The following is a 72,089-nucleotide window of genomic DNA, read 5'->3' on the forward strand; positions in this document are numbered from 1 at the left end:
GAAACAACACAACATCAACATCTGTTCCCAGGCCTCCCTACTAAGTTCTCTTCAGCATCGGAAAGCTTTTCTAAAATTAACACGGGTCTTGCATGATCATAACCATTATTTTTCCAGTAATATTTCTCTGACCTTATCTCTTTTACAATATCTCTCAGCCATCTCTATTTCTACAGTCTTTTTTCAAATCTCCATCTTGTTCACCCTCTCTCCTCTCCTATCATGAGTGTACATGGCGCTCGGTCCGATCCACTTTCAGCAGCGTTTCTCAGAAATTGCTTACTGCACCTTTAAAGAGGATCATGTGACACTGTAATGACTTCTGAAAATTCAGCTTTGCAATCACAGGAAGAAATTACATTTTAAAATATAATAAAATAGAAAACTGTTGTTTTAAATTGTAATAATACTTCACAATATCACTGCACTTTTTATCGAATAGGCCTAAATAATATTGCCTTGGTGAGTATAAGAGAATTCTTTCAAAAACAAACAAACAAACAAAATAAAATCTTTATTTACTGCTTGTAACCATAATATCATCTAAAAAATCGTTTTGCTTGAAAGTTGGTGTGTTTGTTTTGTTAGACCATATGTTTTGTATTTAATCAACTGTGCAACCTTCAACTTTGGTCATTCTTTTTCTGTTATACTAGTATTATTATGCTTCCATCATATATTTTATTTTTTAATTGTGAAAGTATTTTTAAAGGTTTTTCTCTATAGATGTCTCCGGAGCTCCAGTGGTTTTTAAACTTTTCCAAGTTAAACTGCACACCTGTCAACACACCTGGGATAGTGTCCCTGTGAGAAACTAAGGTATTGTTTTCGGATACAGTATTGTTTATTGACCACGAGACATCTATGGCAGCAGGCAGTCTGTAAGGACATCTTATGAACAGAAACATTGGTTCCCTTTCAAGGGAACTCGAGCTGCGTTTGAGACGCGGTGGGAACGCTCTGCGTGCTTACGTCGTGAAGCACGTGTAATATCAGTCCAATGGAAGCCCGCTACGACATAGGTGACGTGATAGACCAGGAAACTATAAAGCAACCCTGAAATCAGACCGCGGCAAGCGCTCTCTGTGATATCTGTCCTTGTCTATTTATTGTTGTCTGTCAAGCCCAATATATATATATATATATATATATATATATATATATATATATATATATTAGTGCTGTGCGTTAAACGCGTTATTAACGGCGTTAACGCAAACACATTTTAACGGCGTCAATTTTTTTATCGCAAATTAACGCTCTTTTTGGCCAAGCAAACTTTGTATTTTTATCAAATGCTGTTGCAACAACTAGTAACGTTAGAACAACTACAACATCACACCGGATAGCTAGACCGGAAACAAAACAACAGGCACGACGCACGTACTTGTTTGGGCTTGCGCGCCGGCCAAAGAGTAGTAGGCTAACGTTACGTTTTGAGTGGATGGCGCGAGCGCGAGACGCCGATCTAGAGACGTGCACTCTCAACGCAACAGAGTGCGGCGCGGGACTAGATTTGATGGCCGTGTGCGAGGGCGGGCTCGAGCGGTAATGCACTCACTCTGTGTGCAGATACGGGAGAATAAAAAGATTCGCGGGACTCCCGCAAACTAGAAATATCTATGAATAAAACATAAAAACTAATACATTTTTATTCATATGTTGCAGAAAAGCAACAAGAACAACTAAAACTAAATAGAAACAATTTACAGGCCAGAGTTTCTTTTTATAACATGTTTGCAGCGTTGAGGGATGTAGCCAATCACAGACATATGTGTTGATTTCTTGAACGCAATGGCCAATCAGAAGCATTTAAAATAGACTCCCCTCACTGCTCAAAACTGACTTTTTGTTCAGTGCTGAATTCTGTATACTGGCAAATCCTCAAATTATAACAAACAAAGTGTATATATTATGAAAGATACATTGTGCAGTCAGCTTCATTGATAATAACAGATGTGTGAGATTGCGATGAACTGATGTCAGCTTTTTAGGAATTATTAAGGGAGCACACTTTGCGCGCATTCAGTAATGCCAAACCATGCACTCAGTAGCCTGCTTGCTTTTATGTTATAACAGTGGTTTGTGTGTTAATGCTTTAATAACAAATAATTTATCAGGAGCATTTATGCTGATGTGTATGGTGGCGACACGTAGGTGAAAGTATTTGGAGGTAGCCTACAAAAAAAGAGTCTATTTGCGGGCGGGAGCGGGACAAAAATGTTGCGGGCGGGAGAAAGTAACATAGAAAGTAGTTGAGAACGTCAGTTATAACGACCCACGTATTAAAAAAATGGACGGGTTTAAATCGGGCTCGGGCTCATAATTACAGTTTATGTGTCGGGCCGGGCTCGGACACAATGCGCACGGGCTCGGGTCGGGCTTGATTTTTTGGGCCCGATCTAAGCTCTACAATGGATGACTTCAGACAGAAGCACATGGATACCACAGCTAAGAACAAACTTACTGCTGATCCACTTTTCCATGTTGATAAGAGCATTAAAATTAGAAAAAATAATGAGACAAATAGAAATCAAGGGACATTTAGAATAGATAAAAATGTGCGATTAATCGCGAGTTAACTATGGCATTAATGCGATTAATCGCGATTAAATATTTTAATCGTTTGACAGCACTAATATATATATATATATATATATATATATATATATATATATATATATATATATATATATATATATATTGTATGAGTCTATCTATGAAGACGCTCCATTCTCGCCGATCGTTCTTCGAGGAGGATGGTTCGGTTCGTGTTCCCCGGGGTGCGGGTCCCGCTGCTGCTGAGGCTCAGCGTCGACTTTCATCTTTCGCAGATGGATCTAGTAGCGGGGTTTGAGACGGCCCCTTCCCTTTCTCAGCCCTTACCTCCTGGATCCGGTGTCTCTGCCCAGGAAAGAGCCCGCTCTGCGGCTTCTCCTTCCCGGGCTGGGGCACCAATATAGCGGCTATCCAGTTCTGAGGATCTGGATGTCGCGAGTATGGGGTATTTTGAGTGTTCGCCAGCTCATACTGATGAGGAGCTTATGGAGGTTTTATCTCGTGCTGTAGCTAAATTAAATATTGAGTGGCCAGCCGATGATGTTGATGTGGTATCTAGAAAGAGTCTGTTAGATGAACGTTATCTACCATCTAGAACACGACCTCCTCGTTGGGAACTCCCGTTCTTTCCCGATCTCCACACTGAGGTGTCGAGATTGTGGATCAAACCGGCATCTTTCAGAGTACATAACCCTCAGACCAGTAATTGTAGTAAAATTCAAGGTATTGAGCACTATGGTTATTTATCTATGCCTCGCGCGGAGGACACACTAGCGAGTTATCTTTCCCCCGAGTCATCTTCTTCTCTGAAAGCCCCGACGTTACCCACCAAACCTTTAAAAAATACATCTTTATTGGTGGGTAAAGCGTATTCGGCAGCAGGTCAGGCCGCGGCATGCTTGCACACTATGTCAATTCTCCAAGCATACCAGGCTGACCTGCTGAGGGACATAGACGATTGTGAAGGAAGTTAGTGCTGACGCAATTCGAGAACTGCGTCGCACGACAGATCTATCTCTCCGGGCCACCAAGGAGACGGCCAAGTCTGTGGGCCGCTCTATGGCAGCCTTGGTGGCCACGGAACGTCATTTGTGGTTGAATTTATCAGAAATAAAGGATAAAGATAGATCTGTTCTTCTGGACGCACCGCTGTTACCTACAAGTCTGTTCGGCGACGCTATAAATTGTGTTGTCGATAGGTTTCAAGAAAATAAGAAATAAGCGGCTGCGTTTCAGAGGTTTCTTCCTTGCCGGTCTAGTGTCCCCGAGGCTGCTCGTGGTATAAAGTCTGAGTAGCCTCGTCCGTCTAGTCCAGTCCAGCAAAAACAGAGCGTTGCCGCTCGGGCATCTCCTCAATCTGAGGTTCCTGAGTGGCGGTCGCAGTCCAAGCCTGTTAGAGGTAGACAAGATCTGAGGACTGTTATCTCTAGGAGAGCTTGGTCTAAGAAGAAGAAGTCCTGACACCAAGGCTATCAGGCTTCTGAGGGTGGTCCCCTCCAGGGAGGATCGATTCCGAGGAATCGTCCCTCCTTGGCACCCTCCGGGGGGCGACTCTCCGAGGAGAGCCGCAGCTTTGTCACTTCGGTTGTTCCCTGCCGGTTCGCCGCTTCAGGGCGCCGAGGTGTCAGCGTCCAAGTGCAATCCTCTGAGGAGGGTTGTAGAACGGTCAGTTCAGTTGTTCCCTGCCGGTTCGCCGCTTCAGGGCGCCGAAATGATTGTTCAATCAAATCCAGAGGCCAGTCTCGAGAGACTGGTTCCCTTATCGGAATTTCTGGCAGCGTGGAAACTTCTGCCAAATATTTCTCTATGGGTCCTGCACATAATAGAAAAGGGTTACAGAATTCAGTTCGGTTCTCGTCCGCCCAGATTTCAAGGGGTCCTCCCCACGGTAGTGGATTCACAGCAGGCTCTGGTTATGGAGCAGGAAGTATTGACACTTCTTCAAAAAGGAGCAATAGAAAGGGTTTCTCCTCCCAGCAGAGAGTCAGGGTTTTACAGCCGTTACTTCGTTGTTCCAAAGAAGGATGGAGGGTTGCGTCTTGTTCTAGATCTGCGCCAGCTAAACAACAGAGTTCAGAAACTCAAGTTCAGAATGCTTACCCTCAAACAGTTTGTATCACAGATTCAGTCCGAGGACTGGTTTGTCACAATAGACTTGAAGGACGCATACTTCCATGTATCTATCCATGCTCATCACAGGAGGTTCCTGAGGTTCGCTTTCGGGGGTGAAGCATACCAATATCGGGTTCTTCCATTTGGCCTAGGTTTATCTCCCCGCACCTTTGCAAAATGCGTGGATGCAGCTCTGGCTCCTTTGAGACTTCACGGCATCCGCGTATTAAATTACATCGACGATTGATGGATTTTAGCTCAGTCAGAGCAGTTGGCAGTTCAGCATTGAGATGTTGTTCTGTCCCATATAAAGAGTTTGGGGTTGCGGCTCAACACCAAAAAGAGTGTGCTCCTTCCTGCTCAGAGGACCACTTTTCTAGGTGTAATTTGGGATTTGACCACAATCCAGGCACGCCTGTCTCCTGCTCGTATTTCTGCGATTCTCACAGCCACAAAGAATGTGAAACTAGGCCAGTCACTCACTGTGAAACAGTTTCAGAGACTGTTGGGTCTCATGGCAGCTGCGTCCAACGTTATTACTTTTGGCCTTCTATACATGAGACCCCTGCACTGGTGGCTCAGGACTAAGGGGTTTCCTCCGAGGGTTAATCCGTTCCGCAAGATCAAGGTCACGCGGCTATGCCTTCCTGCCTTGGTCATGTGGAAGAAACCTTGTTCCCTTGCCCAGGGCCCAGTGTTGGGGGCTCCTTGTCGACGCGTCACACTTTCGACGGATGCTTCCCTCACGGGATGGGGGGTGGTCATGAGTGGCTGCTCGGCGCAAGGTCTTTGGTAGGACCATCAATGTTCCTGGCACATAAATCGTCTGGAGTTGATGGCGGTATTTCGAGCTCTCAAATATTTCCTGCCAGATCTGAGAGGCCATCATGTGTTGGTCCGCACAGACAACACTTCGGTGGTCTCCTATATCAACCATCAGGGGGGTCTGAGGTCACGTCATCTTTGCAAATTGGCCCATCAGATCCTCCTATGGGCCCAGGGGAACTTACTGTCGCTCAAGGCGGTATATATCCCGGGGCGTCAGAATGTGGGAGCAGATATTCTGTCGAGACAGGGGCTGAGGCCCGGGGAGTGGAGACTTCACCCTGAAGTGGTGGAGCTCCTGTGGGAAGAGTTCGGTCATGCTCAGGTAGACCTTTTCGCGTCATCAGATTCAACCCATTGTCCCATGTGGCTCTCTCTAACGCACCCAGCTCCTCTCGGCCTGGATGCGAACGTGCAGGTGTGGCCGAGGTTGCACCTTTACGCCTTTCCCCCGATATCTATGCTTCCGGGGGTTCTGGAGAGGGTTCGCCGAGAAGGGGCTCGTCTGCTACTAGTAGCCCCTTATTGGCCGACCCGAGTATGGTTCTCGGACTTGGTGTCTCTGCTGGACTGCTCTCCCTTGGAGATCCCACTCAGGGTGGACCTCCTGTCCCAGGTCGGGGGCACGATATTTCACCCTCGGCCGGAGTTGTGGAAACTGTGGGCCTGGCCTCTGATGGGGCCCGGCTCAGGGAAACCGGTCTCTCGACCGATGTTGTAGAAACCATTCTTCAATCCAGAGCTCCTTCCACAAGAAGGCTGTATGCGCTAAAATGGAAACTTTTCACCACTTGGTGTGTTGAACGTTAGATCCTGTTAACTGCCCTGTTGGTTCAGTTCTTGATTTTCTGCAAGACCGTTTCTCTGCCAGGTTATCTCCTTCTACCCTAAAGGTTTACGTGGCGGCTATATCTGCCTACCACACCCCTCTGGGGGGTACTTCTATCGGGAGAAACCCTTTAATTACTCGCTTTCTCCGTGGTACATTGAGGTTGAGACCTGCACTGCACTCTAGAGCACCGGCGTGGGACTTGGCCATTGTACTTTAGGGTCTGGCTTTAGCTCCCTTCGAGCCCATCGAGGAGGTTTCAGAAAAATTCTTCACCCTACACACTTTATTTCTCCTTTCTATTTCATCTATCAAGAGAATTGGTGATTTACATGCTCTGTCGGTTGCTCCTTCATGTCTGGAATTTGCACCTGGTATGGTGAAGGCATTTCTCTACCCCAGGTCGGGTTATATTCCTAAGGTCCCACTGAATGTTGGGGGCCCAATAGTGCTGCAGGCCTTTTATCCTCCTCCCTTTAATACCCCAGAACAGGAACAGCTTAACGTGTTATGTCCAGTCCGGGCTTTAGATGCCTACGTTCACAGAGCTGCCCTCTGGTGTAAATCTGAGCAACTATTTGTTTGTTTTGGGTCACTCAAGAGAGGATGCCCTGCATCTAAACAAGTTATGAATAAATGGATAGTCGAGGCTATTTCATTGGCTTATGAAGCGGCCGGACAGCACTCACCTATGGCTGTGCGGGCCCATTCTACTCGGAGTATGGCGGCCTCTATGGCCTTAGTTTCGGGAGTTTCCCTTCTTGACGTGTGTAATGCGGCAGGATGGTCCTCTCCGCATACATTTGTCAGGTTTTATGACCTTGACCTCTCCACTCCTGGGCCGAGGTTGCTTGCTTCTTAGTGTGCGCAGGACTTTCACACAGAACGGCATTTGTCACTATGGCGTAGTGGGTATGGGGTTCCCACCGCGTCTCAAACGCAGCTCGAGTTCCCTTGAAAGGGAACGTCTCAGGTTACATATGTAACCCTGGTTCCCTGAGAGGGAACGAGACGCTGCGTTTGCCTGCCATACTTCCTGCATGCCCTGATCGACTTGCTTCAGGTTTTTGAGAAGCTATCGCGGTCTGATTTCAAGGTTGCTTTATAGTTTCCTGGTCTATGACGTCACCTTTGTCGTAGCGGGCTTCCATTGGACTGATTTTACACGTGCTTCACGACGTAATCACGCAGAGCATTCCCACCGCGTCTCAAACGTAGCGTCTTGTTCCCTCTCAGGTAACCAGGGTTACATACGGAACCTGAGACGTTTTGCTATGCTGCACAGAACAAATATATTTTGTTGTTGTAAAGTTAGCTATAGCAACAGGGCAGTTTTGAGAATCATTGTTTGTCTGGAGCGGGTGTGCATACTGTTAACTTTTTTAATATAACTTTTTGAACTGAGGTCAACAATAATTAAAGAACATTTTTTAAAACAGCCAATAGCTAACAGTTAAGTTAAGTTCAAGTTAAGTCCGCAGAGTGATATTAAAGTATCACCGGCATGTTGCAATGGTCAGTTAAGCTGTGACTGACCAAGTATTCTGTAAAGCCATGAAATAAGGACAAGCTACAAAACCCGTTCTAATCATTCATGAGGGTACAGACTTTATGAACAAAAGAATTGAAATTAAAAATGCAATTTTACTTAAAAGATGAGACTGTTGTAATCCACTGGGGTTCAATGATATGTGAATTACATTAGAGCACTCCATACGTATTAAAACGTATGAGCTTAAAATGGGCCTCACGGGGTGTCAAAAGTGGGTAGATAGCAGTGCTATCGCAGGCTTATAAGTTTCGCACTTCAGTTATGTAATTGACCACACATTAAGGGGATTCATTGCTGCTGTCTTTACTTATTCGAGTGTTTATATCTGGGTGCTGGAGAAATAGATCCTACCTGCTACTCTCATAGGGTGAATATGTTAGCCTTTTTTGATCTATAAGATTTGAGTGCTTTAGCCTTTATGCTGATAATCAGAGCAAGATCTCTCTGCTCCGATTCCTCTAAAGTGGGTGTTATATGGCTAATTGAGTTTGAAATGTGCACCGTTTGTGGTTAGATTGGACATCCCACAGGATCCATATATTTGTCTGTGTCTACAATCTCACGAGTGCGCACAAGGACACAGACAGGAAGTTGTATGCAAATTCTGTTTAGGTGAGTACGTGGCACAGTTTTCATAACTCACTAGATTTTGTGAGTTTGTTATACTAACTGCCATATATCATGTTACAGGACAGTTCATCTGGCTTCCATATAGTCAAATTAACTTAGTCTTTAACTTTCATCATAGATGCTCTCATTGTGTCTCAGATCTTCACCAAATAAAATTAATCACATTTGCATCTTTTTCTGCCTCTAGGGTAGCCAACTTTCCCATATAATACAGAATCGTCCTGTATTTAAGGGAACACAATTGCTTTATGTATTAATAATCTATAAGGGACAAAGTGTTCGTATTATTGCGTGCTGGGGACCAGGGACCGGTTGTGAATGCCACAGGATTAATTTGATTAGTTTTGCATAAAGTTGTCAATGTTTCAAATTTCAGATTAGAATCGCGAAAAATGGATGTGAAACACCATGAATGCTATGCGTGGGAAGGATCAAGGAAGATCAAGGGAGGCCAGCTACCAATAGCTAACTTTTATCTGTTGGCTTTTGCACTTTTGTTTGCAATGTTCAGATCAGAATGTCTTGTTTATGTGTAAAACGGGATGTATAAAGACAATGGGCCCTATCTTGCACCCGGCGCAAATGACTTTGTACACTGACGCATGTATCATTCCTATTTTGCACCCGCGCAAAGCGGACTTTTCCATCCACAGACACACGTCGGTTAACTAAGAAATACACTTGCGCTCCCCGGGGCGGTTCAGCGCAAAGAGGAGGCGTGTTCCGGCGCAAACTTTCCCTTATGCTATTTTGCTGTTCTATAAAACAATTGCGCCACTGACCAGAAAAAAACTAGTCTAAAGTCAATGGCGCGATGCGCGTACATTCAGAAGCTATTTTAAGCGCGCATGCTTGGCCCTAATACAGAGTACAGCGCGTATACACTGTAGATGATTCTATCATCTACACAGATGCATTTAACTTTTTGCAAATGATACATTATTATAAGGAAAAATATTAAAACACGAGTGAAATCATTGTTGTGTTCATGACGATGGGGAAAATAGGCATACAGCTTATACATTTACCCAAATTATTAAATGCATGTTTAACCGAAGCTAATTTGGGTGGGTTGTCCCATCCCCAATGACACTTCTCTTTCTTTTACGGCCCTGAGGAGAACATCGATCTCCTCGGTTGTGAACCGATTCTGTAGCGCGCCTGGTAAATGCGCCGTTATAATAGTATTGGGCCATGGAACAAGCGCACCTAGTTCATCATGCTCTTAAAGGGAATGTGATATAAAGCTCTTATTGGTTTGTTTCCCGTTATGCCCAAACCAAACCTATGAATAATGAAGCTACTTCAGACCAACCCCTTTTAGATTTGCGCCAGGCGCAAGAGGCATTTATCCCGCCGGGAAAATAGCAACAGCGCCGGGATCCGCCCACAAGGTTACTTGCGCTTTGCGCTTTGACAATTGCGTTTCAGATCGTTAAAATAGTGCCCAATAAGGTGACTTTCAATCAGTGTCTTTAGTGTTTTCACTGCATTTGTTGCTAAAACATAAAATACAAATAACTTACAAACTGAACTGTGAGTCTGTTTATCTTGACATTTATATACAGTAATGATTCTCTAATATCCCTAAGTAGAAACTAAATTGATAACTGTAATTTATAATGTGTCTGTGACACATTAACATGACATTAAAATATGTTTATTTTTAAATCAGATGTGCTCCAGTAAGTCAGAATCAAAGTGATTGTAGAGAAATTAATTAAAGAAAATAATTCAAACTATAGTCTCACACAGCCAGATCTATAGTAATTATGAGCAAAGACAGCTGTGAAAATAAATCTGCATTGTTTATCCTTTTGATCTTTCATTCAAAAAATTACTAAACTTCTAACCTTTCATTGAAGTAAAAGAGAAACTCACCTTATGAACTAAATGTTTTTCTCCAAGGCATGTTGGCCACAATTATTGGGACCCCTAGAAATTCTTCTGAGTAAAATATCTCTTAAGTATATTCCCATTCATATTTATGTTTTATTTATGTTCACATTCATATTTTATCATATTTATATTATTTTTTAGCACATCAGGGTGACTAGGAGCATGAAATTGTCCTGCCATGACTTCCTGTTCCACAAGAGTATAAATATGAGAAAACACAAAGGTCATATTCCCTTAATCATTCATCACCATGAGTAAAACCAAAGAATATACAGTAGTTCTGATGTGCAGCAATAGATTGTTAAGCTAAATAGAAAGTGGCTGTAAGAAAATAGCTAAAGCATTGGAAATACCAATTTCCACAATCAGGGCAATGATTGGTTACACTTTATTTTGATAGACACTTTAGACATTCTACTAACTATAAGTAACTTTTCAACTTCATGTCAACTAACTGTCATTAGAGTATTAGTAGACTGTAGTAGACTGTTAGGTTATATTTAGGTTTTAGGGTTCTGGTTAGGAGAATACGTTGACTTGTAGTTGCTAAGTTACTTATAGTCAGTAGAATATCTGTTGTGGGACCAACAAAATAAAGTGTTAGCAGATATTAAGCAGACAGTCTACTTATACTCTAATGACAGTTAGTTGACATGAAGCTGCAAAGTTACTTATAGTTAGTAGAATGTCTAAAGTGGATATTCGGGTGATTTGCGTTTGCTGTGTTAATTGCTGGGCAGAAACAGCAACTGTAAAACAGATATAAAGTCGAAGAGATCCAGAACAAGGCCAGGACAAGCGGTCAGTCCGTGAACGAGACAAGAGCGTGCAAGTCGTTTTTTTCAGAATATCCAGTTCTCCTGTTGTTTCAGTGCAGTATCTACCAGCAGGTAAGGTTGTTTTCGATTCTCTGGTTATTTTCTTGTTTTGCCTTCTCACAAATTTGTATTTTAATTAGACGCGTTCCCACTTTATACAGGTCCTTCTCAAAAAATTAGCATATTGTGATAAAGTTAATTATTTTCCATAATGTAATGATAAAAATTAAACTTTAATATATTTTAGATTCATTGTACACCAACTGAAATATTTCAGGTCTTTTATTGTTTTAATACTGATGATTTTGGCATACAGCTCATGAAAACCCAAAATTCCTGTCTCAAAAAATTAGCATATCATGAAAAGGGTCTCTAAACAAGCTATTAACCTAATCATCTGAATCAACTAATTAATTATAAACACCTGCAAAAGATTCCTGAGGCTTTTAAAAACTCCCAGCCTGTTTCATTACTCAAAACCGCAATCATGGGTAAGACTGCCGACCTGACTGCTGTCCAGAAGGCCATCATTGACACCCTCAAGCAAGAGGGTAAGACACAGAAAGAAATTTCTGAACAAATAGGCTGTTCCCAGAGTGCTGTATCAAGGCACCTCAGTGGGAAGTCTGTGGGAAGGAAAAAGTGTGGCAAAAAACGCTGCACAACGAGAAGAGGTGACCGGACCCTGAGGAAGATTGTGGAGAAGGACCGATTCCAGACCTTGGGGGACCTGCGGAAGCAGTGGACTGAGTCTGGAGTAGAAACATCCAGAGCCACCGTGCACAGGCGTGTGCAGGAAATGGCCTACAGGTGCCGCATTCCCCAGGTCAAGCCACTTTTGAACCAGAAACAGCGGCAGAAGCGCCTGACCTGGGCTACAGAGAAGCAGCACTGGACTGTTGCTCAGTTTTGCATGTCATTCGAAAATCAAGGTGCCAGAGTCTGGAGGAAGACTGGGGAGAAGGAAATGCCAAAATGCCTGAAGTCCAGTGTCAAGTACCCACAGTCAGTGATGGTCTGGGGTGCCATGTCAGCCGCTGGTGTTGGTCCACTGTGTTTTATCAAGGGGAGGGTCAATGCAGCTAGCTATCAGGAGATTTTGGAGCACTTCATGCTTCCATCTGCTGAAAAGCTTTATGGAGATGAAGATTTCATTTTTCAGCACGACCTGGCACCTGCTCACAGTGACAAAACCACTGGTAAATGGTTTACTGACCATGGTATTACTGTGCTCAATTGGCCTGCCAACTCTCCTGACCTGAACCCCATAGAGAATCTGTGGGATATTGTGAAGAGAAAGTTGAGAGACGCAAGACCCAACACTCTGGATGAGCTTAAGGCCGCTATCGAAGCATCCTGGGCCTCCATAACACCTCAGCAGTGCCACAGGCTGATTGCCTCCATGCCACGCCGCATTGAAGCAGTCATTTCTGCAAAAGGATTCCCGACCAAGTATTGACTATTTTGTGCATAACTGAACATAATTATTTGAAGGTTGACTTTTTTTTTTGTATTAAAAACACTTCTTTTATTGGTCGGATGAAATATGCTAATTTTTTGAGACAGGAATTTTGGGTTTTCATGAGCTGTATGCCAAAATCATCAGTATTAAAACAATAAAAGACCTGAAATATTTCAGTTGGTGTGCAATGAATCTAAAATATATGAAAGTTTAATTTTTATCATTACATTATGGAAAATAATTAACTTTATCACAATATGCTAATTTTTTGAGAAGGACCTGTATAACAGCCGCTCTGAATAATATTGCAGTTTAAATTGTATAGCACTTAAGTGAGCGCTGTCCAACAGCTAGTTTCGATTCCTCTCCCATTATTCGGGTGATTTGCGTTTGCTGTGTTAATTGCTGGGCAGAAACAGCTGTCCTCACTCAGGCGTTAGTACGCATTATATCTATGTAGTGCGCGCGCTGTCGCGGAAGCGCCAGCGGAAGCGTTCAGCCTCCTCGTGTCAAGACCGACTCGGGTAAAGACCATCGACTCTACCTGTGCGACTCCACCGAGCAACGACACCACCTACGCACTTAAGTATCTTCTTCTCCCTTTCCTTTCCTACTTGTACTGTATTTCCCTTAATCAACATGTGCTTTCAATACATTCCTGTTGTCTCCCGACAACGCACTCTCATCACGCACAGAAGGCAGCGCAATACTGCTAATCTGCGTCCCGTTCTCTCATCCACACACACACCTCTCTCTCTTTCTATGGGTCTATGGAATTGTCAGTCAGCAGTCAATAAAGCTGACTTCATTCCTGCCTTTGCATCTCTTTCAACTCTTAATATCTTGGGCTTGACTGAGACCTGGATCCGTCCAGAAGACTCAGCAACCCCTGCTGCTCTCTCTAACAACTTCTCTTTCTCTCACACCCCTCGCCAGTCTGGTAGGGGTGGGGGGACTGGTATTCTCATTTCTAACAATTGGAAATACTCAACTCTCTCCTCTCTATGCAATAACAACTCATTTGAATATCACGCTATTACACTTACAACTCCCTTTAAGATCGAGATTGTAGACATTTATCGCCCCCCAGGTCAACTGGGAAGCTTTGTTGAGGAGCTGGATGTGCTGCTGTCCTCTTTCCCTGAGGACAGCACTCCACTTGTAGTCTTTGGCGATTTCAACATTCATCTAGAGAAGCCGTATGCTACAGATTTCATCTCTCTCCTAGCCTCATTCGATCTCAATCGGCTCATCACCACAGGTACTCACAAGTCAGGCAACCAACTGGACCTGGTCTACACACGCAACTGCATCACAGACAACATTTTGGTGAAACCTCTCCATGTTTCAGATCATTTCCTCATTACTTTCAATCTACAACTCACTATCCACACTCCACCAACTCCCCTACCAGTTACCTTCAGACGAAACCTGCGCTCACTTTCTCCCTCCCGTCTTTCCTCTGCTGTGTCATCTTCTCTTCCCTCACCCTCACAATTCTCATCTCTAGATGTGAATACCGCAACGGATACTTTATGCTCCACATTAACTTCTTCTTTAGACATTATCTGCCCTCTCTCCTCCAGGCCAGCACGCGCTACCCCCTCTAACCCCTGGTTATCTGAAGTTCTTCGGGAACACCGGACTAAACTCAGGGCAATGGAGAGGAAATGGCGCAAATCAAAAGATACATCTGACCTGAGTATGTACCAATCTCTGCTCTCTTCCTTTTCTGCTGATGTTCATGCCGCAAAATCTTCATATTTCCACAACAAGATCAACTCTTCCTCTAACACACGAACACTTTTCAAGACATTCAACTCTCTCCTCTGTCCACCTCCACCACCACCCACCTCCTCGCTAACTGCTGATGATTTTGCTAACTTCTTCACTAACAAAACAACAACCATTAGCAGTCAGTTCTCTCCTCAACACACACAGGAACCTAGTCCAACCTCTCCCACAGCCAATAACCTTCTCTCCTCCTTCTCTCCTCTGACCGAGGAAGAAGTATCTAAACTTCTCCTCTCCAGTCATCCTACCACCTGCCCTCTAGACCCCATCCCCTCACACCTTCTTCAAGCCATCTCTCCCACACTTCTACCAGCACTCACACACATCATCAACTCATCCCTCCATACTGGCATTTTTCCTACAGCATTTAAGCAGGCTCGGGTAACCCCACTGCTTAAAAAACCAACTTTAAACACATCACTTCTAGAGAATTACAGACCTGTCTCTCTCCTACCTTTCATTGCAAAAACACTTGAAAGAGTTGCTTTCAACCAAGTATCATCTTTCCTGTCTCTGAATAACCAGCTGGATGTTAACCAATCTGGCTTCAAGAAAGGGCATTCGACCGAGACCGCATTACTTTCAGTCACAGAAGCCCTGCGGATCGCCAAAGCTGCTTCCAAATCATCAGTTCTCATTCTCCTAGACCTGTCTGCTGCCTTCGACACTGTGAATCATCAGATCCTTCTGTCCACCCTCTCATCACTGGGCATCACTGGATCTTCCCTCCACGGGTTTGAGTCCTATCTCACAGGTAGGTCATTCAGGGTCGCATGGAGAGGCGAGGTATCCAAAGTACATCGACTGACCACAGGGGTTCCCCAGGGGTCAGTTCTTGGACCCCTCCTCTTCTCCATTTACACCACATCACTGGGACCCATCATACAGGCACATGGTTTCTCTTACCATTGCTATGCTGATGACACCCAGCTCTACCTCTCATTTCAACCAGACGATCCCACAGTAGCTGCACGTATCTCTAGCTGTCTGGCGGACATCTCGGCATGTTTGAAGGAACATCACCTGCAGCTCAATCTGGCAAAGACTGAGCTTCTTGTTCTCCCTGCCAATCCGTCTCTACAGCATGACTTCACTATCCAGTTAGACTCATCCTCAATCACCCCATCAAGGTCAGTCAGAAATCTTGGAGTAATCTTTGATGACCAGCTAACCTTCACAGACCACATTTCAAAGACAGCTCGATCATGCAGGTTTGCAATGCACAACATCAGGAAGATCAGGCCTTTCCTAACTGAGCATGCAACACAGCTTCTTGTACAGGCCCTGGTTATTTCTAGGCTTGATTACTGCAATGCTCTTCTAGCTGGTCTTCCATCATGTGCAACTAAACCCTTACAATTGATCCAGAATGCTGCTGCTTGTCTTGTATTCAACGAGCCCAAAAGGGCCCACGTCACTCCGCTGTTCATCTCCCTGCATTGGCTACCACTCGCTGCTCGAATCAAGTTCAAGGCGCTGACACTTGCTTACAGATTGTCCACCGGCTCAGCTCCCTCCTACTTTCACTTGCTCCTACGGGTCTACATCCCTACCAGAAGCCTACGATCGGCCAAGGAGCGACGGCTCGTGGTGCCTTCACAGCGAGGCACAAAATCACTGTCCAGAACATTCTCATTCATGGTTCCATGCTGGTGGAATGACCTACCCACCCTCGTCCGTAATGCAGAATCCCTGACAGCATTCAAAAGACAACTGAAAACTCATCTCTTCCGTGAGCACTTAACATAAAAAAAAAAACCTTTCTCTTGAAATCTTCGCTTGTCTGGTTTATGCTACTCCGAGCAATGTTTGAACTTTGTATTCTGAGCACTTCTTGCGTTGTTTTTGCCTCTCCACGATGACTCGCTTGGTTTAATCCTCAAATGTAAGTCGCTTTGGATAAAAGCGTCTGCTAAATGACTAAATGTAAATGTAAATGGATATCAAAATAAAGTGTTACCCAATGATTAAGAAGATGTTACAACTAAAGATGTTTCAAACCTTCCTCGAAGAGGACATGTGTCTATATCATCCTAATGCACGGTGAGGAGGAGAGTTTGAGTGGCCAAATACTATCCAAGGATCACAAATGGAGAATTGCAGAGGGTAGTTGAGTATTGGGGGTCAGAAAGCCTACAATTTATTTTATCAAACAGCATCTACATTACCACAAGTTGTTTGGGAAGGTTTCAAGAAAAATTGTTCCAAAAACATACTCCAGCGTAGTCAGTTGTCAGATACGATTGGAACTTAGTCAGATGAAACTAAAAAAAAAAAGAGTTTTTGGCAGCAAACACACTAGATGGGTTTGGTGCAAACAGAGATAAAATGTACCCCATGGCAATGGTTAAATGGACAATGATCCGAAATAAACATTAAAAAAACACAAAAATGTGTCATTGAGGCACACAATTAAGCTTCTGCCATTACCATACCAGTCACCTGACTTGAACCCTATAGAAAAGCAGTGGAGTGAACCGTAGAGAATAAGTGCCAACATGGAGCTGGGAATCGAAGGATCTGGAGAGATTATGTATGGAGGAATAGTCTCTGATCTCTTGTCAGTTGTTCTCCAAACTCATCAGGCATTATAGGAGAAGACTCAGAGCTGTTATCTTGGGAAAAAGATCTTGCAGTAATTTGGTGCCAATCATTTTGGCCAACGTGAACTAGAGAAAAAACATTTATTTCATAATGTGAGTTTCCCATCATTTTAAATTGTTTTACTTTAATGAAAGGTTAGGATTTTGTGAATGTTTTGAAGAAAGATCAAAAGTATAAACAATGCAGTTTTACTTTTACAGCCACCTTTGCTCATATTTACCAAGGGTGCCAATATTAGTGGAGGGCACTGTATATCACTGCAAAATTATTTACAACTTATTACTTCTAAGCAAAGGAAAAAAGTATGTCGGGACCTTGAATTACGTTCAGACTCTTTAACGTTGCGTGTGCACAAATACAAGGATGAGCAAAACGTTTGGCTGCAACCCACAGCAGAAGAAGTTTTTTTTATTTTTATTTTTATTCTAATTCCTGATTTCAAAATTTGATTTGTTAACTGGAATGTTGTTATTTTGGAAGTTCCCCGAGACTACTACTATACAACCAGTGTTGGGTAAGTTCACTTTCTACATGAACTAGTTCAAAGTTTAGTTCACAAATATTAAAATGAACTAGTTCAGTTCATAGTTCGAATGATCATACTTTAAAATTTTTAACTAGTTCATAGTTTTTTTTTTTTTTTTTCCATGTTGCTGCAAGCTATTATTTTTCAAAATTATTGCCACAGCCCATATAGAACCACAGACAGCAATTATTTTATCGGCGGGCAAAGTTTGAACAGAAATGTAAGATTTTTCCCATCCTCACCGACCTTGTCATAAAACTCGTTTAAATGATCATAGGATCATTTAGGCGGTAACAAAATAGGCGGTGCGACACTAGTGGTTGGTGTTGCCAGATTGGGTATTTTTTCCGCTACATATTAAAGGTGCAGTGTGTGATTTTTAGAGGTATCTAGTGGTGAGGTTACAAATTGCAACCAACAAAAGTTTCGGTGGCCGACTGGAAAATATGTCATCTTCTGAGACAGCAGAGTGCATGTTCAGACTCTTTAATGTTGCGTGTGCATAAATACAAGCATGAGCAAAGTGTTTGGCTGCAACTCACAACAGAAGAAGTTTTTTTTTTCACAGAAGAAAGTTTAGAATATTTAAAGGGCACCTATTATGCCCCTTTTTACAAGATGTAATATTGGTCTCGGGTGTCCCCAGAATGTATTTGTGAAGTTTCAGCACAACATACCCCACAGTTAATTTATTATAACCATTTGAAAATGTCATTTTGTGGCCTGTTTTAAAAAGAGCTGTTTTGGTGTGTACCACCTTAAATGTAAATGAGCTGCATATCCCCGCCCAGCCTTTGGATGAGGGCGTAACTTGCAAACAACAGTCGGTAGAAGCAGAATGGCTGAGAGTGAGAGACCCGCTGTTTTGTATGGCATTCAGCCGTACATGTTTGAACCGGAATCAGACCCAGATGATGAAGAGACTCCGGCAGAAGAATCACAAATGAGAATGGAGCAGGACGTCTCGGAATGGTTATTTTATACATGTATGTACTTATAGAGTTGTAATTGTGTCCCCTTTGCAATTATGGATGTGCAACACACACACAGACACACACAAAACTGTGATAACTTTGGCGCAATTTTTTAAAACTACAAACACAAATACTGTGATAATGTTTGCTACGTACAAACGAAATTACATTTATGCGAGGGACCTGTTGCGTCATGTTTACATTACTTGTCGTACAGGTGCTTATGTGGCAAATGTGAGAAGATGGCTACAGAACAAGAAAATATATGCTACAGGGAGATAGAACAGGTATTACATCGCTGTCCGATGAAAACAGCGTATGTCCATTTTGCCGATTTTGAGATTTTTCGACGGATAGAATGTCCAGGTTCATTTCCGTATACAGGATGCGTCACATTATCTAAATGACCAATGAAAAGTTGTGAAATCATGTCATCTGATTTTCACGTATATCCATTTGGTGTCAAAGCTGTCAATCACGCCGTGTATCTCCCACCCTGTGGAGGCATCTTGCCGGTCTCGTGTAGTTTCATCTTAAGCGTCTCTGGAAGCTCAGCATTAGATTGCCAAATAACACTGTGAGGTAAAGTATCAGCAAACATTTGTTTTTGACAACTGTTCTCAAGTTTATTATATATTCACAAAATTACGGTAGGACTGTGCAAACAAAGTATCAGTCTAGCATTGCCATGTCAGTGTATTGATTCATTGTCCCTTCATAGTTTACAAGAGACATTTAATAAACTGAGCGTAGCTTATTCATCTGTCAATATGAAACGCGATTTGGTCATTCTAATTAATGATCGGAAGAACGCGTATCGACCACTGTTACTGTAAAATATGCACGTATATCCATTTAAACTCGATTTTGGTCAAATGTGGATTATATCATTACACTGGCAAGACTATGGTTACATTCAAAGATGCCGTACCAAGTATGCAACACTACGTTCAACTGCTTTTGAAATTACGGTGTTTTTTTCACTTCCTGAAAAGTAACCGTTTTGGACATACGTGAGTTTCATCGGGCAGCGACGATTAATTTATTTACAATTGTAATTGTTGCAAAAAATAATATGTGACATAAAACTGTCTGAAACTATTTGTTGTATGGAAGGTTACAAGATGCAATTTTGATGTCTTGTCTTTGCAGAAAACATGCACAATTTTTAATACAATATCTTTAAAAAATATATTTATAAACGTGTGGTCACACACTATACAAACAAGGTTTAAATTATTACACAGACATCCTAAGACGACGACAACAACTTTAGACACATTTGTTGTTGAATTGGCTGACATCGACTGAAATGACTATTTGCTCAAAAATCATAAAATACACTTAGTTCTACTAGAGGTGACGTTGGATCGCGAACAGTAGGCAACGATCCAGACTTGAGGATTAACTTTGAAGCAAGACCTGCTTTGAATTGACCCTCGTTCACAAAACAGTCTGTCAGAAAATGATTTGCGCAAACATAAATGTATTTTGGAAGTTTAAGTGGCGCTTTTCCTTCCTAAATAAAATCCATCCACTGCGTTTTCAGTGGCTCTGATGTCGGAAGTAAGTGAAAACTACTATGAACATTATTACATCCCACAACAGAACACTTATGTTTCTTAGGAGACATTTTCGACAAGGCAGCACAAATCGTTAGAACACCGGCTGTCATTGAAACAATGGAGGATGGTGAACAGATCACCGAGGGCGGGCTCTATGCCAAAACCACAGTGCCAATCAAACCACGTCGGTGGGGCTTGCTCAATTCTACGTCACACTGAGCCGAATCCTAGAACAGCTCGTTCTGAGACAGTGCTTATGGTTTATTGAGATTGTAAAAAAAAAACACTGGGTGGATTTTTATCATTCTAGGGTGGTTTTGCTCACATACTGCCAAGACACATTGATGTTCAAACACCATGTAAAAGTGAATTTTGCATAATAGGTGCCCTTTAAAGGGGATTTTTTGGATTACAATTTTTTAAGGCTCATGCTCAAATGGCACATGTGAAAAACAGAAAATGTGTAAAAAAAAAGAATGTTTTCCTCTGCTGACATTGGCAACCCAATCTGCTTTTCTTTTGCTCTCTCTCTTAGCAAGTCTTGTTGATCTATTAACTATAAATACTTGAAAAAAATAAAAGAATGATCAATCACTCACAGCAATCTGACAGCAGCTGCATCAATGTGTCACAAAAACTGATCCCTCACAAAATACTTAAAGTTTGGCACCTTTAATGTAAGTAATATCTCAAAGAAACATACCCTAATGCTAACGGGAAGCATGTTGATGTATTTATATTAATGCTATGCTACCTCTATATGACGGAAAGGGCAAAATTGTATTACAGGTAATCATACTGGTATCGCTGTGTATTGCTGAAGTGTTTTGCTTTGAGCATCTTAATGGATTGTGAGTGTGTTTGTGTGTGTGTGTTTGTGTAAAGACTTCTTGACCTACATGAAATCAGCGCACATTTCCATTTATTCATCCTGCTGTACATATCCTTTTGATCCTGTGTGGATCTTGTTTCTCATCACAACCTGCTTGTGTGTGTGTGCACACATGTGTGGGTGTTGCATTTTGGCACTGGATATAATTTGCATGTCAAAGAGGAGACCTAGAAATGTAGGTTTGTTATCATCCTTGCATTTCTGATAGATGTCTTGTATTGATTACTATGGTATACTGGAATGACCAATAGTTGGAGAATTTTGCTGTGTGCAGTTGTGAGTGTATGATCAAAGCAATAAGGAGAGGTGTGTTAAATGTGCCACCTTCAAAGATCTCCTCACACATTTATAGAGGTTATGAGAATATTTTTATTGAGTATTTGAAGTCCAAAACTATTTCCCAAAAAAAAAAAAAAAAAAAAAATATATATATATATATATATATATATATATATTATTATTATTTATTATTTTACCACTTTTAACAAAACAGATTGTTTCAAAGCAACCTCACAATAATAAACACAATCATCAGCTAAATGTTTCAAATGGAAGCCAGCTAGATAAGATAATTTATTTTATTTCTTTAATGACAATTCTATATCTCACAGTTGCATCTTTATTTCTAATTATTGTGACTTTACTTTGTTATGTTTAACTTTACCTCACAATTAACCGTTTTATTTATTTTGTTTAATTTTTTTTTACTCTGAGATTTAATAGTTGTAGCATAGATTTTCTTTTCCAAAGACAAGAATGCATTAATTTGATCAATAGTGACAGTAAAGGTATTTTTTTAATGTTACAAAACATTCATCATGGTTCCCATGTAGCCTTGGCAAGTATTAAAGACTTCCTTAAAAAAAAAAAAATGAACAGGGACTTCCCTAAAAATGACCCCAACAACTGTTGCAAACAACCAAACACTCCGAACTCAGGACATTACTTAGAAGGAAGATATAGAACAAAATTGAGCTTTTTTTTTTTGTTGACCTTTGTTGCTTTTGAATTATTACAGGATCTTTTTGTGAAAGCATGTCAAACTCTTGACTTATTTGGGTCATATACGCTGGCATGCAGATATCTGGGTTGTTTCACGTGAAACTCAACTCACATAGGAGAAGACTTCACAAAACCCTCTAACACAACTCAAATACCAAATACCACATTACATTTTCCTCATGACTGACCAAGAGCAGAGACACACACACGCCCTCACCCAGTCTCTGAGGGACAGCTACATTTTTAATAAGGCCTTTGGAGTGAAAACAATCCTCCTGTCAACCAGCACTCTCTGTCCCATCTCATCCTGTCACTGCAGTGTCAGACCTGCACACACACACACACACACACACACACACACACACACACACACACACACACACACACACACACACACACACACACACACATGTTTAGGCTGCAGATGAAAAGGACTTCCGGGCCAGAGACACACCAGAGAGTTTCTGTGAAAGCAGCCAGACGTCCAGACGCACACATAACCACACGCAGGGCTGATCGACAGACCGACGCCACATATGGCCATCAGATATTAAGATGTGAGAACAGACATCTTTTGTTATCTCCGAAAACTCAATTTTCTTTTGTTTTCTGTCTATTTTCTTTGGGGGGAAAGGGAAGCAGGATTGGAGAACTGAGGCTATTTTCCTCTGATGCTCCAGATTCAAGATTCTGACATGGTGAAATTTAGTTAGAACTCAGAAGATGATTTGGTTTAAAAGCTCTTTCACTGATCCTTGTCCATCACCCACCTAATGAGTACCCGTTGTTTTCCAGACTAACCATGGCAGATCTAAATATGTCATCCTGAACTGTAAAAACTCAATCCAAAAAGCATGCTAACTGATCAAAACAAGCTTTAAACTTGTATAAAATTACACAAGGATGTTTTCACAACACTGCACAACATTGGACTGGTTCCTGGATCAACACTCCTGGAAACAATCACAGCCCTACCATTCGCTTCCACTAGAAATTTAGAGAATTGAGCTTGAAGAGAAAAAAAAAATATTATATTCCCTAATTCCTGATTTAAAAATTTGATTTGTTAACTGGAATGTTGTTATTATTGGAAGTCACGCGAGACTACTACTATTATACAACCAGTGTTGGGAAAGTTCACTTTCTACATGAACTAGTTCAAAGTTTAGTTCACAAATTTTAAAATGAACTAGTTCGGTTCATAGTTCAAAATGTTGAACTAGTTCATATTTCTTATTTTTCCATATGTTGCTGCGAGCTGTTATCTTTCACTGTAGCGCTGTTTGTTCGCTGTCGGCTACGGTAGAAACATGACGACACAATTTGTCGACCTCCATAGAAGCGGGTGCCTGCGGTTATGGAGATATAAATGTCTGATTATATGGTAATAAAAACATTACGGTTCATTATGCAAGGTCTTTATACACCACTGAAAACATAGTTATGGATCTTATATTGCATTTCTGTCAATAGATCCTCAGAAATATTACACAATGCACCTTTAAGGCCTGTTTTCGGTGTGTTTTATCCGGGTTTCCGCCTGGAAGGCTCTGTAGAAATCTGGCACCCTATTAAAGGAAGTTAAACTGAGAGAGCATGGCGTTCACAGACACCAAAATGAACGAGTTCACAGTAACGTTCATCAGGCAGTAATACAGTACGTTCAGTTCACGTTTGCCCAAAATATGAACGAGTTCATGAACTATCGTTCAATGAACGCATTCAGGCACAACACTGTATACAACTACAGTTAGAAGATGGTAGGCTCACAAAACTTAAAGTCACTAGGAAATCCAAATTAACAATTGTATTTTTTTTTTATTCGTGTGCCATCATAATTTTTGATCAAAATAAATTCCCCTCCCTCTTGCAGCGACATCTTTTCTCTTCTGTCAACCTTCAACCAATTTCAACATGGAAAAATGTTTTAAACCTAAACTCAGGTCAGTTCGCATGCAGTGCATGCTGGGAACCTGGCAGCACTGCAGTATATTTCACAACTTTTTGAACAGATGATGATTGTAAGTAAACAAGCCGTATTAGCGGAGTTGCATTAATTACTTTGCCAAAAACCGAGTTTGTGCTTGGCAAATTTGGAGGTGATCCCACAGAGAAAGAACCACCACATGTTTATATGTTCTCTACAAATCTTTAATTGTTCATTTTCACACAAGTAATGGAATAAATTACTTATTCTGAATCTCAAAACGTCACCTTTCCGTAAATCAGCTTTGCAGGAGTGACACAAAGAGAAAGAGAGAGAGCGTGCCTGGGTGCCAGTCATAATGGCAGCTCTCCTCATGCTGTTGAGGTATGCTCACATTATAATACAGGAGGGGAGATAATCTGATTCTCATATTCAAATCACTGTTTGTCCATAAATCTTGAAATATTCATGAAAACTCAAATCTATTCAATCCTTCCGGCACCCTTGTGGGAATTAAAGCATAAAGTCGAGTGAGTGCGCCAGTGGCTCGCCAAAACTTGATTTAGAAAATCTCTTTTTGGAAGCAATTCGTGTTTACACTCCACTGGTGTTAAGATTCTTTCTGGCCCAGCACCGTTTCAGACGCTCCTTCAAATGTTCCTTTCTTGAGGGGACACTAAACTCAGCCATCAGTCCTTTATGGCTTATACACCATTCTGATGTAGTGCCTATGGGATGCGCTAGGGGGCGCTCCGACTTTTCCTTGTGTTTGCCACCGTGGTTCCTGCATTATTCCACTCAGATGAAAACCGTGACATTTGGTTGCTGGGAGACGGGGAGCATGTATAGACCAACAGTTTGATATAAGGCACTAAAGTTATTATTTGAAGCATAAGGGAATGGATGACTAGGACTAATCCACCCCATTCAGAAACGAAATATATGTTATTCCATGGAGAGAGAGATAAATGACCATGCCTTACTTCGACTCTAAAAATTATAATCAGTTACAATAATGTTTTAATGTTTATTTAGCAATTTTCATTACAATTGACAACAGCTGTGCATTGGTTCGATGTGTCACTCACCACCCACAACTTGTTTTCACATGTTTTCAAACAGACAGTTGGAATGCCAATAGCCTCTTTCGGATTTTGTAACAAGCAAACGGTGTTAAACACAAAATGTGCATTTAATTACTTCTGCCCATGATTGTCTGAAGGTAGAGATAGTCTAACTCAATTTTGGCGAATATTTGACCAAAGCATAGGATGTATTTACTGAGATCACATTTAACAGCTTTATAGCTCTTTTGTATACTGTGACTGCCATTAAACAAAATTGCATGTATTTAATTTTAATAAAAATGCAATGATATAAGAGTTGATTGTTTTAGCAGTATTTAATCTAATCCTTTAAGATTTGCTTTGCACGAAATGACAAAAAGTAGTAGAGAAAAGAGATGTCCATTAGAATGGACACTGGGTCTAAGCGGGTTAATTACTTAATCCAGCGAGCACAGTTGCATCTTATTTAATTACAGGGATGGAAAACAAGTGCTGGACATATTAACATATTTCTTATTTATGTGGAGCTGCCACGAGGAATCCCATGCGCGTGACTGACAGCAGCGCAACAGATTATTTTTGGCAGCTAGGAGGCGCATGTGGCTCGCGCTTGGGAACCAAACCTGAGAAAGCTCCAAAGACAGCACATTGTGAGATGTAGTAGAGAATCTTCCTGGTATATGTTAGCAATCGAAACATTAAATGCATGTCATTCCTATATAAAGAATACAAAAGTAATTGTAAAATAGTGTATTGGTGGGGGTGGGGGGACTGTCCGTTTAAAATGAGATATATACAATAAGCTTAATCAAAGCACTTGATATGAAATGAAATGCACAAATGCTGGTTTCCCCCCTTTTTACTTTTTTTCACGCATACACAAGTTAAAATTGTGATTTAGACAAATAATGTAGATAAATACATGTCACTGTGTATGTATATTCACACCATTTACACATATAGGATACATAATAACGTTATGCATAATCCCGTTCTGAGATTAAAAAAAAAAAAAATCCCCCACAAATTGATCACACCTTACTCATCTCTCTGACTCATTCTCCAACGAACTCATCAGCCATTCAATCCTTATGACCAGAAATCCCGCAGCTCTGACCAGGGGCGTGTTTATCAGCCACCAGGAGGCTTGACTGATGTAGGACACAGCCAATAAAGTTTCAGCTCTGCTGGTGCTGGGTGCTCCCATTGGTTGGCGAGGGGAGGGTGCTGCGGGAAAACCGAACAGCTAAGCGCTGAAGCTTCAGTACTGTGCCAGCGGACCCCGAAGGAGCGCACCAGATATACTGGGACCGTTCAGATATCAGAGACTGTAGCTCTAATATAAAATGCATTTGTTGCATTAATTCTGTGGATTATGATATTGTGCTTTATCACAGGCCATCTGATATCTATTTATATCAGTGTCAGTTTAATATTTTAATGTTCTCTTGTGCCAGAAATCCGCTGCGACTCTAAAGCTTGTTCGTGGAGGAAATCGCCTTGGGAAATCGGTCCTGTGTAAACCAGAAAGCAGACAGCATGGTTTTTGGCTGACAGCCCTGTTTAAGGGGGAAAAAAAATATTACCATACAACCAAAGCCTTACGCACGCCTGCGCGCCTTACCTTGGAGAAGAGGGTGATGGTTTTGCTGTGTGCTCCACGGAGATAAAATATTCCAAGTGTCCTTTCCTGAGTGGAAATGATTGTGTTTTTGCTCCTGCTGTGTCTCGCGGATGGGGTGGTTTCGCAGATACGTTACTCTGTACCAGAGGAAGCGGAGCATGGAACGTTTGTGGGGAATATAGCAGAGGATTTGGGACTGGACCTTACAAAACTTTCATCCCGCCGTTTTCAGGTGGTGCCCAGCTCGCGGACGCCGTACCTGGAAGTAAACTTGGAAAACGGGGTGCTTTTCGTGAACGAGAAAATCGACCGGGAGCGCATCTGTAAGCAGAGCGCCAGCTGTTTGCTTCACCTGGAGGTGTTCCTGGAGAACCCACTCGAGCTCTTTCGCGTGGAGATAGAGGTGGTGGACATCAACGACAACCCGCCGAGCTTTCCGGAGACGGACATCACCGTGGAAATATCCGAGAGCGCGACCCCGGGTACGCGCTTCCCTTTGGAGAGCGCTTTTGATCCGGATGTTGGTAGTAATGCATTGCGCACTTACGACATCACCAATAACAACTATTTTTACCTAGACGTGCAAACACAGACTGATGGCAACAAATTCGCAGAGCTGGTTTTGGAGAAGCCTCTTGATCGGGAACAACAGGCGATGCACCGTTATGTCCTCACGGCCGTAGATGGTGGCCAGCCGCCTCGGACAGGTACAGCACTGCTTGTGGTCAGGGTGCTCGACTCCAACGACAACGTACCCGTGTTTGATCAACCAGTGTACTCGGTTAACCTGGCCGAGAACGTGCCCGTGGGCACGCTCGTCATCCAGCTGAACGCAACCGATTCAGACGAGGGCCCGAACGGAGAAGTCATTTACTCGTTCAGCAACCACATTTCAAGCAGGGTCAAGGAACTGTTCGATATCGATGCCAGAACTGGCCGTATAGAGGTCAGAGGTGAGGTGGACTTTGAGGAGAGCAGTCTGTATCAGATTTACGTTCAAGCGAAAGACATGGGACCTAATGCTGTGCCCGCGCACTGTAAAGTTTTGGTCAAAGTGGCGGACGTGAACGACAACGCTCCAGAGATCATCTTCAGCACCGTCACGGAGTCAGTGAGCGAGAACGCAGCGACGGGCACCGTCATCGCTCTGCTCAGCGTCACCGATAAAGACTCTGAAGACAACGGTCAGACGCATGTGGAGATTCTCGGAGATGTTCCTTTTAAACTCAAAACCTCTTTTAGAAATTATTACACTATTGTGACCGACGGTCCTCTCAACAGAGAGACTGTAGAAGCATACACGGTCACCGTGGTTGCGAGAGATAAAGGGATTCCATCTCTTGCGACCAGCAAATCAATCAAAGTGCACGTGTCTGACGAGAACGACAATGCGCCCACGTTTACGCAGCCCATTTATGATGTGTATGTGACTGAAAACAACGTCCCCGGTGCTTACATATACGCTGTCAGTGCAGCAGACCCTGATGTCGGACAGAATGCTTATATAACTTACTCCATAGTGGAGTGTGAAATCCAGGGAATGTCTGTGGTCACGTATGTGTCCATCAACTCGGAGAATGGTTATTTGTACGCCCTTAGATCATTTGATTATGAGCAACTGAAAGATTTCAGCTTTATAGTTCAAGCGAGGGACTCAGGCAGCCCCGAACTTTGGTCCAACGCTACGGTGAACGTCATTATAGTAGATCAGAACGATAACGCGCCGTCTGTGATTGCGCCTCTTGGAAAAAATGGCACTGCGCGGGAGCCTTTGCCGCGCTCTGCCGAGCCAGGCTACCTAGTTACGCGCATTGTCGCCATGGATGCGGATGATGGAGAGAACGCGCGCTTGTCCTACAGTATACAGCGAGGTAACGAGAATGGGATGTTCCGAATGGACTGGCGCACTGGCGAGTTGCGCACGGCCCGCCGGGTGTCAGTCAAACGAGACCCGCAACAGCTGTATGAGCTGCTGATTGAGGTCAGGGATCACGGGCAGCCTCCCATGTCATGTAGCGCAGCAGTGCAGGTTACACTCGTGGACAGTCTCGTTGAAGGCCACAGTGGAGAACGCGGTACTGCCAAGGCCAAAGACGCGTCTCTGGACTTGACGCTCATCCTCATCATCGCGCTCGGCTCCGTTTCCTTCATCTTCCTCCTGGCTATGATTGTGCTGGCCGTGCGCTGTCAGAAGGAAAAAAAGCTGAACATCTACAGCACCTGCCTGGCCAGCGACTGCTGCTGCCTGGTGGGCTGCGGGTCGTGCGGGTCAGGCGGCTGCTGCGGTCGACAGGCCCGGGCTGCCCGGAAAAAGAAGAAACTGAGCAAGTCCGACATCATGCTGGTTCAGAGCACCAACACAGCAAACGTGAGCGTGGCGAGTGCCGCGCAGGTGCCAGTGGAGGAGTCAGGGAGCTTCGGCTCGCTACATCAAAGTCAGAACTACTGCTATCAGGTCTGTCTGACTCCGGAATCGGCCAAAACGGATCTCATGTTCCTGAAGGCCTGCAGCCCGTCGCGCAGCAACGACACCGAGCACAACCCGTGCGGAGCTCTAGTGACCGGCTATACGGACCAACAGCAGCCGGACATCATATCCAACGGCAGCCTGCTCTCCAGTGAGGTACGAGCACTTATAAACCTTACTCATTTTATACTTACACGATTAAAAGAAAAAATACTATAAGTCATTCCGTTTGTATTTTTTGGTTTGATTTTTTATAAATGGCACTCAGAAAGCAAATCTAGCTTTTTTCTTCTGATATAGGCTACAGTTTATCTAAATATTCAAATACTTTATTGTGTGAATGTGTCAATATCAAAATTTTTAAAAAAGTCTGCTATTTAACATTTTAATTATCTTAAATTTCAAATTAAATACACATTCAGTGAATTAAAACAACTCAAAACAAAACAATCTTCCTCTTCAGGATAGTGAGCTCTGAAAACAAACAGGTTGAATACTGGTTGCTTGCAGACTGACACTAACAATATTAATCTGTTCTACTTTATTATTATTATTATTATTATTATTATTATTAATAATATTATTGTTAGTATTATATATTTTGTGTGGCCTATACTGTGCATGTTAGAGTGTAAACATAGTGAGTCACTGAACTGATAGATTTGCATGTTTGTGAAAAGCTCTCCGGGTTATAGGGCATTATATATGCCAGTCACGGTGTTGCAGAGCCTCACAAGAACAAAGATCTGTCTATAGTTGAATTCTGCTGAATAGCAGCAGAGCCTAATGATCTTTACTGCCCATAAAGTCCCTGTAATGCCCCCAGAGAGCAAAGCTTGAATTCTGACCTGTCTTATTGTCATTATTGTCATTTATGTATTTATAATATTTTATTTTTGAAATTTTTGATTAGTATTATGCAATGATGTTGAGCCTATTGCAAATCGATCCCTCTCTTGCAGACAAAACAACAGAGAGCAGAACTCAGTTATTTGGTGGACCGACCAAGGCGTGTTAACAGGTAAGCAACTTAACTTAACTGACCTGAAAATTATTTCCCCCCTAATTTATGGAACGACTTTCTTTTTTTTTTAATTAATATGATAGAAGTAAATACATATGAGAAGTCTATGAACATTTGAACTAAACCAGCATGAGCATTTGTGACAGACTGAGACCATTTCAAGGCTAAGCAGTAAAATTGTGGTTATATAAGAGTTGTGTGGCATAGCGGTCAACTCAAACCTTCTCTCCTCCCTCAGCTCTGCATTTCAGGAGGCAGATATCGTGAGCTCAAAAGACAGTGGTCATGGAGACAGTGAGCAGGGAGACAGTGACCATGACGCCATGCATCGTGGGCATTCCTCTGGTACGTTATTTAAGTAAATTTCTCATATTTCTATCGTTTTGTTATTGATTAAAAAGAGATAATATTCAGGCTGAGCATGTAGAGATGTGGCTTAAATGTTTTAGTTAAACACTTGAGACAGACATACGGGTTGAAAGATGGAATATTTTAAATCGTTTGGTTGTTTTTCATCCAAACAAACAGAACAAAAACCCTGATCAAGGCATGTCGAGGCTGTTCAAAACCTAGCAGAAATATTTTAGGCCACAGAGCCTCTGAGTATGAATGCGAGAGCATGCGAACAATAACTGTAGTGGAAAATATAATCCAATTGTTTATCAATACTCCCTGATAATAAGTATTTACTTCAGTGGTACGATCTACCCTTTCACCCACGTCTCTAAAGACATGATGGAATTTAGATCAGTCCAGGCAGTCTGTCATCGACTCTGTGGGAAATGGACCAAATAGGTTGAGCAGCAAACAAACAAGCGATTCATTGACTGTGTGTGACCCCCACCCTTCCACCATAATCCCTCTCCCCACATTCCACTGACGGAGGACACCTTCATAAGACCACATGTGTAAGATTCGCCTGCACTGGAAATGGTGCTTTGTTGCTAAATGACACCTAGCTTGAAGTGCATTGTGAAGTTGAGTGTATAATGTAATTATGACAAAGTCGGACACAAATGAATACAACCAAAAGTTGCATCTTATTATCATTAATTTCTCTTTGGTTGAGCATATGTCCTCTGCTGTTATTCCAGAGCACCATATGCTGTGGCTGGACTGCTTCAGCTCTCATTTAGCCTATTTTTGCTCAGTTAAACATTAGATTAAAATCAAGACTTGTTTTCCATACAAGGTCAGTTAGCCCATCTGCCTTTGTTGTCGTAGGCCATCAAAAAACTCTTTCCTTTTAACATACAGCTCTATAAAGTAAAAAAAGCAACAAAAAAAACTGTTGTGCATTTTTTCCACATTTGCGAGCATGTTGTCCCTACTAAAAATTAATTGTTTTGCTCCATACTATCTTCTTTAATTAAGATAATTGAAAGCGCCGCTTGGTATGCAGACTTGGAGAGTGTTCAGGAGTGTGCATTGTTCATTTTAATGAGAATTGGGTGGAAACGGCCTTCATCCTTTCAAATCTATTTCAGACGCTTTGTTTCTTAACCAGCTGCTGTTTTATGGGCTTTTTGAAACAGGAAATTTTAGTAATCCAAACGCCTAATGTGTCTCAACGTAGACGCACCTTGATTTAGTCATCTCTACTAAATAAATAAAAAAGGCACAGATAAGCATCACTTAAATTCTCTCTATAATGCATCTGTAATATGGAACACTTTATAGCTGCTCTGATGCAATGGCACACCTGAATAATTTCATTCCAGTTTAATTTATTTTATCCTGAGGATCTGCCACGTTGCTACAGAATCCCTCATTTGGGCTGCAGGTCATTTTCAGAATTCAGAAACAGCTCACTGATCAGTAATTTATTTTCAGCCTGATTAGCAAATGAAGGTTATTATCGGATCTAATGCTTACCAAGGCTTCTGCTCAGAAAGCAGCAGAGCAGATAGAGAGGGGATATTTTTCAATAGATAATTTTGTTTACAGTTCATTGTCATATATCTTCTTTAATCTACAAGTCTTTCTCCTCCCCCCCCCCCCCCCCCTCTCTCTCTCTCTCTTTCTCTCAATTTGTAGAACATCAGAAAAAAGTGATGTAGAGTTTCTGACAACTTCCAAAAAAATTTAACACGTGCAAAAATACATGTTTTGAGGGTTTTCTTTTTTGGGGAAATGTTTGTGGTGTTCTTGTGGTCTTTAGAGACCCTGTTTAAACATTGTATTAAAATCTACCTCTGGGTGATTTGATCAGATTTTGAGATAATACATAACATCACTATATTGTCGTTGTGTAACTGGCAAGGTCTTATTGCAATTTTATAAAGAAAAAAAAAATGGTCCAACATTTCACCCAAAATTACTCTACCATTCAAAAGTTTAGGGTCAGTATATTTTCAGCATTAATAATAATAAGAAATGTTTATTTAGCTCCAAAATCAGCTTATTCAAATGATTTCTGATGGATCATGTGACACTGAAGACTGGAGTAATGATGCTGAAAATCTTTATTCTCGTAATAATATTTCAACATTAAAACATTTAAAATTCTCTCTAACCCCAAACTTGAATGGTAGTGTGTTTTCTTTTCATTTTAAGCTTAATAGATTATTTATTAAATATAAAATATTTTGAGGAGAAATGTTTAATAATTTAGTGTAGTACAGATTAAAAACCTTGTCGGGTCAGTAGGCGACTATTTACTTATGAACATTTTCCTCAAAATCCAAATGGTTGATTGATGTGGACACATTCCAGATTGTTCTGGCCCCTGTTTAAATTTGTATCTAGCATTGCATTACTTGAAACAGAAATTATTAAATAGCATGTATATTTCAACCAGAGAATATGGAGCATTGTATTTTCATCAGACTTGACTCTTTCTTGCAATATTGAACCACAAGTCAACAATATAATTACTTTTCCATTTTTTCCCACTGAAAAAAGGGACACTGGATGAGTACAGAGAGTAATTAATTTCAGAAAATGTCAGGAAATATCAAGATGTCTCCCTGCGATTACACAATGAGGAAGTGTCTTATCGCACACTCTCTAAATATCAAACTCTCTCTCTCTCTCTCTCTCTCTCTCTCTCTCTCTCACTCTCACCTTCTTTGTATGTCAGATATATACACAAAGAACCTTTGTTCACTGTCTCTCATAAAAATGAGACCTCTGAATGTTGTCATAGATAGCTTCCAGATATGTTTAGTGCCTAAACTACTTGTTGCCTTGTAAGGTGGTCCTATGCTTTGGTTTGTAATTAGGAGAGTCTTACCAAGCCCAGGCCTAAGTAGGTTGTTTGCATGTAGATTCAAAGGACTTTAATCCTCTTTTAAAGCAGAAACCCAAAGTCTGTGTATGCTGACCTGTCTTCTGTCTGAAGGGCTAGTCTGAGGATTAGCTATAAGAACACCCCACCACCCCACCCCACCCCACACCACTGACTCTGCTCCATACCTTCAACATCTCCGCTTAGCGCTTCTTTGAAAATGGCACTTTCATTAATCCTCCTGCTGTAATTACTGACTGTTTTAGACATGGGGTTTTTAGACACAGGAGCCAAAAGGGGATTTCAAAATGCTCACCTCTCCCTTCTTCTCAGATGCACGCAGTCAAAACGGCACGGCTTACATCATCTGGGGTGACGGTGGGGGTAAAAGGCATCATGCAACTGTCACGCACAAACTAACAGGATCTTGTCCCTCATGCTGGATTTAGCAGTAACACTCTTGTAGCGCTAGCTTTCTCTTGGCTTTGTGATTCGCGAGGTCGTTCGCCATTGGATATTAGCAGCGGGGTGCTTGAATTATGTGCTGATAAATAAAATACCTTTTCAAAGAGGCTCATGATAAACCTCTGGGAAAAGCAATTCAATAAATTTGTTTAGATATATAAATATTTTACATCAATAATATAGTTTATTTTAAAATATTTTACTCTACATTCCAAAGCCTTTTTTCCACTATTGCTTCTTTTTTATTTTAAGGTGACATAATGTCTTATAGTGTCACTCATTATTTTTGTTCTTTTAATTGAGACGACACGAAAGAGACAAAAGAGTAAAGAGGGTTATAAACTTTATAATATATCCCTTCATCTTATAGCTGGGCGGAAGAGAAGGAAAGAGAACAGAGGATTGGGTTTATCTGCAAGCTTGGTGTCTCAGAGAGTTTACCTTTGATGTCAAATAGAAAGAGGGAAGTGGAAGAGAGACCTCAAGAGGAGATTACAGCATTGACTTCATCCACTCGCTGTGTGTATGTTCTCCACACGTGCTTTGATCAGGGTAATTTGTAATTTAAAAGTCACAAAAAGGGGGGGAAAAAGCGCCATGCAATCTTTTCATTATTAGCATGTTAAGTGCCAAAGACATTTCATGCATACAGCTTTTATGTTTTCAAAGTGAATGACATGCATTACATTTCATCTGGATTTACATATTTATAATGCTTCATTAAGTCTAAAAAAGATGCTGGACAACTTCTGATTGGTTGAATTAATGCAGAATTCGACGGTCTGCTCTTTTATCTAAGAGAGGAAACATTGAGGGCATGTTATAGCGTAGATGCATTGCATACACATGGTTTATTGTATTTATGTATGTTTGTTTGTCTTGTTTTAATGCACTTACATGCTTCCAGCGCAATTGGGAGCATATTCTCTCTCTCATCCACCCACATGGACAATTAAGCACAAGCTAACCCATATCTCTGTTCTCTCTCATAGGAGCAGACCTGTTTTCCAACTGCACAGAGGAGTGCAAAGCCCTCGGCCACTCAGATCGCTGCTGGATGCCAAGTTTCGTGCCCACCGAGGCACGACAGGGTGCCGATTACCGTAGCAACCTGCACGTGCCGGGCATGGACTCTGTACCCGACTCTGAGGTATTTGAGGGCGAGACGTTGGCGGGTGATCAGTCATTCTCAACCTTTGGCAAAGAGACGCCACACCACCCCAACCAGATGCACCAACACCAACATCAACACCATCAACACCACCTCAATGCTTCCACGCTAGAGAGGAAAGAGTTCGATGCACTTCTGTGTAACTCGCGCATGCCTTACAAAGCCACCTGTCTGTGTGAGTATCTCAAAGAGAGAGTGCTTTCCTCTCTCTTGATCTGACCTAAAAAACTTTCCAAATTCAAGGCCTCTAGCGTGAAGTGCTGCTGAATTCTCCTCTTAGAACTCTTAGCCCTCACACTTCTGCTCTCCTTCACCCATCAACATCTGCCCATCCTTCATCTGCTCTTCATCTACTGGTTCCTGGTGCACACTCTTACAAATAAAGGATCCAAAGGAAAAAGTGTAGGAGAGAACATTAGAGTCTTTTTAACTTCCTCAAAGATTTTTTTTTTATCTTTTAGTTCTTTAGAAAAAAAAACATCTAGTGGTGTTTTAAAGGCCCCAGGAGGGCTGCTCGTTTTAAACGGGGGAATCAATATGCTGATCTTAAGAACCTCTAATGTAGCACCAAGAACCGTTTTAATCTTCAGAGAACCACATAGCAAAAACCATATCAGGTGAAAAAAAAACTGTATTAAAGCTTTGAAGAATCTTTATTTATAAGAGTGTCTGATTAGATTTTTCTTCATACATTTGCTTACATTCAAAAAAATTTACCAGGGTTGTGTAAAAAAATCTGATTTGAAGAATTAACTCCCTTTTAATTTTTTTTTGAATTAGACACACGCTACAGGAAGTTGTTTATCTATCCTTAGTGTATAAACATTCAAGACTTCTTAAACAGGTTAAGCCAAAGTTTAAAGTTTGTCTTGACCAACTTTGTTTTTCTTTTTAAAAATGACTGTGGTATTCAAGCATCTGAATGTCATTGTACTTTAATATCTAATTCAAAATTCAGAATGGTTCACAACCCTGCTAAATTAATGCTTTGAAACAAGAAATTGCACTATGCAATTGCACAGTGTTGTAAATGCAGGGAATTACAGAAACTCATGTATGGTGGCCGAAAGAGCTCAACGCGCTGCAACTGAAGAAAACATGCAAATGATCATCTCAATAAAAATAATAATAAATAATTCAATGTATTTGGTAGCGTTGTGAGTATTTGCAGCGCATGTGTTGTCAAACTGATGAAGATGTGTCTTAATTTTCTGGTGTTTTTTTTATATTTGCAGTGCATTGAGGTCTCTCTGCCACCGTACAGATGTCTAGTTGTGGGATTTGAATGTGATAAGTTGTTAGATCAAACAATAAAACCTTCTCGGATATTTAACCATAGGCAAAGACCCACCAGAGATTGACAATGCCTAAAATGAACTTGTAAAAAACAGAGATAAAAGGAAATCAGAAACTCCTTATTGTTTTGTACTCAGGCAGTATGTTTATTGAGGCAAAGTTTGACTAGTCATGCCAAACATCAACTCAGAAGCTTGAAACAGACGCTCTCAAAAGGCCGGAGTTTATAAGGTTTAGGCTGCCTACCACGGTTTGTTGTTTTAGAGGGGATGAAAGTGGTAGTGGGATTGATTGAGATATTATTGACTGCTCTTGTTGTGTTGAAACCTTCAGACATCAGTCTCAGAAAGAGCGCTCCGAGGCTGTGTGGGTGGTGCGTTTAACTTTGAGGAAATAGTTTATGATTGTGGGCTTATAGTTCCTCATCAAAGCACTGCTTCTGTATGCATCAAACAATGGTCTTTTAATAGCTTAGCACTACACTTAAAACTGCTGTCTAAAAATCATCTTTAATAAGCGTTCTTTCTTTTTCCCTTTTTAGCGCGGAAAAGGATATGCTAGCTCTTTCCGAGTGGACATACCAGAGACGGCGTGATTTTGCACAATCAGTGAAACTGATGGAAATGCGAAGAGCATCAAGTTTTCAGACTCTATTTCCAGAGGCGTCAGATGATCGTGCATTCCCGAAGGCTTCCGGAGCCTCCGAGACCTCAAAAAACTTGATGAAAGAGTCAGACTCGCAGAGCTAGATGCAAGGCCGAGCGGCTGGACATTACGCGCTTCTCAGCAGGACTGAGCGGAGGACAAAACTAGGCCGTTAATATACATGGAGGATAGGAAGACAAGGAGAGAAACAAGAGGATGATAATTCCTCTTGGCTTCTGCGTGTGCCTGTTTACAGCACTACTGTTCATCGTAAAAAAAAAAGAAAAAAGACAACAAAAATACCACATTGTAAACGATGATGAGAACCACCAACGAAAACGACAAAAATGGAGATATATTCACTGAGCCCTTTAGTTGTTTATGTACACACACACCACTGAAAAGCCAATTGTACAGGAAATTCATTTGTGCATTACAAATGCAATATTGTTCTTTTAGACATGACTGTTTTTATATTCTGTGTGCGGCTGTGTGTGTGATCAGGTGTTTTCCCTAAATCTATTCCAACTTTTTGTCAAAAAAAAAAAAAGAAGCAACGAATTCCACAGAGGGATTTTCTTTCCGTCAGGGTTACGTGTTTAACGTTGTGAGCGGGACAGCAGTGGCCTAAATCTTACTCTCTCAGACAATACGTAGGTTATATCACGTGTGAGAAGTCTTAACTGTACTCTTTTAAACTTCAAAATAAATATAAATCTATATCTATAAATCTATCTATATATACTTTTTCTGAAAGTGCAGTCTTCATTTGCGCCGTTTTTTTCAAGTGTAGTGTGTAAGGCTCCACAAGGGAGCAGTTAGCATTGCTAAACCACTTTACAGGGGTTCTTAAAATGACAGAAGGCCTTATCTCTAAACTTTTCATCCATTTTTTCACTTTTGGATATTGAGAATCATGTCTATAAATAAAGAGGGGCGTAATATTCTAGATTTGAATACATGGCAGTTGTGTATTACTGTAGTCAAATAGATCCGTTTGGAAATTTGAGGCCAAATACAAAAGGTGTACACAATTCAAAGCAAACACACGCACTGATACTGATATTTACACACATATGCACACAAACACCTTAATACCAGGAGGTGACAAATAAACTGAAAAATGTATACTTACATCTTAGACTCCCGTGTTTTATTTTAAGACAACTTTAGCTGAACTAACACAAGCAGACAGTTCGATAATTAAGCCACATTCCTTCAAAAATCAAAAACCACACCAAATATTATTTTCCAGTGAAATATGTCATAGAAGACCGGGCTCGGCTGTCTGTTTTTTTTGTAGCTCAGGACATCTTAAAGTCTATTTTTGCATACATGGATGCAACCACTCAAATGAGCATTTAGTGCAATTTATTTGTTCAAAACAAATGCTATTTAAGTTTTATTAACATTGACGCCTGAGCTCAAATACAGTTTTGTACAAAAACGGAGGGAAATGTGAACAAAGACACTTCATTTGCAAAGAGAAGAAAATGCAATATATATATATATATATATATATATATATATATATATATATATATATATATATATATATATATATATCTTCCAGCAAAGTTCAATTTAAAGCCAGTCGCACAGAACTAAACTTAATGCAGCACGAAACAAAGGACAAAAGCAATGTGATCATATCTCATTTTCCCTAAAATTGACTCCATTATGTTTGACCTCCACTCAAATTAATCTCTTTCACAAACCACAGGCTTTCATATCTGAACGGTAGAGCTGACCAAAGACCTAAATACAGAAATCAGTGGGCTATAATAAGAATAATTAAATAAATAAAATAAATGACTTACAATTCCCCAAACAAGTCATACAGTTCCATGAGACATGCTTTGGAGAAACTTCTAAAGTCACTCAAAGATGTTCGCTTAACTTTTTTTAAGCTTTGCTGAATACAAATAGGTTCTTCTAACAGGATCTTATTTGTTTAGCACGTAAAATGTAAGAAGGTGGGCCTCAAATGATAATGTGAGGGTGGGTGTTGGGTGACGCTTTAAGCAGAGGCCACCGCTGACAGATAGATTGAAGTCGAACAGAAAATCTGTCCTCATAAATATGCTAACAGCCCCAGCCCCTGTCAGACTCTTTTCTCTCACCTCCCTCACGCCTTTCCTCCCTTCATCTCACCCCTCTTTTCCTTCCTCCTGCACACACCTCATCTCCTCTGACAGGTCAGCGCTCCATTTGTTCTTCCTGACTGATGACATCTATGAGGGCAACTTTTGTTCTTCTCCAAAGAGAGAGAGAGAGAGAGAGAGAGAGAGAGAGAGAGAGAGAGAGAGAGAGAGAGAGAGAGAGAGAGAGAGAGAGAGAGAGAGAGAGAAAGAGAGAGAGAGAGAGAGAGAGAGAGCATCTTCGGTGCTGGTTTGTCAAGGTGTTCAGTGTCTGTTCTCACTTCAAAATGCTTCTCTGTAGGGAATGTTTTGAAGATCTCTGCTGTGTGCTTGTGTGTGTGTGTGTGTGTGTGTGTGTGTGTGTGTGTGTGTGTGTGTGTGTGTGTGTGTGTGTGGCACTGCCAGATGTCTGAGGTGACAGTGAGACGTGGTGGAGGCTCATCGGACCCCTGGCAGTTCTCTGAGGGGCCTTGGGGGCCCCTGCCTAAGCGTCTCAAGCGACAAGGCGCCAAAAAAACGATAAACGGAGCAGGACAGGAATGTGAGAGCAGAGAGGCCGCAAATCCCAGGTGTGCTGTCTGTTACGCAGGAGCAGGAAGAGAGTCGGACAGCAGATAAGATTACAAAAGAGTCGGGAGCGTGACGGGAGGGGTGAAAGGAGCGAGAAAGAGGAAGAAAAAAAGGGGCAGAGAGCCCCCGTGAGCTGAGCTCTGCCAGGGGCTCTGTGTACACAGCTTTTCTGACATTTACACCTCTCAACCACTGTTATCAGACCTGTTAGTGACACGGCCCCACTGAGACTTCAGGACAAAAAGGCTCAGAGAAGACTTTGCTATGACAATTGCGCCATCATAGGCTGTGAGTTTGAACTGCTTTTCTCTAACTACAGACCTCTATTACAATGGCTTATAGTAGTTTAGGAAATCAGTGAAAGAAACTAGATTAAACAGCAGTTTCTAAACTCTGTGTGAACCTGAGTGAACCCTTTTTTTTCTTTTCTTTTTTACTCTCACTGAGCATCTGAGTGAATAGCTGTCAGTCCACTTGACAGTAAGCCTATTTACTTCACTGAATTAATGTTAATCTATCTTTAGTGCCTTTGGCCTATTTCCTTACTGAACTGTCAGCATACTTTACATACCCACACAAATCAGACCGTATGTGTAGATAATAATAATAATAATAATAATAATAATAATAATAATAATAATAATAATAATAATGTGTATTAATATAATAGTTATAACAATGTAATTTTATATATAACAATATACTTGGCAACATACATGACATCACTATAATATATGAATATAGTTCATAAATAATAATAATAATAATAACAAAAATAATAATAATAATAATATTTTTGCTGCTGCTGTTGTTTTTAGAGTAACAATTAAAAAAAAAATGAGAGAAGCATACTTGGCATCATATCTTTTAAAAACACATATGCCCACACAGAGAAGCACCCAAACAAAGTTTTTGTTCACTCTTACACTGAGAAGTCTGTGACCTTCCTAAATGTTTTTTGAAGTTGGTGGAAAAAACAGATTGTTTTTTCTCTCACTCTTCTCTCCTCCCTGAGAGCTCAGATTGTGTGTTTTTTTATCCTTTTTTTCGACACGGGGTGATGACACCCTGAACAGAGCATTCGTGAAAGTGTTTATGATGCAAACACGTCTCTTTTCGTCTCTCTCACAAACATTCCAGGCAGCCTTTCATCTTGTAACCTTTATAATAGTGCAAATGCATCGTGCAGATTGAAGAAACCAATCATGTCCTGCCTATCCTCGCTATTGTATCCCACGGTGACAAGCGGTGAACTTTAAATCTTTATAAGTGCTCGAAAAAACATTCATCAAACATTCAGTATCTCTTAAGACAGGTTCAAACATCCAAATAAGAATTTAGTTGGTTAATATAATTAAACGCCTGTGAATTGTTTTATTTGTTTGTCCTGAGTAAAGGTAACTGCTGAAACGAGGGAATAGGATGTGTGTGTGTGTGTGTGTGTGTGTGTGTGTGTGTGTGTGTGTGTGTGTGTGTGTGTGTGTGTGTGTGTGTGTGTGTGTGTGTGCGTGTGTAATTGTGTGTGTGTGTGTGTGTATGAACTGTAGGTGCCACCTGGGTACTAATGTGTAAGTAATTAGGCTCTGGCACATGCACAGACAGCCACACCTCGCTCCTTAGGACCCCAGCCACCATATGCTGCACCAGTTGGGAGCTCAACTTGCCAAGAACTCTAGAAGAAAGAGAAAAGTGAGGGAATAGAAAACCACAGCTTCTTCCTTATAGCAGCACTCTTTCTGAAAATTTTGATCTTCGTCATAAAATTGCATGACCTTCTCAGCTAGATGCATTTAAAAATCACAGATAAACAGAGTAAATACCACAGTAGAATTATGAAAGTAAACCTGGTAATTTGCTAAGTGCCAGCTCTATTCATTCCAGTGTAGCATGATCTCAAACACATTCAGAATACTAACAAAGAAAAGGGGTGTGTCCTTAAAAATGAGCTGGGCTGGGGTCGCTAATCAAGGATTAAAGTGGTTTGATTTCTTTTTACAGATGGGAAAAAAACTAAAACCTATATAGCAGGAACACAGCACAGCACACAGTTAAATACTTTAGAGAAAACTTGGAGAAAACGTTCTTTCAACTGCATTCGTGAGCGTGTTAATTCAACAGATGGTAGCCAAATGTTGATGTGTCTATTTGTTTGTCAGCTTCTGAAATGTTGTCCCTTCCCACTGTGAAATGCATTAAGAAAGTCCCATACAGAAGATACTATTCAGTACCCTCCACTCTTGACAAGCACGAGTCCTTTCTGGGTCACATTCTGGCCATTTGTGGGACAAATGCTTAACCATCTGCTCCTGGTGCTTGTCGTCGTATAACATTACCCTTAAGCAAACTCTGCAGGAAGGGCAGCAAGGGAGTCTATGGTCATTTGGTGATACTTTAGTGATCTGAAAAGCTGTGGTGTGTAGTTAAGTTAATGTGCAAATACCCTAATGAAATATTACCCCCCACCCCCTCCCAAAACAAAATCTTTGGTTTCACTTTATTTTGATGGTCCATTTAACACATTCTGTTGTCTATAAGTCACATTGCACCTTCATGTCTACTAACTCTCATTAGAGTATTAGTAGAGTATTAGTAGACTGGTAGGGTTAGGGTTAGAATAAGTTGACATGTAGTTGCAAAGTTACTTATAGTCAGTAAAGTGTCTGTTGGAGGACCATCACAATAAAGAGTTTGCAGATATGAAGCAGACAGTCCACTAATACTCTAATGCGAGTTAGTTGACATGTAGTTGCAAAGTTACTTATAGTAAACAGAGTGTTCAAAAGGGACCATTAAAATAAAGTGTTACCAAATCTTTTTAAATTTTACTTTAGTAAAAAAGTACCCCTAATTATTTTTTTAATGTACTTGCATTTGTAAAAATACTGATAAATTAACCTTATTTATTTATTTATTTATTTATGTATTTACTTACGTAGTTAGTTACATAGATAGTTTTTGCATGTTTGCTTTCAATTTGATATGAACACAAAACATCTATTTAGGGAAAGAGGTTGAATGTCATAGACACAGATTCAGGATCTAGCTAGGTTATAGATCAGTCTGAAATTATTCTGAATTATTATAAATTGTACTATAAAATTTGAATAGTCTTCAACAATCAAGCATTTCATACAATGTACAAAAATATTCAGCTCACAAACACCAATAACAACTTCTTATTTAACCTAAATATGATTTTCATTATAGTTAATTATGTACATTATAACTTACTTTTTGTGCCACCAGTCCAATTGTCAGCATACTCAAGCTTTGAGGAGGTACTTCTTGTTCATGTCTAATTTTTAAATCAGAACAATTGAGTAATTTTAGACTCGCTCCGAGCAGATCATTGAATCAGTGAATTGCTGACTCAACATGCAGCAACAGTACAATTCTCTATTGAACAGTTCAATGCTGTTGAGAACCGATTCAATGAAAAGGATTTGGCTCGAAAGAACGATTATGTCTCGAATTCTCTAATAGCAGTTCTCATTCTCTTTAGTATGAAATAATGATGAACAATACATTTTTATAAAATGTACTGGAGTAAAACATCAGAGATTGTGCTTTGGCATGTAGTAAGTGAAAGTTTCCCTAAATGAAAATGGTCTAACAAAATACAGATACTAGAAAAATGTACTTAAGTACTACAGTAACAATGTAAAAATAGGCCTATTAGCCTACTTACTGCTGTAGAGAAAACATAGGACATATATGACCAAAAATGCGAACCCTGAGGACCACAAGCTCTTAGCTCAGGCAGTATTGACATACTGATTTGAGGTCATTATTCTTATTATACTTATAGGCACAGCTTCCCTTCTTCAGATAAAAGTGCTATTATTTGTTCAAGGCTCCTGGGCTATTTTTTATCTCAGGCAGCACTGATCTCTGTGTTAGCAGGTACATCAATGTTATCGGCCACGGCAGGTCCCAAGCTCTGCTGTCTGTGTCCCAGTCATTAGCTATACTGATTTCTGTAACACTTTAAAAGTTGTTAAAGATAGTCTCTATTGACATCTCTGCACATCCATTTCACAGCATAATCTCGAAGGGAGTTTCCATTCATCTTCAGCCTGGTCCCTGTCCTCGGGCTTAAAGAGGTAGCAATATTTCTACCAGAGTCCAGCAGGGTAAAACAAACTATGTTGAGTTTTTATTTGGCTCTGTCTGATAAGGTGAGTCCAAGTATAGGGTTGTAGACATCATGACAAGACAGTTATTCATAATTTGATCACACAGAAACTAAAAAATATGTCTACGAACATTATTAAATTCAGAGGAAGAGATATCAATATATATATATATATATATATATATATATATATATATATATATATATATTTTGTTTTCAAGAACCTCGACTCATTATATCCATAGACTGTAATATATAACAGTGTTATATCCGCCCATCTTCTGGACAATCCATATGGGTAAAAGGGTGGGCTTTGTGTGAGACTGAGCCTCTTCAGCCAAGAGTGGACGTGCCTCTTCAGCCAAGCAGCGGCAGCCTCAGCTATCTGTTAAGGCGTGTTCACACCGAACACGAATTTAATTATTTGCGCGAGTAGATTACATACAAAGTCAATGCAAAGTGGCGAATAGACGCATCATTCGCGCCGGGCGTCGCGAATGACGCGAATTGGGCGACGCGTTTGCCGCGAACGTCTTCCGCACAAGTTGAAAAAATTGATCTCGAGCGAATGTTCAAGCGTCTAACTAGACGCGATAGACGCGTATTAGGCGCTCTATTCGCGTTCGGTGTGAACACGCCATTACGTTATAAGATCGACTGGCAGACTAGGCTACTTTTTATGGCTACTACATTCACTGCAAAGCTGCTGAAGAGTACAACCCAAAATGTAACACTCCAGTCTGGGACATATCAGTCTATTCTTATGTTACATGTATTCATTTGGCAGACGCATTTACAGTGTTTCAAACCTCAGTTATAACCATAGGTAAAGTACCTTGGACGCTAACTTATCTGAGGCGATTTAATGCTAACTGTTGCAGTGCCACTGTCCACAATAGAGCTTAGATCGGGCCCAAAAAATCAAGCCCGACCCGACCCGAGCCCGTGCACGTTGTGTCCGAGCCCGGCCCGGCCCGACACATTAACTGTAATTATGAGCCCGAGCCCGATTTAAACCCGACCATTTTTAATATGTGGGCCGTTATAACCAGGGGCGACGACAGATCATTTTTTAACGCAGGTGCTGAATGGGTGCTAGACCATTGACAGTGGGGAGCTGCGCAATTATATATATATATATATATATATATATATATATATATATATATATATATATATATATATATATATATATATATATATATATATATATACTATTAATAAATATGCAAAAATTGGCCACTTAATATTTAATATTCAATTATTTTAATTATCACAATGATAGTTTTAATTTAATTAAATTGAACAATTAGTAAATTCGGTGACAAGCGTGCCGAGAATTGATTTAATTTTATGATGAGATGCTCCAGTTCACGTGCTATGGTGAACACGGCTAGCCGGCGCCTCCATGTCATGAATATTGCCTGCTATATTTGCTTCTTATTAATGCTTCTTCTTCTTCAGGCATTTGGTTGATGAAAAATGTATTAAAATTAAGATACAATTTTATACAAAACGAAATTCACTTTAAAGAAAGGCTTTCTACAAAACAAAACATAATGAAGTGGTCAAAATCATGCCTGAACCACTCCATGTCTCCTGATATTGCACATCCTCCTATCTACTCTGTTCACTTTCATAATCAACATAGATGGAAAAAAATAACATTATAATATTTTAATAAATATGAAACTAAATGCGCTTATTTAATGGCTGCAACACGTACAGACTCTCTAGCAGCGCGCCGCACTTGGACTCAACAAAGCCAACACATATGTTGTCACTGCCCACGAGTTTAAAATATTTCCATACCTCCGACTTTCCTTCATACTTGCTCAAAGTTAATTCTCCTGTTTTAATTTTTTTCTTTAATTCTTCAAGCTCCATGTTGCACTTAAGCTACACAATACAGCACAGCGTGCGAGTGGAGGAGACGCTGCACGTGACACGTGACGTGCTTGATCAAGGGCCCGACCCGACCGGAGCATAGTGGCGGGAAATATCGGCCCGGCCCGGCCCGCGGGTCGGGTCGGGCTCGGGCTCGGGCAGAGAATCTAAGCTCTAGTCCACAAACATTGATGCTAAATAGTGCTAACTACGTGAAATAGTACTGGAATGTCACTTACCGGAAAAAAAAATGGAGCGAAGTAGTCCTACAGTGTCGGTTAACCTTAGTGCAGTTTATAGCAGAGCAACCCATTTTATGTACGATATTTCAATACAAATCTTCAGAAAGGATACAGACGTGGTGTTGTGTCAGATCATGGCCGAGATGTCAAATTTCAGGAATTCCACTCGGCTGAGCCTGTTATCAGCTGTCAATCAAGATGTCAATCAAAGTTAACCACGCCCATAGTTGTCATACATTTTATATCTAAATACGATCTAAACTAACGAGTTACAACAAAAATCACCCCCCTCACAGTTGTCAGGCACTCAGAACCTATCGAAAAATACAATAAAAGTCCATCGGACCAACCTGTAAAAACATGAATTTATGCTGTGAAAACGGACATTTTAACATGGAATCTATGAACATTTGCTCCCTTTTTGGGACCTGCCCCTAGCGGATTTTCGATGTATTGCAATTTTTCGCACTTCCGGGTAGGCTTCATTTTTCAGATTAGAATGTTGCCGTTTGGTTATATCACAGCATACTAGCCCTATTTTGTCACTCTTAGAAAAATAATAAATAGCACGTTTCTATATAGAAGGGTAGGGTTTTCCACCACTATTGACCAAGATAAAGTTCACTAAACATTTACCAGGGCTGCGTTCAGCCCCGACAAAACGTTGCACAATGTTTTTTAAACAGAAACAGTGATGCGTTGAACACACTGTTCTGGTGACGCAAGAGTTGCAACTATGGCAGCTGAGAAGGCCATTGTTTGTGTTCTTTGTGAATAATTTTCGGAGCCTGATGAAGTCGGTATAAATATGTGTTTAATGCTACAAAATATGCCCGATGTTACAGTTGCTGCACTTGCCGCCCAGAACACAAGAGAACATCCCAATCGAGTGAAAGGATTGCTGAAACTGAAATGGAAGCACACATCTTACCTAATTCAGACTAAAACACATCTATTTAGGCTCACATACTGACTTTATTTGTAGTTCATACTGTTTTAATAACCTGTATTTTCTTTCTCATTTTTAGGAAAAGCACTTAATTACCATTGTTTATTTCTATACCAAATGTCATACACTTGCAATGAAGCTAAAAATATAAACAACTACATCATTATGTTGATATCCTATATTTTTACAATAACACTTACGACAAACATGTCTTCTAATATCCTCAGTTGTTGCGTATACCGAGCTGCATCGAACACATTTGTAAATTACTTTCCTTGAACCCATTGTGCGAGGTCACTTTAATACCGCACGCATTATATATGCGTTATATATATGGGCGTGGTTATGTTGCTCCTGATTGGACTGCAGTTCTGACACACCCACCAAACAAGAGAAAACGTATCTCAAACCCCGTTGCACACTGGTGTATGCCGTTTCCAGGAAACATGACGTTCAACCTGGAAACCGTAGCAAAACGTTGCGCACCGTTTTGAACTTGAAAGTGCCCATGGTGTAACAGCATTCTCCAATAGAATATTGTCATGCTATATGATGTTTGATTAACAAAGTTCGGGAGGAACACGTTCAAATTATCTATCCAATCATCACGTCATTCCAATCATCACATCATTCCAACCAGCTTTCAACAGTCAGTAATCAACATGTCTACCCAATCAGCAAAATCTGTTGAGGCCTATTTATACAAAGATTCGAGTCACCTATGTTCTTTGACAGTTTTCAGCATCCCTCCACCAACCCGTCTCCTCACTCACCTGCTTACTTTCCTAACCAGAAATACAAGGGGAGTACTTTAGGTTCGAGCAAAATTCCAAGCTCGGAGCCCTCCCCTCGGACAGCACGCTAAATATGCATACTATTGTAAGTGTGAACTTGTTAAATGGGGTAAGTTGTCACAGTGGAACCTGCCACTAAACAGCCTATTGGCATTTCAGCCAAATAGATAAAATAAAATAAAAAATCACATTTCTTCCTTGCAGTTATGATTTCCTTTCATTGTAAATTTGTCAGTGTGCATTTACATTAGTTAATTATAAAACACAAATATATATATAAAAAAAAAAATTGGGGTTAATTCTCTACTGCAAATGTAAAAATGTCCTTTACAAAACTCTGCAAGAGAAAAGGATCCCATAATTGTGCTCAAAACGGCAACATTCTATTCTGCCTGACTATATTAATATTTTCTGACTTTTGGTTGTGATAAATAATGAGTGTTTTTAGTGTGTGATTCTACAAAGGCTCTTGCTACATCTCCTGTGAAATAAATGCTTCTCGAGTTCTTTTTATTATCAATTTCAGCCTACATTTCAATGCAGCATAAGTGTAAAAACAAGCCAAAGCGTTTTAGTACAGCAACAGAGACTATTCAGTAAAGTGACTGGAAAGCAAACCAACACATTTGAGAATAAACACTCTGACTGCTTTGAGTCTTTGGAGCTCTAATTTTAGCATTGACTTCTTCATCCACAACGTTTATATTGACTCTTCAAAGTCCAACTCTGGCATCGGATTTTAACAGATCACCATTCCACTTATCACGTTGACAGAACGTGCATCCCTATTATGACGAACACACAAACTGACTCTTTTGTGGAGTTAGGATATGGAGCTGAACAGAACCAAATGGTGGAACAGGAGGAGAGAACAGTGTAGCCCCCGGGAGATAACAGTGGTTGCCACAGTGGATGAGATACTGATCTAAATGAAAACAAACAGAGATAAGGGGGAGATTGGAATCACACTGGCACGCTCTGGAGTCCCTGCGTGTGTTTGTGTTTGCGCTCGAGCCCGTGTGTGTAAGCCCCCACGCCTGCCCCGCGGTAGCGACCACACATCAGATATATATCAGTTTGAACAATTAGAGCGACGCCTCCACTCTCGCTAGATGAAGATTCTCAGTGGCGTAGTGCGGGGTTTCATTTTGGGCCCTTAATTTTTTATGAGGTATCATTGTGGAATCTTGAGTAGGAGATTTGCACGTATGCTTTTTATGTCGCTCGAGGGACATCATCCACATATCAGCGAGAACAGATGAAGAACTCAGTCTGCTGTGGCTGAAAGCGTGTCTCCAAGACACAGAGGTAATACTTCTGCTCTGAAGTCAGATGAAACAGAGATTCTGGTTTGGGGCCCAAAACCCCATTGGACATCACTCCCACAGCTTTCGCAGTTAATCTGGTTGATGCGCCCACTAAAGCTCTCATATTTTGTGATCACACACCAAGGCGCAAGAACTGATCCAGTAATCTTGTTTGATATCTCTATCAAAAACTCAGACGATACGCCACTAGGGAAATTAGCACAGTTTGGTATTTGTGTTTCGGTAGGTCAGATTGATAGAGTGAATGGCAGTTTCTGCATGCCATCTTTGTCCTTGAGCACTTGCTTCTGTCTGAATGAGCACAAACGCAATATGACAGATCTCATAATGTATAGCGAGCTGGTTTTTGACAAAGCAGGTCATCCTGAACACAAAGTTAATTTAAACTGTTAAAGAGGCCCTAATTAGCTGAACTATTGAAAAGCTTTCTGAAAAGTGTCGTCCTGAATCCATAATTAAACTTCCATTAGTCTAACATAAAAGTAGTGGCTTTACTTTGGTATAAATTAAGGGTAAAACATTGACTGCATCGCTGTATTAGGGGAGCCCGGCTGCAAAAATATTCGAAACATGTGTGTGATTGTTTTAGTGGCAACAACATTTGTAACACCTCCCTAACCACTCTTTCTATTTAGAGACGGCCAAGTCTTGAGTGTTAGATTGGAGTCTAATATTCATTCCACATCTTTTATGGAGACATGTATGCACTCACATAAAAAGAGTCTGATGGTCTGATTAATCCACTTCAGGAGAAACCATTATCACAAGAACAATTGGTGTGTCTATCCTTGTGGAGTGGCCATCCATCAATGTCACCGCTACTTATTATTCACTATTGCCTCAGGAGGTCCACATTTAACCACTGTGGAAACTCTTTCAGGTTTGCCTTTAGTTTTGCCATGCATTTATATTTAAAAAAAAAAAAAAAAAAAAAAAAAAATATATATATATATATATATATATATATATATATATATATATATATATATATATATTTAAAAGACTTATAATGATAAACCAAAACAATTGTTAAAACTATAAGTTGTTATTTGCAGATCAAAATAGAGTGTTTTGGTACTGTACATCAGCGTGTGTTTTTAAAACCTTTACAGATGGATGTCGATGCCTTTATTTTAAGTGAGTTTTTGGGTGTTTCACAGTGTTTCATAATTCTGCCGTCATCCGTCAGTGATTTGCTGCCTACATGTGAAGTGACCGTCTGCACAAATGAGTCATTATTCACACCAGACACTGACAGTGCGGAGAACTCAGAGTTCTTCACAAATTCAGAGAAGACATCATTAAAGCTAAAAACTTTTAAAGTCACTGTTAACAGTAAACAAAATTATTGATTTCTTAAAAATATTTCTTCTGCATCTCTCCGCCTTCCTTTTTTAATATTAACAACCTTCCGTTATATTTTCCTTCCTCAAGATACTCCCTTCTTTACAGACAGCATCCCCATTTGTTTTTGCTTTCAAGCATTCGATGGACACTCAGACCAGTGAAACGCTACATTATATAGGACATTCTAACAATAGGCTTGTTCGACTTCATGGAGCTCTGCGCAGACCGATCGGCGGCTGACTTGAAGCAGTACATGCCGGTTAGAAATTTTGTACGATTGATACATCGCCGACGCCATTTGACTGTGACGTATGCCATCAAAGTACCGCGATAACGATTTGAGAGTAGCCGGAGAACAGTAAGCGAAGCTTCTCAAGCACAAGCACTGATGACGACACAGCTGTTCCACGATTGGCCGTATTCACATCATGACAACAATCACGTGTGTTTCGTGTTTATTCTCACACCTATAGTTCCACTAAAACTCCCAAATCATTTTTTTTATAACAGTCTTTTCATGTAGTCGCGAGTGTTATATTGTGACATGTTTATCAAAATAAAACTGATTAAAAATGTAGACTCCACTGCATTGATAGTAGCAATATAGGCTTAGGTTGAATTCTTGTTCAATTAGACGCTGTATGAAGCAGTACATAAAGTATTGAATGAAAATGTCTCTGAAACATCTGTGTATTTGGCAAATATTGCATTTATTTCACTTTAGCTGTGGTAAAGTATGCAAACACCACGTGAGCGGTCACTACAGGAACCAGAAAGTGTCCAACTTCATGTCTCTGTTTGCAGCTCCTCGCCGCCTGCACGCGGTAACTATCGCCGATCGGTTACATCCAGCCGCAGCTGATGTCGAACACATGCTGGTGGTCTAGGTGAAGAGTGGCTAGTCTCAGAGCCGTCACTTAACGTGAGACGTGCCGTTAACGGTGTACACTAGCCCCACCTTTTGTTATGTCGCCACCAGCAGTTTGTTAGTTTATTATTTTTGTTGCTTTCTTAGGTCTGTTCTTCTCCTAGTGACTGTGGGGAAAGTGAGTAATATTCTGTACCTAAGAACACCAAATATATATTGTATTGTTTAATGCTTTGATTTGAGTAGGCTATTCAGTGAAAGCCCTTCCATTTCTGTCAGGTTTCTGTTTTCATTTACTAATTACTTTTTGTTTCATGTGCTTTAATTTGGTTGAAGCCCAATTCATTAATTTTTTAATTTGTATTGTTTGATATATTTTGTTGTTTTTGTTTGTTCTGCTGCCATTTATACTACGCTGTTGGCTGCTCCACTGCTTGCAGTTTTTATACATTTTATATTGTTATTGTTGTGAAAATAAAAGTGTTTTGTATTCATAGCCACGTCTCCTGTCCTTCGTGGTAGTGAACCTGTGTGCCTTATGATATTTTCCTGTTCACGGAAACGGGGTGGTGTAGTCTGCTCTTTATTTTGCTACATTTTGTACATTAGTGTAATTTTTGCCCTTCCACCACCCCGCCACACTCGCAGCATGGTTTCAGACTGCTAAATATGTTGACATTTATTCACAGGTTTTAAACGACAGTGACTTGACTGCATTCAACAGGTTTCTGGCCTGGCTGGACAGTTTATTGCCTCTGGCCCATGTTGCGGGTTAGTGGTCACAGAGGGTTGAAATAGCGTTCGGGCTTCCGGTCGGGACCCCTCTCTGATCAGGGCCTTTAGAATCTTCCTCCACATTCAATAACCAAATAAGACTCTCCAGTGATTCTTTCTGCAAGTTACTTAGTTAAAGTATAAGTGACTTACAATATTGAATCATTCATTCACTTAACGATTTGTTCAAAAAGGCTATTCTATCCATGAACAAACAAGCAATCATTGAGTGGCCTAACCGATTCATTCAAAAATATTGTTTCATTCAAAGATGAAACCTATGACTGCCTATGAGTGAGTCATTTAATCATTCACTCATCCACATTGTTTTGTTCAAGGTTAGGGTTGATTCATTCAGAAATGCAACACCACTGTTGTGTTTGATTCGGTTAAACAGTTGGTTTTGCTTTGGCTTTGTTGGAATTTCCAGTGGCAGACCAAAAATACACAAACTATTTGTCTATAAAACCAAACTTAATCAAACTTCTTATTTACGGAACTGTTACTTAAAATCAATACCATTTTCGCAGTCATGCTGATGGTCTGAAAATCAGCAAAGTGATTTTGTGAATCCCTTGTGATTCGGAACAACACTCTGTTTGTGATATTGCTAATTGTCAATAATGGATGCTATCCATAAAAAGATGGCACTTGAAATTGTGTTTTTCTTTTTACTCATTCACTCAGCATTGACCACTCATCTAAGCTGTTGTATGCACAGGATAACTCCAGTCAAACCTTTTTAAAAATAAATGTATTAAGTCATAAGCATTTGATATATTTCAGTTGCGTATGTTTGAGAAATCGCAACTGCTGTAGAACACAACTCAGAAAAAGCTGTATAATTCGGTGTAAATTGTATAGACTCGTTGCATTTGTCACCAACTTGACATGGTGAACTCAATCAATGGCAGTATTTTTAGTCTTTTCAATGGCATTCACAGCCTTTGAGGGCCTTTGCTTACATTATGAGGTATTATAATAAAGTAGCTCTCATTTTTGTTAGTGATAGACATGCATTGTTGTTTGAAATATGGGCTCTCTGAAAACCCACAAGCCTTGACACTCCTACAACTCAGTATTGTTCCACACAATGTTTTCGAGTCCATGTTTTTTATTCATTAATACTGAGGTCAACACAACAGGCTCATGTCCATGATCACCATTCATCTACTTTATGAATATTAGTTTGTTCAAAAATGAAGTTGTGATTATGAAAGGAAAGCTGTTTTTGCTGCTGCAATTTTACATGAACTCATTATGAATCAACAAAGCTTGGCATTCCAGGTGCTGCTCCCTGTTAATCTTTAATAAGCTGAACGCTGTATCTGTCCTGACAAGTTGATAGTGGATATCCAAGCACACATTCTTCATCAGTGTGAATTATCTTATTAAATCAGTGCACATGTGTATCTGTGCAGACTAAGAATGAATATTCACATTAATACATTACTGACAAACCGATGACAAAATAGAGAATGTTTATTTATTTAATTACTTATAATTATTATAATTATTTATGTGCTCAGAGCCACTAACCAAAAGGTCAAGGTTTAGCTTTTAGCATGGTCCAGTTAATCCATTCTTGTAGATGTCAAACCTGCACAATCTGTAAAAAAAAAAAAGGTCTCGGTTACATATGTAACCCTCGTTCCCTGAGTAGGAAACGAGTCCCCCACGTCTGGGGGTCGCCCAGAGGGGGGACCATGCACACGGAGGCACCTAGCTAACGCACAGGCAATAGACACTGGCGTCGACGTCAGTAGTGCTGAAGGAACTCAGGACTTGTCGGGGAAGCTCACCTGAGGGAATATCACACATATCCAGTCCATGGTTTGGAATGGCGAGCAAGCGAAGACACCTGAGCGGGTCCTAGTACTAGCTGGTTGAAGAGAGTACATGAGAGGACACTGGCTCCACTCGGAGATTGTAGAATCTGGCGAATGTGTTGGGTGTCTAGGCGCCATGCGCTAGAGCCCAAGAGGAAGCCACACTCAAGGTGGAGTGGGCGGTCACACCAAGGGGGCATGTTCGACCTTGCTGCTGATATGCCAAATCAATGGCCTGAGGTTCTGAAACACTGCGTTCTGTCTATATAGGCACGGAGAGTGCGTACTGGACAGAGCAGTGCCAAGGCTCGGTCTGCCTTCTCCAGGGGCAGTGCTTGCAGGTTTACCACCTGATCTTAAAAGGGAGTGGTGGGAACCTTGGGCACATATCCAAGCCAGGGTCTCAGGATCAGGTGAGAGTAGGCCGGCCCGAATTCCAGGCACGCTTCATCAACGGAAAATGCTTGCAGGTCCCCTACCCTCTTGATGGAGGCCAATGCAACCAGGAGCGCTGTCTTCATTGACAGGAACTTAAGCTCCACTGATTGCAGAGGCTCGAAGGGAGCACTCTGCAGGGCAGTTAGAACCACTGAGAGGTCCCAAGAGGGAACGAGAGGAGGGCGAGGAGGATTCAGTCTCCTTGCTCCCCTCAGGAACCTGACGATCAGGTCGTGCTTTCCTACGGACTTACCCTCGACTGCGTCATGATGTGCGGCACTTTCCAGATTTGGAACCTATGGGTTTGGCCTCTGAGGGGGCCCAACTTTTAGAGAGTGGTCTCTCGACAGAGGTCGTTGAGACCATTCTTAGCTCCAGAGCTACAGCCACGAGGAAATTATATATACTTAAGTGGAAAGTTTTCACGTCTTGGTGTCACCAACAGCAGCGAGTCCCAGTTAACTGTTCAGTCAACACAGTACTTGAGTTTCTCCAGTCTCGTTTCACGTCAGGTTTATGTCCTTCTACCTTAAAGGTTTACGTGGCGGCCATTGCGGCTTTCCACGCCCCTGTGGGTATTACATCTTTGGGTCGAGACCCCCTGATTATTTGTTTCCTTCGTGGCACCTTGAGGCTGAGGCCTGCAGTTCGAACTAAGGTGCCGGCATGGGATCTGGCGATAGTTTTGGAAGGCTTGTCTGGGGCTCCCTTCAAGCCCCTAGAGTTAGTTTCAGAAAAAATTCTGACATTCAAGACTATCTTTCTGTTAGCCATTTCGTCCCTAAAAAGAGTCGGAGACCTTCAGGGTCTTTCTGTTTCTCCCACCTGTTTGGAATTTGCACCGGGTATGGTTAAGGCGTTCTTATACCCTGAGCAGGGTTACGTCCCTAAGGTGCCAACCAATATTCCAAGGCCTATTGTACTGCAGGCATTCTGTCCTCCTCCGTTTACATCTTCGGACCAGGTAAAACTGAATCTCTTGTGTCTAGTGCGAGCATTGGACACTTATGTCCACAGGGCTTCCCCGTGGAGGACATCTGATCAGTTGTTTGTCTGTTTTGGTTCACCTAAGAAAGGTCTTCCTGCTTCTAATCAGACAATCAGTAAGTGGATAGTCGAGGCTATTTCTCTTGAATATGAGTCCTCTGGCCAGCCATGCTCTTTGGTGGTCAGAGCTCACTCTACCCAAAGTATGGCGGCCTCTAAAGCCCTCTTATCAGGAGTTTCCCTTCAGGAGGTTTGTGATGCGGCGGGTTGGTCCTCGCCGCTAACATTTGTGAGGTTTTATAGCCTGTACCTGGAAGCTGCCCCAGGATCCCAGGTGCTTTTTACTTAATTTGCCGACAGTTTTATCATCTGGCATTTTGTAATTATGGCATATTGGGTATTATCGTTCCCAAAGCGTCATCGACGCATCGCGAGTTCCCTCGAAAGGGAACGTTTCAGGTTACGACTGTAACCCTAGTTCCCTGAGAAGGGAACGAGACGATGCGTCTCCCTGCCATACTTCCTGCATCCCTGCGATCGACTTTGCTTCGGCTCTATAAGCTAACGTGAGCATTGCACCGGATGTGCTTTTATATCTTCCTGGTCATGACGTCACCCGCCCGTGACGCTTCATTCATTCCATTGGACTAGTTGACAGTAGTGCTTCAGACTCAGTCACGCAAAGGCGTTCCCAAAGCGTCATCGATGCATCGTCTCGTTCCCTTCTCAGGGAACTAGGGTTACAGTCGTAACCTGAGACGTTTCCTGGGAGAGCCACGTCTCAGTAAAACAGACAGCTCGTCAATTTTATTTCTCAGGGATCTAACATTTGATAAGGTGATAGCAGGTAAGGGTAGTCTACTACCTCTTCTCCGTAGCCTTTTGAGTATTCCTCCTCTCGAAACCCTTTTCCTCCGTTTCGCATTAAACTTTTTCCAACTAATGCCAGCCAAGAGACATTTTGGGACATTTTTAAAAAGTGTTGAATCCGTTGTCAGCAGAACAGCAAGCGGGCTCAAATCCAGCATTAGTCCACGTGAATAAACCAGACTTTTCACGGTTGATATACAAGCTCCAGTCTGCATCGTCAGCATTGTCCACAAAGCCAAAATTGGTTGAGAAATGAACAACAAAAGTCCCAGATTGCCCAGAAGTTAGCCATCTCGAATATAAATAATAAATAAACAAAAACTACAAAACTCTTGATATAAAACAAACAAAATAAACAATAAACACAGAGCCTGTGTCACGAGTCGCACGAGCAGCGTTGCGCCCCGGAAGTGTCATTAAGTGACAGTTATACAGACAAGTAGCCGTTATATTTGGAAAATCGCCATTAGTAAATTTTTGCGATATATAATAACTTTGCAAAACATTTCTCATTTGAAGCATAAACATAATTAACAGAAAAAGCTTCTTGTAGCAGCCTACATTCCTGCTGTATCCTGCAGCCTATCTGGCAACCTCCAGTCAGGGAGGAGGGAGAGGGGATACACTGCTCTAGAGTAATTTGAAAGTGATTGCAGTAGGCTACCAGTTTTGGCCGCATTCTTACATACGGCTCCTTTAAACGCCATCTTTTAAGACGTAACTTAGAAATTGCATTGACTAGCACTGTCATGAGAAAATCCCTTTAACTGTTAAAAGGACAAAAAAAAAAAATATATCGCTTTCCTCAGCAGAAATTCAAACTGATGTTGTGATTATGAATATACAATTGACCTGAACAATATCAGGTGATGCAGGTAATCCACTAGCTTAGTTGATCTCTCTCATAATGCTTTACATAATATTATAATCTTTGATGAAGCAAATCAGCGTACCTTCGTTACAAGTTATAAAGTGGCATTTTAGAATTAGTAAGAAAGGGGTGGACTCAACTGTTAAACTGTCAACTTGAGATTTGAATCCGTGGCAAAGGGAAGATTCTGCACAAAGGATGGGTCTTACAGACACTCCATTGTTGTTTCTTGTTTATTTACACTTATGCCATCAAACTGCTGTATAAATGCAATATCACACTTGTAGCAATTTGGTATGGCTCTATATCAGCACAACTGTGATTGCCTACGGCCGAATCACAGCCGTGCTAATATAGAGCGATATTGCATGGCTACACATGTTATATCATATATTTAATATAGGTAATATAGTCTTTCTTGCAACTGCTGATATTTATGGTCTCCAAGTACAATGAGCATAAAAAAATCATAATGGTGCAAAGCAGGTCAAAAAGAAGTGATATAAAACATTTACATTTCAAACATTTAAATTGTATTTTAATAATGTAAAAAGCCATTTCTCACAAAATAGGGAAGTAATTTATTTAGCATACTGTATATTTATACTCTACCCACCCAGCACCCTTTTATTACAACAGCTGTACTATTTCACACCTCAGATGTGAGAAACTTGTTGTTCAGGGAGTGATGACTCATTTGAAGGACCATCCATAGATCACATATCATAACAATCTATCAAACACTAACTGCACCACAGATGCAAAGAATAAAGATGTTTACATTAGTTCACAGTGGATGAAGCGGGGACTAAACAGAGGCTGTTTTCAGAGTCATTTATCAGATGAATAAACATGCACACTTTTGATGTATAACCTTGTGGCACCCTGTAAAAGTGATCCTCAAGCAGAAAGTTCTTGAAAGAGCACTACTCTGACTTTAAGTAATTCCTTTCTTTTTCTGTTTTCTCTGCCCCTCCTTCCTCTCTCCTTCCCCTCTCTTCTTTGAGAGGTTTTCTGCCAGAACAGTGCAGGGGTTGAAGTGGATGATGAAGAGGCTGAGCAGGGGGTCTGGCAGCACTGCATCCCACACAGACGCCTCTCTTGTGGGCATGCCGAGAGAGACACGGCCCCCCGGATGGAAGGTTGCTGGCAGTGTGGAGCCGGAACTGCAGAGGGAAAAGGCTCATTCATTAATCTACCTTACCATCCTTCATGTACCTGCCTATTTTCTCTCCTCATATTTGCCCAGCACCCCCCAACACACACATTTTTTGTTTACCTCTTTCTTTACTCTAATTGTGTTTTTAAAGGGATAGTTCACCCAAAAATGAAAAATCTGTCTTAATTTACTCACCCTCATGCCGCTCAAAAAAGGTTTATTTATTTTTTTATTTTTTTGCAGTTATGCCATAGAAGTGCTATTTTGGGTTCTCCAAATAACCTTTCAGTGAACAGTTCTTAAAATAATTGTTTCCAGTATAAAGAACCTTTTGTTCATTGAGAAGGTTCCTTTGAAATTAAATGTTTTTCATGGAACCATGAATGGCTATAAAGAACCTTTATTTTTGTGTGTATGACTTTCTTCCCCTAAATAAGACATTTTGAAGAATGTAGTCATACTTATCATGCAGTTACAATTAAATGGTACTGGTGCTTTTAAGCTTCTAAAAGGACTCCTCAGTCTGAATGCTATATTATTAGGCATTAAATAGCTTTGTGTGAGGAACAGAATTGTATAAAATATTTTCACTGAAACATTTGACATCCGCTCAAGCTCTCCTTGGCACATTCAAAGAAGTTCATGAGAGTAATGGCGATAACTGATTTGTGAACAAATTTGTCTTTTGAATTGGCTATTTTTGGTTGATTTAATCTGAATGATTAATTCACAAATCAGACAGATCCAGTTCACAAATTCAACTCAATGGCTCAATGATCTAAAACTACATGAAAAAAAAAATGACGAATGGTTTTGGAATTACATGAGTGCAAGTAAATGATGATACTATTTCATTTATGGGTGAACTATCCCTTTCAAGTCTGCTTTTAAGGCTTTTTCTATGAAGTCACGCATCATTTTGTTTCGAAGTCATTCTTGCCTAATAAATCTCTCCTTCGCTTGATTTCCCTCCTCCTTGCTCCACCACCGACCCCATTTGCTCTTTCTCCATGTGAGGGAGCGCTGACAGATCCTACGCTGAACAGAAACAACCATGTCCATCCATCCTCACCTTTCCCGCTGCCTCCCTCATCTTGTGTCTCTTCCTCCTCTCCTCTCCTCTTTCAGTTTTTTTCTTTCAGGTCTGCTGGGCTCTTTGGCATTTCCTCTTTCTTATCACAGGAGGCAGGCAGGAGTCACAGGCAAACAACACGCATCATTACCTGCGTGAGTAAAGTGGTCGGGTCCTGGCACCTTCAACCGTTGCAGAATAACTAATGCTTTCCTGGAACCTTTTCCTAGCTTTGTACCAGCCCAGAGGCAAGTTGGGTGCTCACAACATCGCAGATAGCTCAGATAACTGTGCATTTATTTGCCCTCATGGCTCCAATAACCTACAGCCTCGGGGTATGTCTAGAGAGCAGTCTTGTGACCCCTCAGTAGCTCACCTATGCATTAATGGCAAGGATGACTCTTCAGAATAGAAAAAGCTATATACAGTGCTTAGCATAAGTGAACACACCCATGCTAAAGTTGACTAAAAAGAGGAATAAAAAAAAATCAACTTTTGGAAATTGATCTGAATGCCTTAATTAAAGAAAAATGAGGAAAAAATCCAACCTTTAAGGACACCAATTTTCTTTGTGAATGAATAATGTATCGTACATAAATAAATGTTCTTCCTTAAAATACAGGTGAAGTCTGGAAACCCCTATGTTAAATTCCCATAGAGGCAGGCAGATTTTTATTTTTAAAGGCCAGTTATTTCATGGATCCAGGATACTATGCATCCTGATAAAGTTCCCTTGGCTTTTGGAATTAAAATAGCCCCACATCATCACATTCCCTTCACCTTACTTAGGGATCGGCATGGGTTTATTTCGTTTAGTCTAATAGCTGGTTTGATTTGGATTGAGAGATGATCTTATGGAACATAACCATGCCAATCTCTTCTTCTGCTGTTTCTTGAAATGTGGAACATGTGTTTTTTTTATCAGATTATTTTTTTGAGGAACAGAAAGATTGAAATTGAAATTAAAATATGAATTGGAAATAGAAATGTTAATGTTAATGAACAAATGTATTTGCTGTCATTTAAAAAAAATGCACATTTACAAAGCAGGACAGAGAGCGTACATATATTATAAAGCACACCACATACTAACACCAGCCCTAAAGAAAGAAGAAGCAAGATTTGAAATGGAACTGACTCATGACTTAAAATGTAAATCAGGACAGCACACAGCAGGACAGTTCCTCTTTAACCTTTGGGGCAACAGGGTATGTAAGATACCTCAACATTGCAAAAGCCACTGAAAATCACCAATGATTAAAAAAAAAAAACATTTTCTCTCATTATATATATATATTTTATATATATTCATTATAAAAATGTTCATGGAGTTATAACATTTTAGCAATTGACATGACTTTTCAATGTCTATAAATCACACTTTTAAAATTAGGCTTCTTCATATATTCAGTGGGAACCCATGCTGTTTCTTCAAAAAAAAAAAAAAAAAGATTTTAGATTTATTGAACTTATTTTAGTGCTTTTTTGCCTCCTTTTAAGTCATCATGATACCACCTTGGAAACTGGCTAAGGACCCTGATTGAGAACCGGTGGTGTAGGCACCTTTATACATATATAATCTATTTATACAATATAGTATCTAATTTTGCAACATTTCAAAGCTGTGTTTTGCAGTATTTTGGTGTAACAGGGCAAATTTGTAATTTAGAGGTACTAGCTCTCATGCATTTATCATTCAAGGTGAAATGCATTTACTTTCAAATGCCAGTAACTCAATCACTCAGAAAATAGACACAGGATCACAATCTCATTCAGCGTTCACACGCAGACAAGCTGCTAATTACAGAGCTAACAACACAACACACAGAGCTCCTTGCAGGTGTGACTTCCAGTTTACCGTGTCCCCAGATTCACCAAGAGAAACTAACACTTTTTCCCTAAGAGATTGCCCTTTCAAAGCACAGAAGATATAATGGATGTCTTAAACGTATTTTTTTCAAATATTTACATTATCTCAAATATTTCTCCTTAGATACATTAGAAAAAATAAAATGCACACAAATTACACAATTGTTAACATGTAGAGTAAAGGGTTCGTATTTGACTTTATAATCTTTGCAAATATGAGTACAGTTTGAGACACTTCAGAGATATTTTCTGAAATTCTAGAAAATACTATTATTTTAGGAGAAACATCAGAGAAGCAGGAGACTGATCTTCAAGCTGACATTCCTGCAGGTCGTTGAGGAATTTTTAGAAGTTTGATAAACGTCCCTTGCGTCTTTGAGCAAATAGTGGTATTTGGATGTTTGCTGCAGATTATCTTTACAGTTTATTCTGATTTGAGGAAGATCTGTGCATCTCTGCAAATGGGCGCCCATGCCAAACTGAGGATTAAGGAGTAACTGAAAGTTAAGTTGAGCAGAAAGAGTTGTGGCGGCCTGATGGGGAGTTTTAATTGCCTGGCATTTTCTTCCATCTGTCTTTAACCTCTTCATTGCTCTAATTAGTCAACAGGTGATATCTCATCCTTGGCTTTAATCACCCTTAAAGCCTGTCAATGCTCACTCTTTTCACTGTTATGTAACAGACAGCAAGTTAAAAAGCGGACTATATGTGATGTTCATTGGTGTGTGTGTGTGGGTAAATTTGATCAAATTTAGATTGACCAAATAAAACAAAGTTTATTTTATTTTATTTAAATGCAACATTTTGTAAAAAATGTTTTAAAGAAAGTTCTAATTGTACTATATCCATGTCAATTATAAATATTAAAATAAATGCACTATGAATGCATTTGCATTTTCACGAGCTCTGCAATTCAGCACTCTAGTAAAGTCACGTCACATTTATATATATGTAGCTGCTAGGGTGGTTGAGATGGGAAGTGTAGCTTGAAGACCTGCCCACAGGCATTGATTATTGGGACCAGGTGTCACAAGTGATGCATCCCTTTAAATGTGCCGTGAGACATGGACAGGAGAACATTAGTGCGGTGTGAGTTGAAGAGTGAGCCTCTTGGAGTATCAGCTGTGCAAACGGCAGAACCTCGGCCTGGCGTCTGTGCGTATGGGACCAGTAAATGGTACACACAGTTACGAGTCTACAGAAACTCTGCTCGCATAATAGCGAGTAGTGAATTCTACAGGGCTTGCAGGAATAAGCAACATTGGCGAGAGCGTGCACAGCTATTAGTCATAGTCATTAGGGCTTAATTATTGTTTTATTTCTTTGAATGTATGTGCGTGCCTCGGAAATCTGCCACCATTGTTACGTGTGGGCCTGGAATTAGGTTGGCCTAGGCTGCTAATGATATTCTGCTAACTTATATGTTGTGTTTGTTTGTTTTGTTTTGTTTGTTTGTTTGGCAATATTTGTATCACCATATTCGGCCTATGGGTATTGTGCAATATTTCCAGCGGGGACAGTGTTTATTTTGCAGTGTTCACTAGTGTGAAATGCCGTTTTAGTGTGTGTGTGCGGCCTATTTGGTGTGAAGTGTCTCTTGCAGTGTTGGAGTGTGTGTATGTGAACAGTATCTATTTATACAATCTTTATTCACTGTAGCCTATGTATTTTGAGACTTTATACATTGTAACTCATTTACTATGAGACTTTATTCACTGTGACTTTTTTTATTGTAGAATTGTCCACTGTTACCAATGAGAAACATTTGCGTGCTCTGATTGCCAACCGACATATTATTGTCTAGTGATTAATAAATGTATATTTTTGAGTACATCAGTCCCATTTGTGTTCCTATATTGGGCCTAACCAGCCTAGATAGCTTAAAGGGGAGGGCTGTTTGGGTTTTCTAGCATAGTCTAGCGTACGTATCCAAATTTCACGATTTTGGGCGCCCCCTGGGGGTCACACACACACACACAAACACACACACACAGACACACACACACACACACACACACACACACACACACACACACACACACACACACACACACACACACACACACACACACACACACACATATATATATACACACACATATATATATATATATATTAGGCCTATAGCACTATATACAAATGATAGCTTAAAATTAAGCAGCTTTACCATATAAAACAGTGTCAGTGCCTCGTTTCATCAGAAGTACAACTTTATTTTCTACTGTAAAGCAGCTTTCCAGTGTGTTTAGCAGCCGGAGCGAACTTTTCCGGTTTGCTCTGGCAAGCTGTTTCGAACTCCCAAAACGAACTCCAAACAAACTTCGTTTCGGCCTGATTTTGTTCGAAATGACGTCACATCAGTTCGTTCTTCGATTTCGCTTGAAGTATATCGATACTCGGTTACTAACAAAACCTCGGTTCTCTCTAGAAGCGGGAACGAGTATTACGTAAGCTAGCTTACGCTACGGGTAAAGTCATCTTTGCTCGAGATATTGAAGCCAAAAAATTATCCTTAATTTTGTATTTATTGTCAACGCAGTGCAGCAGCTAGCAGACCTAGAGCAGGCCATATCGCATGCTCATTGGTTGCCCTGCGGTAACTGCTGCAACCTACCACTGAGCCTCGCGCGTGACGTCACGTCCAATGAGGGCGCTTCGCGCCCTTACGCGTCATAGCCCGCCAAAATGGGGGTGGCTTAGCGTATAAAAGCCAGGCTCGTAGGTTGTATCACTGGTTTCATCAGCTGAAGCGATAAGACGCTCGAGGCCCCTGCACGGTCAGGTTACGCAATACTCGTTCCCTCTTCTTGAGAGAACCGAGGTTACGTTAACAACCTAGTATCGTTCTCTTATGAGAGGTTCTCTCGTATTGCGTAAGCTAGCTTACGCTACGGGAATCCATGGTCAACGCCGTGCGCGCCCAGCCTCCACTTCATGAGTCCCAGGGATTCCCGGGGAACATAGATAAGTTGGAAACAGGGGGCCAGCAATGCGGGCCAGCACATGTTATAAGCACATATAGGGCTGAGCGCCACACGGTGCTCCTTGTAGCCACGCGCTGGGAGAATCAAACTTGGTTCCCGGAGCTGATGCGGCTGTCCCACACAGCCCCTTGGCCGATTCCGGTGAGGAGAGACCTCCTCTCTCAAGCCCGCGGCTCAATCTGGCATCCCCATCCATGATAGATGCAGAGTGGCGTTTCCCTGATTATCTTGATTACCTGTGGTAACAGAGAGACTGGAGGGAAAGCATAAAGTGGGAGGCTGGGCCAGATTTGGGCCAGCGACTCCTCGTTCTTTGAAAAGAACATCGAGCAATGAGCGTTGTCTTTTGACGCGAAGAGGTTGACTTTCGCTTTGACGAAAAGGCGCCATAGTAACTGGACTGTTTGGGGGTGCAAGGACCATTCCCCCGGGGGGATTTGGTTCCTGGACAGTGTGTCTGGACCGTCGTTCAGATGGCCTTGCACATGCACAGCTCTCAGCGAGCGCAGACGGCCCTGAGACCACATAAAAGGCGTTACATCAGATGGCAGAGGTTTCTGGATCTGGCGCCGCCCTGACGGTTTATGTAGGACACCACCGACATGTTGTCCGAGCGGATCAGTACATGGTGGTCCTGTATGAACGGGAGAAAGCGTTTGAGCGCGTTCTCCGCCATTATCATTTCCATATCATTATTCAATTCAATTCAATTCAAATTTATTTGTATAGCGCTTTTCACAATACACATTGTCTCAAAGCAGCTTTACAGAAAGTGCATTTCGGAAATGTACATAGAAAAATACAGTTAGTTAATCATGTAATAATTTATGGCATAACATATCGCCGGCTTTGAGTCGTCTCTTCACAGGCGTCGAGTCGTCCCTTCACAGGGGTTGGGGCATCTGAAGTCTCCGTGAGAGGCTGGATACAAACTGGAGCTGACGAACGCTATTTACCTCGGGACTAGCGTCCCGAGATAACAGCAGAAAGGCAGATGGGAAATAATTAGCATAGCTGATGTTCATAATGTTAATGCATTCGAACTGATTCAGCAGTAGTATTAAAGGTTAAGCATTAAGTGAATGCTTGGTTAAAGAGATACGTCTTTAATCTAGTTTTAAACTGGGACAGCGAGTCTGAGTCTCGAACAATATCAGGAAGGTTATTCCAGAGTTTAGGAGCTAAATGTGAGAACGCCCTCCCTCCTTTAGTGGACTTAGATATCCTAGGAATGACCAGAAGCCTCGAATTTAGTGATCTTAAAGAGCGCGATGGATTGTATGGCGATAGAAGGTCTGTTAAATACACAGGAGCTAAACCATTTAGGGCTTTATAGGTCAGTAGGAATACTTTGTAATTGATGCGTAACTTAATAGGTAACCAGTGTAGAGATGATAAAATAGGTGTTATATGATCATATTTTCTTGATCTAGTAAGAACTCTAGCGGCTGCATTTTGCACTAACTGTAGCTTGTTTATTGAGGATGCAGGACAACTAGCTAATAAAGCATTACAGTAATCTAGTCTCGAGGTCATGAATGCATGAACTAACTTTTCTGCATCAGAAACAGATAGCATGTTACGTAGCTTAGCAATGTTTCTAAGGTGGAAAAAGGCTGTTCTTGTAATATATGAAATATGATTTTCGAAAGTCAAGTTGCGGTCTAGTATAACACCCAGGTCTTTTACTGTAGTGGATAAAGTAACAGGACATCCTTCTAAATTAAAGTTGTATTGTAAGGGATTTTGTGGGTAGTTTTTTGGACCAATAAGTAGTACCTCCGTTTTATCTGAATTTAATAGCAGGAAATTACACGTCATCCAGCATTTTATATCATTTAGACACTCTGTCAATTTAGATAAGTTAGTGTTTTCATCTGGTCGTGATGAGATATTTAATTGAGTGTCATCAGCATAACAGTGGAAATTAATTCCATGTTTTCTTATAATATTACCAAGTGGCAGCATGTATATTGAGAATAGCAGAGGGCCTAACACCGATCCTTGCGGCACTCCATAGTTTACTGACGTTATCTTTGATTTTTCCCCATTTAAACAGACAAAATGGTAACGGTCTGATAAGTACGATCTAAACCAGCTTAATGCCTGTCCCTGAACACCAGTGTAGTTTTGTAGTCGATCCAAGAGTATTTTATGATCTATAGTGTCGAACGCAGAGCTAAGATCGAGTAGAACTAGCATTAAGATACAGCCTTGGTCAGAAGCTAAAAGTAAATCATTTGTAATTTTAACTAGCGCAGTTTCTGTGCTATGATGCGGTCTGAATACCGACTGGAATTTTTCATTGATATCATTTTCTTGCAAGAAAGAGCACAATTGAGCAGACACAACTTTTTCTAGTATTTTAGACATAAATGGAAGATTTGAGATGGGTATGTAATTTGCTAAGTTATTTGGATCTAATTGTGGTTTCTTAATGAGAGGTTTTATTACTGCTAGCTTGAATATTTTTGGAACATGACCTAAAAATAAAGATGAGTTAATAATATTAAGAAGAGGCTCTTCCACTACAGGTAACACTTCTTTCAGTAGTTTAGTGGGTATTGGATCTAATAAACATGTTGTTGGTTTAGATGCAATGATAAGTTTATTTAGCTCTTCCTGTCCTATAGTTGTAAAGCGGTGTAGTTGTTCTAGAGGGGCCATAATTGAGGCCGAATCATAAGACATCATAGAGGATTGTATATTTACAATTGTGTGTCGGATGCTTTCTATTTTCTCATTGAAGTAATTCATAAAATCATTACTACTATATTGTAACCGAATATTTTGCTCTGGTGATGTTTGTTTATTTGTTAGTCTAGCCACGGTTTTGAATAAAAACCTTGGATTATTTTGGTTATTTTCTATTAGTTTGCGGAGATGCTCAGCCCTGGCTGCTTTTAGAGCCTTTTTATAACGTGACATACTGTCTTTCCACGCGATTCTAAAGACCTCTAAATTAGTTTTTTTCCATTTACGCTCTAAGTTACGAGTTTCTCTCTTGATTGCATGCGTAGCACTGTTGTACCATGGTGCTTTAGTTTTCTCTCTAGCCTTTTTTAATCTAATTGGTGCAACAATATCTAGTGAACTAGAGAACATGGTGCTCAAACTGCTAGTCATTTCCTCTAGTTCATCTGCTTGTTTGGGTGCACTGCGCAGCTGAGATAGATCAGGTAAGCTATTTGAGAATCTATCTATAGTGGTTGGAAGGATTTTTCTGCCTGGTCGATAACGTGGCGCAACATGACAAATTTCAGCAGTACGTATTACGCAAGATACCATGTAATGATCAGTGAGATCGTCACTTTGCGGTATAATATTTATATCAGTTGGATTGGTTACATATGATATAATTAAATCTAGTGTATGATTTAGACGATGAGTGGGACCACTGACGTTTTGCGTGACCCCAAAGGAGTTTAATAAATCTGTAAACGCAGCCCCTAACGCATCATTTGTATTATCTACGTGTATGTTAAAGTCTCCAACAATTTTTGCTTTATCAACATTGACCAATAGATCTGAGAGAAAGTATGCAAACTCTTTTAGGAAGTCAGCATAGGGCCCTGGAGGTCTATATAGGGTAGCCAAGGCTAGAGATAATATGGATTTGTTTCTTACATCTAGGAGCGTAACATTTAGCACGAGTACTTCAAACGAATTAAACCTGTGACCTGTTTTCTGAGTAACATTAAGAATATCTCTATAGATTGTTGCAACACCGCCGCCACGACCGATCAGACGGGGCTCATGCTTATAACAGTATCCTGGTGGAGTAGACTCATTTAGACCGAAATAATCATTTGGTTTAAGCCAGGTTTCAGTAAGGCAAAGTACATCGAAACTATTATCTGTGACCATTTCATTTACAATGACCGCCTTAGGTGTGAGCGATCTAATGTTTAGAAGACCTAGCTTTAGAAATTGTTTTTGTTCACTGATATTTAGATTTTCTGGTTTAATTACAATAAGATTTTTGCTAGATCCTACACTAGATTTATTGTTTGGCCTCACTAAGCGAGGAATAGACACAGTTTCTATATAATGTTCTACACTACTTATATCAATTAAGTTGGGACAGCAAAGACTGTGATTTGGACTTTGACTTACTAGTCATATGGTGTGTAACGTCTTGGAGATGTTGTCCGACAGAACAGCCGCTCCGATTCTGCTGGGGTGCAGGCCATCAGCACGGTAGAGCCTAGGTCGCTCCCAGAACAGATTCCAATTATTTACAAAGAGCAGTTTCTGTTCATTACACCATGACATTAACCATTCATTTAGAGCAAATAATCTACTGAACCTTTCTTGTACTAGTCGGTACGTGGGAAGCGGTCCAGACACGATGATCGTTGCTTCAGGCGATGTGCTGCGAACCGTCTCGATCAGGCTTCTGTAGTCCTTCTTCAGAACCTCCGTCTGCCGCAGCCTGATGTCGTTCGTCCCCGCGTGTAGTACCACAGCTCCGACGCGCTCGTCACCGTTCAGGATCTCGGGAATCTGTGCAGCGACATCAAGAACACGAGCACCAGGAAAGCAGTGAGTGCGCACCTTACGCTTACCTGAGGTAGCACGGACATGACGGACCATGGAAGTGCCGATGATCACGGCGGCGTCACGTTCCGGCTCGCTAAGAGGGGAGAAGCGGATCCGGGTGGAGATCTCGAAGACCGGGAGGGGTGGGGAAATCCTTGGTCTGGTCCTGGCTCGTGTCTTCCGCTGTGGGATCACCCAGGGTCCATGGTGTTGCCTCGGTGCCGGAGTGAGTGAAGGCAGAGATGATCGCGTCCTCCTGGGCAGAGAAACGCACGGAGTAGACGAAGTCGGAGTCAAAAAGTTACTAACCACTGACTTGTGAGCATCGGCGCGTGATGTTTCAAGCGCTGATAGCCGATCTCGCAGCTCGGCTTGCTTCACCAGCAGAACACGGATCTGCTTCTCCACCGACTCCAGCTCCAATCGTACCGAAAACAGCTCGAATGTGTCCTCACCTGCACTCAGAGGTAACGTTAGACACACATCCGATATGTTCGCCATTATAACAGATGAACAGTAAATTAGTAGTGATACTACCAATATCACTACAAATTTAGGACTGAAATGATGGATATAACCCGTATCCTTTCAGTGAAACGGGTGTAAAAAGAGAGGGTCGATAGGCGCGAGGCCACGCGTGAAATGCTAGCGGGCTAAAGGCTAGTAGCCGAGATTCGGAAAGTTGGATCTAAGTAGCGATATCAAAGCAATCCGATTGTTTTTTATAAGGAATAGTGTCGAGGATAAGTTCACATGATATAAAAATAGAAAGTGCTTGTTTATAAATGAGTGGTAAAGAAGAAAATCAGGGATTAATGAATCAATTCGACGGAGCTCCAAACACAAACACAGATCGCACGTGCATGCGCATTTAAGCTGTTAGATGCGTTCACACTGCGTTCCACACTTATGTGGAAGTGTTTCTCTTGGTCCGACCACAGGCCAAAGGCCGGTCTGCCCTCGAAGACGGCGCCCAAACCCAGGTTGGAGGCATCCGCCGAGATGACCAATTGGTGTGAAACAGCCCCAGGCATCACTCCCCGCTGGTACCAGTCGGCCGCTAACCAGGGCTGCAGAGCCGAAACGCAGCTCTGAGTCACTCTTATTCGCCTGTAGCCTGAAACCCAAGCCTGGTAAGGTACTTGGGAGTTCAGCCAGCGTTGCACAGCTGCAGCTGATGCCATACAGCCTAGCATCCTCTGGAATGTCTTCAGAGGTATAATGCTGCCTTTCTGGAAAGACGCGGCTAATTGTCGAACACGGCGCGCTGTGTCGACAAGGGGACCGTCATAGCCACCGAGTCCAGTTCTATTCCTAGGAAGGAAACTGACTGACTGGGCAGTAATGGGCTCTTGGTCCAGTTGACCGTGAGACCCAAGCTTTCCAGATGGCTGAGAAGCGCAGCTCTGTGAGATATAAGTTCCATCTCTGACTGGGCTAAAATCAGCCGATCGTCCAAATTGTTCAGAATTCGCAGCCCTTTCACTCTCAAGGGGGCGAGAGCCGTATCCATGCATTTCGTAAATGTATGGGGTGCTAAGGATAGGCCGAACGGGAGGACGGTGTATTGATATGCCCGACCGTCGAAGGCGAATCTCAAGAATGGCCTGTGACGCAGGGCTGTCGGAATCTGAAAGTATGCATCTTTCAAATCGAGAGAAACGAACCAGTCTCCTGGGCGAATGTGCGCAAGGATTTGTCTGGTCGTAATCATTTTAAACGGCCGTCTCATGAGAGCTTTGTTCAAATCTCTCAGATCTAAGATAGGTCTTAGAGCTCCGTTCCTCTTGGGTACGAGAAAATAACGGCTGTAGAAGCCTGACTCGCTCTGAGAAGGAGGTACTGGTTCTATGGCCCCTTTGCACAGCAGTTTGGCTATTTCTGCGCGGAGTAGATGTGCTACATCCGCTTTCACTTTCGTCTCGGTCCGAGCTCGAAAGCAAGTGGGACGGCAAGTGAACTGAAGCGAATAGCCCTGACTTATCGTGCTTAGCACCCAATCTGTCACACCTGGAATAGCCTTCCATGTTTCTACATGTATAGCTAGGGGCAGAATGGACTCCGGATTCTGTTGGCCGCCTAGCGCGGGCTCTTTCAACTATACCGGAGGCATGAGCGGGGTGCACGCGCTCTCTGATCTCAGTAACGGCGGCTCGCCGACAGCTGTAACTGCCTGAGCCACTTGATATGACCCGATTACTGGGAATGGGGAACATTTCATGGCGATATTTATTGCGAGCGGAGCCTGGGGCGAAGTGTTTGACCGTAAGCATGAGTGCTCATGGGCGGTCACGTGACTTACGTTCATAACATTGCCGCTGTGAGGCTGTTGCCATGTAACAGAGCTTGCAGCTAGTAGGTGTGAGCACATTGTCTACATCTAGCGTAAAAAATGGGGCGTTTGCCAGCTTTATGAGACTGGGCTCTGTGAGCATGTGAGATACATGGGGCATAGTGTTTACATGTAGGGGTGAGCACTGACTTGTGGACACGTTTTCTACATATGAAACACACTCGGGGTGAGCCGGATAACCAGAATTTATACTCTTTATGAGATTTCTCTGGATCGCCGTAAAAACGGCGTTTGTGTGCAGGCGAGCGGGCTGTGTTGCCGACTCGTTGGCTGCTATATGTATGTCTGCAGTAGCCTTCACCGAGGGGACTGACAGGACGAGATGCTTGGACGGTGGTCCGGCCGCGGCGAGACCAGCGCGTCTTTTCCACACTAGCTTTGCTAGGAGGGCCTTCTCTGCTCGGGCTTCAGCACAACCCTTGGCCGGGGTCCCCGAGGGGGGAGGCGGCCTGCGACCGGAGGAGCAAGATCTAGGGCGGCCGCCCTGTCGACGCCGCGGAGGCTGGGGCTGGGCGCTGGCTAGCTTGACGTGCAGGCGGCTCACGTGGGCGGCTTGCGGAAGAGCTAGCGCGTCGCGGCAGGAAAAGGCTCATGGCCTGTGTGGTCTTCTGCACTTCGGAGAAGCGGTCGACGATCCCGTTTACCGCTGGGCCGAAGTTACCGGAAGGGGAGAGCGGTGCGTTGAGGAACACGGACCTTTCAGCTTCCCCCATATCCGCCAGCGTCAACCAGAGGTGCCTCTCTGTGACGCTAAGCGAGGCCATGCATCTGCCCATCGCCTGTACTGAAGATTTAGTGGAGCGAAGAGAGAGATCCGTCGCGCTCCTCAAATCCGTAATGGCGGTCGGGTCCTTGCTTTTCTCGTCCCACTCATGGAGGAGATCAGCCTGAAGGATTTGCGGCACGGCCATTGAATGCAGGGCGGAAGCAGCGTGTCCGGCGGCGGCGAAGGCGCGGCCGACAAGGGCTGAGGTAGTTTTGCAGGCTTTGGGCGGGAGGGCAGACTTTGAGTGACATCTCGCGGAGTGCGGGCAAAGGAGCGCTGCGACCGCCGCATCCACAGTGGGGATAGAGGTGTATCCCTTCTCGGCGGTGCCGTCCACTCGGGAGAGCGTCGAGGAG

General features: G+C 41.5%; 1 protein-coding gene across 2 annotated transcripts; it reads left to right on the forward strand.

The window, feature by feature from the left end:
* The first annotated feature begins 26,300 nt into the window (after window positions 1-26,300).
* pcdh10b (protocadherin 10b) lies at window positions 26,301-38,092 on the forward strand. 2 transcript variants are annotated; one of them, XM_077247816.1, is made up of 5 exons: window positions 26,301-29,284; window positions 30,091-30,149; window positions 30,391-30,497; window positions 34,839-35,192; window positions 36,855-38,092. In XM_077247816.1, exons 1-5 carry the CDS (start codon window positions 26,738-26,740, stop codon window positions 36,872-36,874), a joined length of 3,087 nt encoding a protein of 1,028 aa, XP_077103931.1. In that variant the 5' UTR covers window positions 26,301-26,737; the 3' UTR covers window positions 36,875-38,092. The 2 variants fall into 2 exon arrangements, with proteins under 2 accessions (XP_077103931.1, XP_077103933.1); XM_077247818.1 differs by having other exon boundaries at window positions 26,616-29,284; window positions 34,839-34,996; window positions 36,855-37,511.
* The last annotated feature ends 33,997 nt before the right edge of the window (window positions 38,093-72,089 follow it).

Source organism: Siphateles boraxobius, unplaced genomic scaffold (assembly GCF_051911475.1).
Source record: "Siphateles boraxobius isolate OS27281-9 unplaced genomic scaffold, OSU_SipBor_1 3, whole genome shotgun sequence".
In the NCBI taxonomy this organism is placed as follows: Eukaryota; Metazoa; Chordata; class Actinopteri; order Cypriniformes; family Leuciscidae; genus Siphateles; species Siphateles boraxobius.

What these genes read in the sequence shown, in the direction of transcription:
- pcdh10b (XM_077247816.1), top strand. Translation starts at nt 26,738, where the DNA reads ATGATTGTGTTTTTGCTCCTGCTGTGTCTCGCGGATGGGGTGGTTTCG. An exon ending in GCAGCCTGCTCTCCAGTGAG is followed by an intron (nt 29,285 to 30,090) that starts GTACGAGCACTT and finishes CCTCTCTTGCAG; the next exon opens with ACAAAACAACAGAGAGCAGA. An exon ending in GCATCGTGGGCATTCCTCTG is followed by an intron (nt 30,498 to 34,838) that starts GTACGTTATTTA and finishes TCTCTCTCATAG; the next exon opens with GAGCAGACCTGTTTTCCAAC.